Raw genomic sequence first — 72,089 nt, 5'->3', positions numbered from 1 at the left:
ATGAACATTCCAATCGAAGACATAAGGGCCAAGGATATGACAACGGTTCCAATATAAAGGGCAAACATTCAGGGATTCAAAATAGAATTTTAGAAATAAATTCCCGAACCTTTTATGTTCATTGAAGTAGTCATTCACTAAATCTTGTTAACGATGCAGCCACAACATTTCAGTTCGCCGTTTCATTTTTTTTTTAAATATATATAGTTAAAAACGTTTATGTCTTTTTTCTGCGTCAGTTCATTGTTGGACCATACTAATGAAACATATTAGCAGTCTCACTTTAAAACCATTAAGCACCACAAGGTGGGAGAGCCGAATTGATGCTCTGACTCCACTTAGATATGAAATAGGGGAAGTTTATGATGCCTTATTTCAAATAAGTAACGACAATAGAATAGATAGTATGGTTATCCACTATGCTCTGTGTATAGCAAACCAGCTGCATAACTTTACTTTCCTTTGCTCATTCATTATCTGGTATGACTTTTTACTCCACATAAACATAGTATAGTAAGCAAAAGTCTCCAAAGCATTGATTCTCCTATGTTGGATGCAGTCGGGTTTCTTGAAAATATATCTGAGTACTTTGAGGGGAGAGATCCACAAACAAGATACAAGATCGATTTTTTTATTAGAAAGTTCTAGACGTGATTGTGTTAGCTTTAGGAGGAAGGTTTGAGCAACTTCAACATCACAGCGAGTATTTCGATTTTCTTTACGATAAATAATCTTTAAGATACCACCTGAACTTTTGTCTGAAAAGTTTACTAAACTTGGCAGCATTTTAACACACAAAGAATCGAAAGATATTAACCCCAGTGATTTGAAAGCCGAACTGGAAGTGTTAGCAGATATAATTAAGCGTAAAAGTTCACCAAAAGAGACTTTAAAATTAATTAAGGAACATGACTTTACTCCCAATATCAGTGTTGCACTTAGGATTTTGCTAATCTTACCGGTAACAGTGGCAAGTGGGGAAAGAAGTTCAAAACTTAAGCTTATTAAATACTATCTACGTTCTTCCATGTCTATCAATAGAACACGAATTGGCTGAAACATTGGACTACGCGAATGTGATAAAGGAATCTGCTCATATCAAAGCAAGATTTTTTTTTCAATTAAGGTATGATAAATTTACGTATATCGCGTTTTAGTAAATTATAAGGTTTAGGCTAATCATTTAGTTTTGCCTTAATATCTTATTCACTATATTACCTTCATGCTCCATACTCTATTGGAAACATCTTTTGATATAAAATAAGCTTAAAAATTAGCATTCTTAGTCGTGACTAAAGCACATTAGAAAAAAAAAAAACTTTATTTTGTGTATGCACTGCTGTGTGTCACAGATGTACAGCGAAATCGAGCATATTGAATATTGTGTCATGTATGGAGTCGTTTAAATATTACGTAAGCATTCAAGGGAGGTAGTTCAATTTTTTTTTTTACTTTTCCATTTCATATATGTTTTTTAAATGGGGCATCATACTTTTCCATGTTGCTTGAACGTCTTCTGTCAAAATAAGGTTTGCGAATTAAAGGGGCGGCATGTGAAAGTACTGTCCAGGGCGGCAAAACTGCTAGCGCCGGCCCTGATTGCTATGAAGAGGAAGAAGTGTTTCATACCTTAGTTTCGATGTTGATGGCGAACTAGTACTGGGAACGCTGCAGTCTTCTGAATCATCATCTTGATTTCCAGATTCCTTCCTCATGCTTTTGAGTAGTTCGGAATATTTAAATGGATGATAAACTCGAATATGTGATCTCATATTAGATGTGCTTCCTTTAGCTCTGCTGCATGATTTTCCACACATAATACATTTTACTTGGCTCTTTAAATTTGGTTCTTCGATAAAGTATTCCCAGAAAGAACTTATTTTTGAACTGCTAGCCATTGCAAAATCAACACTGCTGCACTGCTCTCTACTTCATCCGGTTTGCATATGCATCTTTCCAATTGTAGCACCCATGGGCAGCGATTAGGGGGGGCAACAAGGGGCAGTTTCCCCCCACTTTTTTGAAGAGACGCCCTAATTTATATAATTTCATTTGGAAATGTAAACAGGGTGTCCACATAATTTGGGGAAAAGATCTCTGACTTTTTCCTGACTTTCCATGACGAAAGTTCCAGATTTCCCTGACCCCTGAATAACTTAAAAATATAGAAAAAAGAAAGAAACTCCAGCCTCCACACTCCCCATAGTTGACCTTGTTCTCTTCCGCTTCTGTTTCTTTCTTTTTTCAATTTTCTTTCCAAAGGAATGTAAATTTACAAACATATGCATTAGGCCGATATTGATTAGGCCTACATATTACACAAAATGTAAAGTTACAAATGAAAGTGTGCAGTATACAGAGTACTTAAGATATGAAAAAAATATACATTATATGCTTACACATTATAATACCAATTACACAGCAGTATAATATTGCCTATAGTAATAAACAATTCATACATGATTTTATTGATTATTAAAAAAATACACACAGACACACATACTTTTGCTAGTGCAGTTGTTAAATGCAACACATTTATTTTTTTTTTCATCCTTTCTCGCATAGTTTTCTTCTCATTGATCTGAATATCCTTCTTGTTGTCTCCGCAGTTTAATTTTCTTTTCTTCCTCCTCCAGCTTCTTTAGCTGTTGCTGAATCTTCCGTTTCTCTCTCCTCTTTTCGTCTCCAGCATTTATTTCTCTTTTCTTTTCCAGATACACATGGTATTGTCTCATTGAACTTATCACTGAATTTATCATACCTCTTGTAATTATTAATCCTGATGATCTACCTATTCTCATCACAGAATCATATATGATCCGTTGAGTCACCCGAGATTCTTCTTGTAAGTTGTCAACAATGAGAATTTTATTTATTGTGAAACCACTTTCAAAAAATGCGTTTCCGTGATAGAAGATAAAACACATTTCATAACTGACCATAAGTGAACGAAGTTCTTCCCATTTCCTAAGACTAAGTAAAAGAACTCATCAAGTCCAATACAATATCTATCATTGGCTATGAATTCATTCGAGTGTTCTAATAATTCTTCAGTCTGAGCTTTTACTGTGAACTGGAGATAATATTCCTTCGCATTCTCAGCCACTTGTCTAGATATCCTCTTGGCACCATGCAATTCTCTAGAACAGCGTCTACTCTTTTGAGCAAGTATGTCAGGATGCAGTTAGATATGTGTTTTTCGCAGAAAATTAGTTTCAACAACTAGGCTATATCAGGGAAAACTACATTTTGCATCCAGTAACAGTACAGAAACCAACCCTATTTCATAAATTCAGTAATTGAACAATGGACCTAAATCGATTTATCTTTGACTTTCCCTGACCAATCTGCCATTTCCCTTACTTCACCTGACACATTTTTACTTCCCTGACTTTTCCCTGACTTTCACTTATTTACAAGAATGTGGACACTCTGGTAAAGTTTTTTTTTTTTTTTTTTTTTAGGTGTTACTGTTTCATAGGGAAAAAATGGTGCCATATGATATTTGCAGTTGCGTGAGTACGTATTGGATACTTGTCTTCCCGTGGAGTTAAGAAAGCTACAGGAATTGCGTTTTACTTGCAATTCAAAGCAATTAATATTGCAATTGCATATTTCTTTAAATGTCATAACATGTGCTTGCAGTACTTACTGTATTTCATTTTCTAAGAATAAAAACATTCATTTAATGGCATGTGTGGAATTAAAAATATAAGTTGTTCATTAATTCCCAGTTTTGATATAACTTCTGCAAAACAAGCAAAATTATTCATTACTATGATTAATATTATCCTTTCTATTTATTTGTTTTGCAAATTTGTTATTAAATAATCTGATCACACAATTTTCCAGACAGAATTGTAAGATATTCGTGAGCAAGGAATCAAATCTCTTCTTACACTTTCGTTGTTTAAGAGTATAAAGGGTATAAGGTACCTACCTGTATTGCTCTTACGAATTTACTTAATAAAACAGAAATACGATATACGGCATTTTAAGTGAACAAAAATAGTATCCTATTAGTTATGCTACCTTTCATCAACCATTGTTAGAAACAACCAGGAAATCTAACATTGATATGCAATTGTTAAGATCATGTCTTGCCTTCCCCCCCCCCACTTTTTACGTCCAACCGCCGCCACTGGTAGCACCTATCAAATGAACACTTACAAGCTTTGTTATGTTACTGATGTTGCTTCTGTTGATTGGGTACGTCATTCGGCCATATCTGGATCAAGTATTCTTTGTGCGTGAGCTTCAAAATACAACGCACGTGTTGTTACAGAAAGAACTCTCTCTCTCTCTCTCTCTCTCTTTCTCTTCGGCACATACACACACCGGCACATGTGCACATACATGTAATACACACCTACATACAAATAAAACACACACATTCTAATTATGTCACGCTGTTTCACTCTCATTGTTTCCGCAATGATGGCCAATATGATAGCTGGTGAAGACAATTAAATTATTATTCTTATTAGTTTTTTCGGAGGAAAGACAGGTTTAAAAGGAACACAAGTCTATTTTCTGAGACTAACAAGTATTCTGCGATATTCTCCATTAAAACATTTTGAGAGCAGATTGTCTATATCAACATGAATATTCAAGACCAATCAATATGTTGAATGTCATATTCGATATTTGTTCATATCGATATTCGATATTGTCGATATCGATATTGTCGATATCAAAATTTCGGTATCGCACAGCCCTACTGTGGAGAGAATTAGACTAAAGACAGGGGGTGTGTGTTCATACAAGACGGCAAAGTTGTATTTCTGTATACTGTTTCAATATAATTTTCACATTAAAGACTGATAACATACTGATGTAAGAAATATAATTAAGGGGAATTCATATAAATTGTTAAAGTAAGCGTATTAGAGTGAAGTATTTGCTTTACATATATTTGGCAGGAAATCCATTCACAAGTCAGGAGGGAACTGACTCTCCAGAATTGAGTTTTCTTATTGATAGCAGAAATCAACATATATTTGAGAGAATTCATTTCCTGGAAAGTCAGTTTCCTCGAAACTTATCCTCTGGGTGGAAGGCGGGCCATCGTTCTAGAACCCTGTCCACATGTAATGTTCAAGGCACAGACAGGTGGTTAGAACGGTTCAAATAGTTCATAACGGATTAGAGTCGAATATGTCACACAGCATGCGAAATCGTCCTAACCTAGACGGGGGGAAATATTCCTTCTCAAGTGTGAAAAAGGAAAATTAAAATTTCACTTTTTCGGAGTTTCTAGTGGTGGGGGGAAAATCCGCATCTCCCCATGATTTCTCATCCTGATGTCACAGTATAAAACTAATTGCTAACAACTACAAATTCCGTCATTTATTTGTGTACGACAATGAAGTTAACTGGAAATTAACTTTTTATCCCACAGTCATTTTCTAGCAACAGCAACTGCAAATATATACAGCAGAAGTCTCCCGCATGTTCTTCAAGAAAGAAAAAAAAAACTAATTGGAGCAATGAAAGTCTCTCTTTGTTTTAATATTTTACGCTATTACACGTTAATTTAGGTTAGGTTGGGTTTCGGCTGACTTTTAGTACCCTTCCACAAATTGTTTAGTAATGTTGGTACCTCTGAGTAGAACACTGCTAGGAACAGTTTCACATTTAATTTTTCTACGTTCTTATATAGTATACCAAATACACAAAACGAGTTCAATAGTTATTTAACAGAAATATTCCATTATTATAGTGTTTATCTCAAAATCTTCATTTGTTAAATACAACCCTTACAAAGATTCCTTGCACTTTTCAAGCTGAAAGCCCACCACCTTCATTGTCTATGGACCTCACCTGTTCTTGTTGCGCCACTGAACGACACTTATAAATTTCAGCTAGAACAGGTAATTAAAGCGGTCTGGGCCAAATTGTGTATGCTGCACTACAAAACACGTCTTATATTTATTCCTCTAATTTCCCTATACCTATTTCATTCGCTTTAGTCTTCCTCTCTTCTCTATTTTCGTGCTCATCACATTTCTCCGGGAGGGCTCGTGCCCTACTAACCGATTTTCCGCATACAATTAAAAAGTATATATTCGCTTATTTGTGTACTGTTTCTGTGCCCATTTTGGTTGCAATTCTGCGTGGATGTAGATACGTTTGAAATATCTTCAATTAAAAGTTTTGATATTTCGTGGTCATAAACTCGGAGGGACCTGCGCCTCACCAAACGGATTTGTCAAGGAAAATAAGGGATTTATTCCCTTATTTTAAGTTTACTATATCTGTGTACAATTTCATTTGACTCGATTTACATTTTCCTGTGCTCTTGGCTCCTACTTTCACACTTTTGGGTGGGAGTTTTCACTTCAAGAACCTTTTTTTTTCAGCAGAAAATAAACCCATGTCCCCTTATTTTATGTGTACTCTTTCTGTACACAGTTTTGTAACAGTGCTCCATGTACGTTAATACCCTCCATTTTTCAACTACCGTTATTAGAAATTTCGATATTTCCTACTTAGGGATGCGCACGAGTCGAGTCGAGTCGAGATTTAAGCCTGTCTCGACTCGCCATGAGAAAATGTTGTCTCGACTCGTGTCTCGACTCGACACTCTCTATCTCGACTCGACTCGAATTCGAGTCGAGACGTCTCGAAATTCGAGTCGAGACAAAATATACAAGTTTAAATATACACACACATCAGCCAGACCGTTATGCCTACCTACCTAATTGTTACTATGTCCACCTTTTGGCACGAATAACAACGGCAGTGCGTCTTGGCATGGTCGCAATGTTCCTAGGTGGTCGCTGGAGAGAGTTGGAACCACATATGCACACACAGGTCATCTAATTCCCGTAAATTGCGGGGAGGGGGTGATGCGCCCTCACGTCACGTTAAATCACATCCCAGATGTGATCGATTGGGTTCAGATTCGGAGAGTTTGGGGGACAGCACATCACTTGGAACTCGCTCCTTTGTTTCTCGAACCATTCCATCACACTCCTGACCTTGTGACATGGTGCATTATCTTGTCGAAAAATGCCACTACCGATGGGAAACATGGCCGTCATGAAGGGGTTTACGTAGTCTGCAAGCAGCGTGCGACGCTCGGCCGTCATGGTGCCTTGCTCGAGCTCCACTAGACACATGGATGCTCACCTGAATGTTCCCCAGATAATAATTAAGCCGCAGCCAGTTTGTCTCCGTCCCGCAGTACAGATGTCAAGGAGTTGTTCCCTTTGAACATGACGGATTCGCACCCTCACATCGTCATGATGAAGATATCGGGATTCATCAGATAATGCAACGCTTTGCCATTGTGCCAAGGTCTAGTGGCGATGGTCACGTGTTCATTTCAGTTATAGTTGCCGATGTCGTGGTGTTAACATTCGCCATCGTTAGGAGTGTTCGGTGCACTGTGTGTTCAGACTAGTGTTGTGAAGGCCTGTGAAAAAAACGGAAATTTTGGGTAAGAAAAAGTTTTTTACTGTTTTCCCGAGCTGGGGAAAAAACGGAAAATTTGGGTATTATCAGAATCATCATTTTGGTTAATCACAGAATCATTTTAGTTAATATGTTAAATCAAACATATATTTCATAGAGATATCTTCATTGTTCTATGTAAAATTCCGGAAATTTTGAAACCATTAGAAAAAATCATTTTTTCGGAAATATTGGCAAAAACAGGAAAATGTAGTTTAAAAACTATTTGTTGGCCTGATGCTAGTAATCTTACTTGCTGTAACATTTCTGCAACATATACAGTGGGAAGTCGAAAATCCGAACTAATTGGGACCACAGGTATTCGGATTTTCAAATTGTTCGGTTTTTCGAAAATGACCAAGAAAATGCTATTTAGGCTTACAGTACGGTATGTTCTTCTATCGATACAGAGGTTATTCAGTACATACAGTAAATACAATACCGTACGTAAGGCTACATACATTTAATGTTTCTGAAGAACTTGCTTGTACTCTAAATAACACTGTTCTTGTAAGTCACACTTAAAACTTATAGGCCTAAGAAAAAATAAAAATACATGACAAACAATTACATATAAATGAACTTTTGTAAAAACACTGACTTCACATAACGTCGATGGACACGCTATTGTTTGTTTATCGCTAGCGTTAAGACAAAATGTAAAAAGCTTCTAGGGATCGCGTTCGGATTTTTGACGTTAGGATTATCAACGTCCTACTGTATATACAATGTATTTCGCTAACGGAAAAATACTTAAAGCAACAGGTTTTAATTCTACTTTACACACATATACCGCACAAGTGAGTAAATTTGAGCAGCGAGAAATATATTAAGTGAAGCTTCCGTTAGTTATTATTACAGATTAGCAGAATATCTGTTCTTCGCACGGGGAGAATACGTTTCATTTTGTACACAAAGGGCAACAAAACTGTCCCCAAGGAACTTGTGGAGCCCCAAAACTATGCATTTGACATTAATATCGATAATTTTCAATTATCTTTACATGTTACCATCCTCCTTAGAGTACTAATGGGGCTGAATTTGTGGATTTAAACGGCATATTCTGTTCATCTCAGCGAGTATGGATTCGAGGCCATTTTCGATCATGTATATACATATATACTGAGGCGGATCCAAGGGGGCTATATCCCCCCTTCACATTCAAGTATACACTGCATAAAATGGGCTTCAATCCTGCTTTGCACTGGATAAAACTGCAAACTATGGTTTAGCCCCTCCCTTGATCATATCCTGGATCCGCCACTATATATATATAGGGTGGGTGCGCTATATATGGAATACGTTCTTAATATGAAATACCAGACTATTCCGTCTACTATGTGATGCCGCCGAGAAGACTTTACGTAAACTTGTACACAGTGACACCCTCAGTCTGTGCATGAGTGGTTTGTCGCCGAACGATAACAAAACATTTTCTTTTGATGCAGAATATTTTTTTGAAGAACTTGAGTTTTTCGGACATACCCTTCAAAGCTGCTGAATGTACGCAAAAAGGCATGTATTATCTTTGAGTTTGTGATGTTTAGATTACATATATGGTGTACCATAAGGGCATAAAGATTCAGCACACTGAGAATCACGTAAACGCGTGTAGGAAGAGAACTATCCAAAATAGCGATTTTCCTAATATGGAATACTAGCAGGATCCTAATATGGAATATTCCTAAATAGGTTCATACGTATGTGAACTAGAAGTGAAGAAGAATAACTGAATTGTAAGTTATATTATAGTCCGCGTCACTCGAATTGGCGTATGGCGTCAATCAATAAACTTGCAGTGCGCTGTTGGCAAACCTTCAGTGAGGTTTCTAATCATTTGTCAATGACCATAAATATGAACAAAATCAACTACGACAGATTAAATTTCTTGCTGAAAGTTTGGAATCAGCGCATTGCGAGCTTATTGGTTGACTCCATACGCCAAATCGAGTGACGCGGACTGACAGGCCTGACATATTATTTTAGACCGAGCGTCAGTGAACGTCTCCTAGTAGAGGCGTTTGGCATTTGTGTTGTCTGACTGTGTGTCTCGCGATAACTCCTGAACGCGTGAACCGATTTGAATGAAATTTTCACAGATTATTTATTAGTTCAAATGTCCCAAATACCATGTCGTCTACAGGGCAAAGTGAAAAAAAAATGAAATCGTTGAGTTTTACGTCCCACGGTTATGCCGGTTAGGCTAAAGGAGACGGTGATGATGAGTAATGAATGAAATGGTGGAATGAAGAAAGTGGGAGGAAACGGGAGAACCCCGAGAAAACCCACGCACGCGGTGTTTGTCCACCACAAAGTTCACTTGGCGGGGGCTGGGATCGAACCCGGGACCCCAAGCACCAGAGGTGAACGCTCTACCACTGAGCCACCGCGCAGGGCAAAGTGAAGAGAACAGCACGACAGTACCGATTGAAATAGTGAGTCTGCTACCACAGCATTGCAGCATTGTGAGTCCACAACTACAGCCACAACATTGCAACACATTTGGTCGAAAGCCAGATGAGGCTAAAGTAGTTACGAGCACTCTACACAAAAATGAATTAGAAGCTGTCTCTACCTCATCACAACGGGCCTTTACCTCATCTCTGCAAGTAGTTAAAAAAATGTTTAACCTTCCAAGCCCCTCCCAAAAAATCCAATCGAAACAGCCAAAGATAAGGACATCAAGTGGCTACAAGTTAGAAAGTTAATCTGAAGAGTCAGTGAGTGATTTGACCGAAGATCGTGATAGTTTAAGTGATCCTACTGATGATAACGATGATGAGGAATGTGGACATTGTGGTAAATTATGGTCGCTTAGTGCAGGGTAGGGAGATTGGTTAAATTGGACACTTTGTAAAAGATGATCCCACGAAACGTGTCCCATGAAAGATGGAGAAAAAAATGTTTGTGGCCAGTGGTTTGCAAAGCAAAACTGGAATTAAAAATTTGGACGCCTTGAAAGACACTAATCCAGTATATTTGAACTTTTTCTTTATATAGAGCATTTTTGTATACTTTATTTGTCGCACGTAGTTTGCTTCCCCGAATATTTCGCTTTACAAGCATTTTACAAACATAGGCCTACTAATGAATAAGTCCAGTCAAGTTCGATAATTATCTTTGTACTACGTAGAATTCTGGTATTTCTGCTGTTTTATGTTTTAATTATCTTAAGAATGTTATGTAATTTTTGTTTACTTGTCTTATAGACCTATAGGCCGCAATACCTATAACGCGACATTTGGATAATTCGAGCATGAGCACGATCACTGCTCAGATCGCCCATTCTGAGTGAGTTTTTTCCTTATTTCCCTCAGTCCCATCAGGCGTATGAAGAAATGGTACTTTTCTGGAGGCTGGACCAAGTCCTTTTCAATCCGTCGACTTATATTAAGGTCCTATGTGATTTCGGAGTTCGAAGCTTGGACACTTCATATGCTTCTATCCTTGAACTAATATCTAAGTAAATTTATTCCTTAAAAATAAACAAATAAATTGCTCGAATGATTCGTCCATGCTCGAGTTGTCTAAATGTCGTATTGTAGATAGACACATACATTTGTTCTAGTATTCCATTTTAAGAACAGGTAGTGTTCCATATTAGGGGCGGGGTGTACCTAATATGGGAAATTGAGTTTCTTTCAATTTTGTAATATTGTAAAAAATCAATAATATGGAACACACTTTCATACTTGTATTTTGTTTTGCAAAAGTACCATAAGTATTATGATGTATAATATTTTTATTCTGGAATACGCATTTCTGAGAAATGAAGAAGAAACAAAAAGTATTCCATATTCGGTGCCTTTACCCTATATATATATATATATATATATATATATATATATATATATATATATATATATATATACTGTATATACTGTATATAATGCTCAAAAAATTAGGGGTTCAGCTGAAATATCACACAAGACCTTAAGATAGTGTATGAATAAGCTTGTGTTTGACTCATATATATCATACAAGAAGGAATGCTTTAAGATACACTAGAAAAATGGGGCACATACTGGTGTTGGGTCACGGAAAACCTTGTTCACATGGATCATGATACAAGACGGTTATGTGTGCACCTTTCGAACTGCTCACAAACAGGCAAGGCAACAACACTGATTGTTCCTTAATATGTCATATGATCACTTCGAATAGCCAACAGAGCCTCGCACCTGCGTGGCATGGATTCAATCAGATTATCGATGAGTTCTTGGGGGATGTTGTGCCACTCATCCAGAAGAGCGACTTCCAGCTCTGGAATGGTTGTTGGATTTACTGGCCTAGCGGCAATTCGTCTGCTAAGCATATCCCAGACATGCTCAACTGGAACGAGATCCGGATAGCATGCTGTCCACTTCATCCGAGCGATACCCTCAGCATCCAGCATCTCATCACCAACCGAGCTCTGTGAGGACGAGTATTGTCATCCATGAAAACGAACGAATCACCAATGGCACCAGCATAAGGAAGAACAAGAGTTTTAATTATCTCATCCCTATATCTGAGAGCCGTCAAAGAGCCATTTCGAATGATGTGGAGCTCAGTACGCCCACCAATGCTGATTCCTGCCTACACCATCAGTCCACTACCATGATACTGGGATCTTTCTCGCACAAACATGGGATTGTGTCGTGTTCCACACTCTCTCCAGATGAAAACACGTCGATTATCAGGCTCTACACTGAATCGAGACTCGTCAAAGAACAAAACATTGCCCCATTCATTGCGTCCCCACCCATGATGTTCCTCCGCCTACGCTCTTCGATCAACACAGTGTCGTGCAGTTAATGGGACACATACCATAGGCCTACGTGCGTAGAGACCACCTTCTCGTAGGCGATTGCGGACCGTTTGAGTAGATATTGTGCGTCCTGTTGTTGTTCGGAAGGCTCGCGGGAGCAGAGTTGTATTCTGACGCCGGTTTCGACGGGCTGTTAACAAGAGACAACGATCGTCTCTGGCTTTGGTTGCTAGTGGACGGCCCTGTCCTTGTCTTCTTCGAACACTTCCAGTTGTTTGAAATCGATACCAAATCGGGAAATCACACTTTGTGCCACTGCTATGGCATGTGCCACCTTCCGCCATGACTGACCAGCTTCCAACCTGCCGACAGCTCGCCATGCCAACGATTCTGGCAAATCACGTTGTTGCGCAATTTCACTACGTAGATTTGTGACGCACTAAACACAATGAGAACAAAGGTATCCTGGAGCTGGAATGTGTTGGCAGCGCCACACTACAAAATGATATCTGGTAGCGCCACGTCTCTGATCACGTGCACAGATGTTCCAAACGGTTCGTTTGCACGTTTGGCCTTCATGATTTTAATCTGAACTGGACAAGATACAATGTTCTCACATTATTCGTAAGAAGTTTTACATGTGTTTTCATTTGATTCCCTAATTTTTGATCAGTATATATATATATATATATATATATATATATATATATTAGCTCAATACACCCATTCTTTGCATGGAAGTCAAGGCCTGTAGAAGTATTACCCTCATTTCCGCGACCGCGAAAACTATGGATCTGAGACTAAATCGATCATTTTGTTGACCGCGAAAATTATGGATTTGACACTAATATCGGTCATTTTGTATTACTTTTACATGTTTCGATATCCCTCACCCCTCCCCCCGCTGACTCATGGCCCGCATACAATGGTAGCTGAATTTGCAAGTGATCACTAATGAAAGCGTCACCATTGATCTCAGCGACCGCGAAAGCTATGGATTTGAAACTAATATCGGTTATTTTTTACTACTTTTACATGTCACAGTAAACGACCCCTGAGACCCCCCTGGTTCGAATTTTGACAAAATCGTTTAACCCTGGTCTGGAGCCTGGACCAAGGTATTTCTGGCTAAAATTTGGTAACTCTCGGTCAATTTGTCTGGTTACCAAGCCGGTTCCGGTAAACGCCCCCCCTGAGACTCCCCTGGTTCGAAATTTGAAAACAACTTTTCGTCTTGATTGGGGCCTAGGCCAAGGTACCCCCTGACCAAAATTTGGTAACTCTCGGTCCATTCGTCTGGTCCCCAGGCCGCACACAGACAGACAAACACACAAACTCTTGTATTTTATTTATATTAGACAGCTGAATATACCCATTCTTCGCATGGGGGCAGTATTTGGAAGACAAGGCCTGTTGAAGTATTACCATTCATTTCTGCGACCGCAAAAACTATGAATCTGACACTAATATCGATCATTTTGGATTACTTTTACATGTCTCGGAATCCAACCAGGGGGTCTCGTTTACAGGGACATGTAAAAGTGGTAGGAAATGGTCGATATTACTGTCGAATTCATAGTTTTCGCGGTCGCTGAAATCAATGGTGAAACTCTCATCGCATTAACTTCCAAATTCACTCTATTCGGGCCGGGGGTCACCGAGGGGCGGAGACCCCGCTAACTCCCGGTCCGCATGCAATTGTAGCTGCATATCATCGCTAAGGAAATTGTCACCAATGATTTCAGCGACCGCGAAAACTATGGATTTGACAATAATATCGGTCATTTTGGATTACTTTTACTTGTCTCGGTATCCGACCCCCTTCCCCGGTGACCCCCGGCCCGAATAGATTGAATTTGTAAGTTAATGTGATCAGAGTTTCACCATTGATTTCAGCGACCGTGAAAACTATGAATTCGACAGTAATATCGGCCATTTTCTACCACTTTTACATGTCCCTGTAAGCGCCCCCTAAGACCCCCTGATTCGAATTTTGAAAAAAAAAGATTCGTCTTGATCTGGGGCCTGGGCCAAAGTACCCCTGACCAAAATTTGGTAACTCTCGGTCCACTCGTCTGGTCCCCAGGCCGCATACAGACAGACAAACACAAACAAACTATTTTTTTATTTATATCAGACTAGATAGATTCTTGCAAATTATGCCAGATTTTCATATTATCTTTCCAAACTAATTTTAAAGACCCGCTCCTACTTATCTTTATATATACACACAGTATATCTATATTTATATCTATCTATATCTATATATGTATACAACAAACGCAGGAATTACCCCCTAAATAACGCTCTTGGAGGACCCCTTTCTCAAAAAATTTGCTGAGGAAACACTTGTAGAAACTTCAGTTTTCGTGCCAGACGATTACCGAGACCTGGTGAAAAAAAAAACTCCTTTAGCGATCGAATTAAAAAAATAGTTCTCCTCAGGTTAGTATTCACTGAGAATATTTTTATAAAATTTAAATTTTATGGGTAAATCAGTAGACTTTGAATACATCCACATCGTATCCACTGAGTTGCGAAATTGTGTACCTCCAGACATGGGCGGCCGAAGAAGATTTTCTAGGTGGGCATCTTCAATGTTTGCTATATTAGTCTGGCATTTAATGTGCATGGTTTGTTATATTACGTATACATTTCCGTGAGCCAGGGAGGTTCATTCTTATCAAACACAGAGATTATGAAGGAGCAGATCTACTGTACAAAATATAATAAAAACATCTCTTTCGGATTTCTATCATCCCGCAGTCCAACCCCGAGACGGAAACATAAGAGATAGGCTTTTTGTTTTTAAACAAGATAACGTGCCTAGCGAATGCTTTACATTGTGAAGATTATATTAGTGAATATTAAACGAATATAATTTTACAACATAATATACATATCACTAAATGTTGAGCTCCCCGTTTCTATGTGGTTAGCGTATGCGCCTTTCTCGAACGAGGTTTGATTCATGGTAGGGGCTCATGTGTTTCAAAACCGACGTTAAACTGTACGTTCACGTTTTGTAGAAGTTTGCTCCTGAAAACGACGCTAAACTATAATCTAATTTAATATTACTAAATATTAAAAAATAATGACTTACCAAGGTGACGTCAATTTGGCAGTCATCAAATCCATTTTATACTTTCACTTAATCCAGTGGATATTAATATAACAATTACAAAACACACGCGCATATAAATACTCAGAAACAAGCACATACACACGTACACATACACAAATATGAATACTTCAAATCTATTTACATGTGGTGGACTGCGCTGCATCAAGCACTGTTATCTTCGTCATCATCATCTCATGTATCTGCATTATTTGATTCATCCACAGATTTGTTATTTGTACGCATCATTCATTTTTGCATTTTCTGGAGGGTTCAGGGTTCTTTCTTCATTTAAAGAGTCGGTTCTCTGTATTGGAGAGAGAATCAGGGGAGGAAGGGGGAATTTATACTTTGTGAATGGATAACATTTTAAGAAATATATACAAAACATGCCGCTCCCGACGCAGCACTGAAGCATTTCTTTTAGCGGTCATACTTCCTCCTCTCTCAAGTTGTAAAGTGAGAAGGGACAGAAACATCCCAGACACTCAGGGTTCAGTTGACAATAATAAAACTATGGGTAAGTAAACATCTTGTACAGAGTCACGTTTTGCTTATTTTTGAACATTTCTGTGAATTCAACAATACAACAACGGAAATACTAACTGGTTTTATTACTCCAACCATCGCTTCAACTAAGGGATAATTCCCAACGGTCAGTGAGCCATCTAAATTTTCGTTCTTTTTCTGTTCTCCAGAGGAAAGAATGAGATTTTGCCAAGATGCTAGATGCTAAATGGGAGTGAATTATGCTAGATCTAGCACCAAGATGCTAGATATGGCTTCACTGGCGGGCTTCGATATCTACAGAACTTTCTGCCAAAGCATACAAAGAAACAATAGCACAATAGTTTCGATAACATCTGTGTGGTCCTTCGGTAGGCTACACATCCGGTAAGAAGCTCATCCCAAACAGTAGTTTGGACTGCACCCGTGGCCAAAACAAAAGACGCGTAGCCGGCTTGTATAGATAATTGAATTCAAATATTCAAGTATCCATTTACTGAATGCTCATATCGTGTATGCATGCATTATTTAATAAGTATTTAAAGTACACACACAATTAATTATGTCAGTGATAAACGGCGTTTATTGAAAAAAAAAAAACCTCTCCAAACAATGAAGATTAATTTTAGACTGGAGAAATGGTTATCCTTAGTTTTCATTATCATTTGGCCATGAAACAAACGCCTGACAGATATACAACCCCTATATACAACTATGTGATGTTGGAATATATAACTCGTAGGGTATGATGCTTTACTTTTTCAAAAATTTCAGTACTTCTAGTGAAATGAAATCTTTAGTTTTACGTTCCACGATTATGCCGGTTAGGCTAAAGGAGACGATGATGATGAGAAATGAATGAAATGGTGGAATGAAGAAAGTGGGAGGAAACGGGAGAACCCCCAGAAAACCCACGAGCATGGTGTTTGGCTACCACAAAGTCCACACGGCGCGATCTGCGATCGAACCAGGGACCCCAAGCACCGGAGGTGAACGCCCTACCACTGAGCCACCGCGCCCCCACAGTACTTCTTGTTACCCCTATAAATGTAATAAAGAACTAATGGCCATGTTTTTTTTAAAAAAATATTCAATTAGAACTGGACAATTTACATAAAATTTGGAATCGACAAATGGAAACGGCACGTTTCTAACACTTGTGGGTTCGAGATCTCATTGTTGAAAGGATTGGAGACAAACATATAAACTTTTCTGTGAGGAGAAACATATACGCGTAAATCTAGTATTTTAATATATAGATAATAATTGGAATAGTTTTATTTTCGAGTGCTATTTTTTAATATTCGCAGTATTGAAATTTTTGAACTTACATTTTTCACGTGTTTGAAAAAAAGAAGATATCATTACTAGCAAAATTAACCTAATACAAACATATTTATTTTTTTTTCAATTTTTCCGGAAAATCGAAAAAAACTTTTTTTTAGAAAACAGGTTCAAAATTTCCGGAAATTTGACAACACTAGTTCAGACACACTTATACTTTGCCCAGCATTAAACTCTGGTCTTAGTTCCGACGCAGTTCGTCGAATGTTCTGTTTTACCAGTCTGCCCAGCCTACGACGTCGACATCTGTAATGAAGTGGGGGCAACCAACCCCTCGACATTTGGACGTCTTTTCCCCTTGGTTGCGCCACTTGCTGAAGACAATCACCACAGCACTCCTCAAACACCTGACAAGTCCTGCAGTTTCCGAAATTCTCATGCCGAGTGTTTCTGAGCGAGCACTTTCTTCAAAATAATATTAAAAATTATAGAAAAAATTTCGAGACATTCGAGTCGAGTCGAGATTTTTACCAGCTGTCTCGACTCGGCTCGAGTCTCGACTCGAAAATTCATGAAAATATTGTTTTCACTCCATGAAAATATAGATAAGATCGGAGACATCATCAAAAGGTTCTGTTGTTTTTCCTGCTCGCAATATTTTTTTGTTGAAAATGGTTTGTCCTGGAACAGAGTTGTAGAAATATATGAAGATGGAGCTCCAGCGATGTTAGGTTCGGATTTATAAAGCTGGCAAAGAACAAAAATTCTACAGTTATTGGTTTGCACTACTTAATTCACACACAAGCCTTAGTTAAAGAAAAAAAAAAACTTTTTTTTTTTCAGAAAACCTGAAGCAGGCATTATCATTGGCTATTAAAGTTGTTAATTTTGTCAAGTCAAGTGCTCTAAATGCTCGCCTCTTTGAGATTTTGTGCTGTATCCATATTGAAGTTCGTTGATTAAGGAGTTTAAATACCACTTTTCATATCCCTCATATGTCTCAAATTTTCCGGTATTTCGAGATAGGGCCATCTTATTATAACAGTTGCAAACCAATCCCTTTTTCCTCCCACCTTTCTCTTCCCCTTCTAAGGAAATCCAGAAAATGCAGAAACAATTCTTTAACTATTTTAAATGAAAAGTATAAATAAAATAAATTATGTCTCTAAGCTTTAGGAATTTCGAGATATGGCTATCTTATTTTAATAATTGCAACATCCACCAATTTTCTTACCGACTTTTTCACTTTCTGCTTTTCTCTTCCCTTCTAAGAGAAATATTTAAAAACGCTGAAACACATCTTTAATTATTTTAAATGAAAAGTCTAAATACCAAATTTCATGTCTCTAACCTTAAAGGATTTCGAGATGTTTTCATTTTATTATAAGAATTGTAACCCCTTCCCCTTCTTCCGTTCTAGGGGAAATACCAAAAACCGACAAAACACGTGTATAATTATTTTAAATGGCAAGTCTATATACCAAATTTCATGTCTCTCTCTATCTTCAGAGATTCGGATATATGGAAATTTTAGTATAGTTATTGCCAGCATCCTTTCCTTCCTTCCATATCGATTTTCTAAAAATCTCTCCTTAATGGTATCCCACATTACAAATCCCATGCACTGTTAAAATTTAAAGTTTCCAGGTTAAGAAATTTGACCTTTGAGTTCCTCAGTCATGCAGGCCTTACTGTGTCCAGTGGTGCGATGTGTCCGAGGTTCGATCTCAGCTCTTCGCAAGTGAGTTTAGCGACTGACAAGTTGTGTGCGCGAGTTTTCTCGGTATTCTGTTTCCTTCGACTTTCTTTATTCAATCATTATCATCAATAGAGCCCAGATTTCCATACATAAACAAACCCCAAAATATTCATGCAAACATGCACGAAAAATACAGTATAAAAAATATGCATTTAAAAATTTAACATATGCACTGAATATACACTAAGAAAATAAAATATCAGGTTCTTACAAAAATATCTTATCTTAACGATCTCTGTTGTAATGAATTACTAATATCTTCCTTAGGTTTTTTTCTGTCAACTGTGTTTATCAATAAGAAATGTTTTGTAGATCGAAAAGTTTCTTTCTACATCAGCAGAAGTCACTCGTACATGTGAAATACATGAAAGTCTTCCTGTGTTACATTCTCTTCCCATTCCATGTTTTCACCATTAAGTACATTTGTAATGGCATAGATTGTTTTGTACCCGATTTTTTTTTTTTTTTTTTTTGCCAAATACTTTGCCAAGTTTATCTGACGCTATTTTGGCAAGACCATGAATTGTTTCACTGGACAAAGTCTGCGATAATTCGCCCAACAAGGAGAGTGAATGCTGCAAAGCCTTCTTACAGGATTCCAACTGTCTGACAACTTCAGGTATTGCCGAGAAGTGGTTATGTATGTACTTAATTTTGTTCTCAATGAGACTTGTAGAGAAACATCTTTGAGATACATAAATAGCGGCTGCATCATCGGGACTTAGTGAGTCTACAGCTGTCTTCATTGATTTTTAAGATATCTGTATAATACTGCACAGCTTGGAGCCACGAGCTCTTCACTGGATGAGAAGGTATTGGAACATTTGTCGCAACTTCGCGAAAAATACGTAAGCGCGATGGAGCTTTCACAATAATTTATTTACATTTAACACTAGCGCGTCTACTGCTAAATATTAGCATTTGATTGTTTCAGTTACGCAACACTTTCTTCTATTACTCTGTACAACATTTTGTTCTACACTGCGTTTACAAACGGAGTCAGTTCACTTTAAATATAGCCTACTTTCATGTGATATACTCTCAAATATGCTAGTATGTATCAATAAAATTCAGGAATATGCAGTATCCTGCAAAGTTTACAAAATGTGCATACACATCGACATTCACTCAAAATATGCACTTACATGCACCATTACATGCATCTCAAACGAATTCTTGCAAGTCCGTCGGAAGGAAGAAAGCATTTTCCATAGGTTCTTGAATGTCACTATAAACATGCATTTCGCATATAAATCCGGGCTGTAATCATCAACGTCTTCCTTAACCTCAGTGCATAATCATTGGACGCTAAACTAATAATAATAATAATAATAATAATAATAATAATAATAATAATAATAATAATAATAATAATAATAATAATAATAATAATAATAATAATTATTATTATTATTATTATTATTATTATTATTATTATTATTATTATTATTATTATTATTATTATTATAATAAGGGTTACATTATAGTTTTATAACCAACATTACACACCTGATTAATAACAATAAATTTACTCTTCTGGTCAACTCTAGGACTTGGTACCGTACTTCAGTGATTATGCATAGTTATAATTCAATTTTAAAATAGTTTTGAGTGTACCGTTTGTTAAGCTAGTCCGTGGAATATTTAATAACAATATTTAAATACTGATTCTCACATAGGGTACTTTATTGTTATTATTATCTGCTTTTTTACTACCTACATGAATTACTTTTCTCTGTCTATCTATACTAATACAATAAAATATCGTTTATGTGTGTCTGTTTGTCTCTCATCAGCTTTCCGCAGAGAAAGACGTGACCTAGAGCTATCAAATTTGGTAGGTCACTAGATCTAATTCTATATGAAGCACTTTTTTTTTTATTTCGCCACTGAAGACATTATAGAGGACTCGAAATTTATGCATAAAGGAAGATTAATAATTCCCGGGAAGCCGGATATTAGTGTCTAATTCATAGTTTTCGGTGTCACTTAGATGAATAATAACACTCCCGAAGCCGTTCACGTTATATTCTCTACCCATTATCATCGAGGGGGACGGAGAGAAAAACAGTACATCCAAAATCACCGATATTAGTATCGAATTTGCAAGCTGATTGGTGTTAGTCATGATGACATTGAAGCCCAAGTTTAGGCAGAAAGAGGCATGTCAGTTGGCCAGGGAATAGACAGGTACAACCAGGCACGGACCAAGGCAAAATTTTTACCCGGGTAAAGTGACTTTCTGGCACCTTTTCCTAGTTCTAGTCTATATTTTACATTTTATTCGAGTGATTTTAATATTTTAAACCGATTGTTCAAAGAGAAAAATTAATATTCAAATACATGATATAGGTATATTTAGTACTTAAAAAATGAATATGGTATCAAATATATTGTGTTTATTATTATTATTATTATTATTATTATTATTATTATTATTATTATTATTATTATTATTATTATTATTATTATTATTATTATGGAGTACTTGTAGTTTTATGGTGTCCTAACGACACGTACTCCTAACTCAAGTCTCCACCAGAGTCTACCAAAAGTTAATATGTGTTATTACAATTATACAGAAGATTATTCAATTTACTCACACCGATTTGGGAACTTGTGACCAGAGTTGGTGTGGGTCAATGAAAACTTGACCCACGACCCACTGACCCACCACCCACCGTGGCCCACTGACCTACCACCTACCATGACCCACTCTGACCCACCACCCACCACCCACGGTGACCCACTCTGACCCACCGTGACCCACCACCCACCATGAACCACTCTGACCCACCGTGACCCACCACCCACCATGAACCACTTTCATCCACTTTGACCTACTCTGACTCACCAAAATCCATCGTCATCAACACTGAACACGATCCACTGCCTCTTCTGAACTGACTAAACAGTTTACATTTGCAATAAAACAAGACTGTGAAATTGTCACTAATCGGAGTTTGAATTTCTATTCAATCGCTCAAGCACCACTCTGTTACAATAACGGTAGATCTGACCTTTACGATATAAAATGGTAAAGTGTTTGTCAGTGAAGAAATTGAAACAATTCGAGGTGGGGGGAAATTAGTGTGTGCCTAAAATATACTTGTACTAAGAGAGTATTCTTGCAAGTGTTAATTTTTAAACGCATTCAACAAGAAACTTCTATTCGCAGGAAATACTCCTGTACAATATGGAAAAGGTTATGGTTTCTCAGTTCACAGTATTTTTCGCACAAAAGACTTGAAAAATTAGTTGTTCATAGTGTATAAAGGTGCTCGGGTACCCTATGTGAGTGCATCTCCATAAAGTATGCTCATAATTGTAATTTGTGTAACCACTAAAACACCACGTTAAATTTAAGTTACAAATATGCATAATTGCAATTATTATGAATATTTATTCAAAAGTAGGTTACCTAAAGCAAAGAAGAGACTTACTAAAAAGTAGGTACAAAGTTGAATATCACAAATAAGCCATTAGTAATACAGGTATACATTTTCCGTAACTCGTAATTTTCCACCTTAAAACAAATCTGAAATCGGATTTATTCCCTGTTGGTAACTTTTTGGCGGTAAATCATCCGCAGTGGAATGATGTCCATCCTTCCGCCAAGAAATATTCTAACTAGCTCGTCTACTTTGAGCTTGTCTAGCGATGGGCCATTAACATTGATGAGCAACAAGTTAGACAATGTTTGAGCACTTAATCTATTTCTAATGTCAGTCATCTGTAAATTCATAAGGGTAAATCCCCGTTCGCACTCTTGTCGTGGAAATTGATAATACTTCTACCCGGTTTCTGTAACTTCTCATCGACAATCTACTTGTTAGACTTAAGTCTGATAACGATTTTTCTTGGTCAGGTTTGAAATACTCAGCAAGAAGTATCATCTCTCTTCACCATACAACATCTTTTCCATATCGACCATGTCAGTTGGCAATGTCGACCCATGTAGAACAGAAACTTCATCTACCACGCCTTTGATAGGGAATCTTGTGAATAAATTATCAATTAAAGCCTGATTTCTTATTTGTTTATAAATTTATTTTTTGTAATTACACATAAAGGTTTGATACCATTACCAAGTTCCCTCCCCCGTCTAGAAAGCGAAAGGGAACGAGGTTCCTGGAAAGTGTTCAGAGGTGAGTGGAAATTTCCCTCCTTCTTCCCTTTCAATTACCACACTGATGTTTGTCATGTGCCAAATTACGGTGAATTTCATTTAAATTATCATAGTATAATTATTTCCTTGTTGAATTATCAATACTTTTCAGTGGAAAAAAGGATGAAATTTCAAAGTTCCAAATCAAAGTAAGTAGACCAACGTAAAGGGGAAAAAAAGTGTAAAATTTTCCATACAATTATGCGTACAATCCAAACTTCAAATATCCGTGTAATTAAGCTTACAGTACAAATTTTATGCCTATTTTTCTCACAACTTTATGGGTTGATTCCACTGGCGCAAATCCCGGGGGGACGAGGGGGACATGTCCCCCCCAATCTTGGACCTGGGGGGACTGTCCCCCCCAATAATCTGATTTAAAAAGTGCTTTTTCGGATAAGTGTCATGATTTGTGTCCCACTGCCCGAAAGGAATGTAACATGAAATTGATTTCTCTTGGCTTTTCCATTTGTTTTAAAAAAGAATCGTATTCTGTAGTATTTCAAACTGAACTTCGTGCTGTAGTGAGTTTAGTAGTCTCATCAATATGTATTAATTCCACTTCCGCTATTTGGGCACAAATTGTAATAAATGCCAGAGGAGGATATGCCCCTCTCCTCATGCTGGAAAGTTGTCTCAGCTGTAGGTACGGGCACGAATTCCGGGGAAAAGGGGAGACATGTCCCCCCCAACATTGGAACTGGAGGCTCTCCCAATAGTGCTTGAAAAGTGCTTTTTGCAGATAACTGTGATGAGTTGTGTCCGACTGTCACATAGGAAAGTGAGATGAAATTTGTTTCTCTTGGCTTTTCCATTTTTAATGAAAATGAAGGCGTGCGACTGTGCGTGACGTAACCTGATATGAAATCTTATCTCCTCCTCTCCCCTAGGCCCTAGCACACGAAGAGTATATAGAATATCCAATGTCAATAGAACCCATCTTTTCAGTAAATGCGCATTTAATCTATTTGTAGTATCAGCCTAGGCATCTACTCATGCTTCGTAAGCTAACTAACTCTATAGCCTATGGAACCCGGAGGTTCAATGCTGCGTTCACAAAAGCTCTCTACTGACTTCTATTCTTGGCCAACTGGATCCAGTTTCTACTTTGTATTCCTATCTCTGCGAGATCCATCTTAATATTGTCTTCTCATCTGCGCCTAAGTCTTCTTAATAGTCGTTTTCCGATTGGTCTTACCCCTAACACTTTGAAAGCGTTCCTACTTTCTTCTATCCTGGCTACATGTCCTGCCCACCTAAGCCTCCTAGACTTGATGACCTTAACAATGTTTGGTAAGCCGTATAATTTACGTAGTTCGTCGTTATGAAGTTTCCACCATTCTCCATTCCCGTTCCTCTTGGTCCGAATATTTATCTCGGGATCTTGTTCTCAAATACTTTCAGTCTATGCTCTGCACTCAGTAAGCGACCATGCTTCTAAACCATACAGAACAACAGGTATGATTATCGTTTTATACATTTTAAGCTTCAAATCCCTCGACAGAATTCGCGACGACAAGAGGTTTTGAACTGAATAATAACACGAATTCCCTGTTTTTAGTCGACATTTAATTTCTTCGTGAATATGATTTTCGTCTGTTAATATTGATCCTAGATATTTGAAAGTATCCACTTTATCAAAAGTATTATTTAATATTTTAACACATACATAATTTGCCGTATTACGGTCCCGACGCATTTCCATGTATTTAGTTTTCTCTGCATTTACTTCTAAACCCATGTCCATGCAAGCGCATCTAATAAGACCTCTGCATTTCTTTCTAGTTTTCTCCTATCATCCCCTACTAAATTTACATAATCAGCGTACGCATAACCTGGTGAACACCGTTCAGCTCTAGGCCCTGGTTGCTATCTTTGATTTTCCTTATAGCGTATTCCAGGACAAAGTTGATACATGTCCCGAATGTTTTTATTTTTACTATTATCTTCAAGTTCCTAAATTTTAGCTTTCAAAATATCGCGTTTCTTTGTTCTAAAAGTTTTGGAAGTTCCTCTTATGATGTCTACGAAATTTTGTGTAGTTATTTCATTCGGATTTTGTAGCCAACGTAATTTTGCCTGTTTTCTCTTCTCTGCTAGTTCGAACCATGGTTTGTTCCTATGTATTTCCGCGTGTCCCATTTTTTTCTTTTGAGAGAGGATGTTTCGTAAGCAAAGAAAAGAATTCAATTGCTGGAATATTTTTCTCTATAATCTTAAGGTTACATCTGTTAAGTAAAAAGTATGTTATGCGTCAGATTTCTGAAACGATTCCTGTAATGTTATTAAGATTATAATAATTTTGCTCAAAGAGTATTGTTGCGTCATACATAATTGATATTCTTTCTTCATAGTTTTGGGGAAGTCGTCATTTATATTATTATATTACTATAAAACAATTTTAACGTGGATCTTTGTGGATGCCTAATTAGAAACATACCAATTATAAATATGCATGTATAAAGATTTCAGAATGTTTTCACGGCAGTGATTTGTAATACTGATATGTACTACTACTTCATCTACATCACCTAATATACTCTGCAACAGTTGATCAGATTCATCTACCGTAATATGAGTTTCATCTCCCTTATCTAGAATAAGCCTCAAATCTGCCCACCTTCCAATGTTGAAGACAACCAATGGCGTATTTAGGATTTTCTTTCTATGCCCAACACATGGAAGGAAGTGGGCAATTGCCCACCTGAGTTTGAGAATTAAATATATTTTAATTTATGCATAAATTGAAGTTATAATGGCAAGAATTACAGATCGATAAATCCTATGTGATATGATACAAAAATTTAGAAGTGAATCTAACCCTTTATTCTATTCATACAAGAAAAAGAAAGCATCCTCTTGGCCGTCCTAATTTCCCGGGCTAATTATTCCCCCGTTTTGATTTTCTTTAATTCAAACATTTCCTTCTTTTAAAAATAACTAAACGATATAATTGTTTCTTTGTTATAATAACTAAAGTCCTGTCATGTTGATATCCGCGCATGTTGGTGTGGAAATCCGCGCACTAGTTTCGCTTATCAGCTCCTCTTAGTTTTGGTGTTACTGATGACGGCCAACTTGAATCACAACTGACAACGGTCGATAAAGTATGATAGGAGAAATGAAAGTAGTAACGTCAAGAAAAAGAAACAGAAAAATAGAAAGGATGACAGAAAGAACAATTAAGGACGCAGTTCTTACATGGAATGAAATTTGACAAATACAGTATTATTTCTGAACAAAAAGCATAAGAAAATGGAAAGTCAATGACATTCTTAGAAATGGTAAGAAGGATTATTGTTGTACGTGGAATGCGTAAAACTAACAAATTATTTTGAGGGGAGAATGAGCCCGATAGTCTCCTAAATACGTCACTGAAGACAATTCTGCTCCCCTGATCCTTCACAGCATTGTTTTTCAACTTCATAAATATTTTGAACATCGCTTATATATATATGGGAACGTCTTACCCGTCCCCCCCAATGTTGAAGACAGATTTGCGCCTTTGGTTGATTCCCCTGTGCTGTGAGTGTTCCATATAATAAACATAAGCTTCAGCAATTATTATAGCAGAAAGCAATGGATATATGAAGCCAAGCACTGTATTTTTTGTTTCTGATTTTTTTCTTAAATAACGTCGATCGTTTTCGATCATTTTTACAAACCAACTCACTACCAATTTTCCATATATAGAAAGTGTCCCCCCCCCCCACATAAAGGAGAATTTTAAAAAAATGCTAGGACACATTCTGTTTATTTTCAATAAAGAGTTAATACACTGAATTTCAGCTCCTTAAGTTTAACGGCTTGCGAGATACTCATTTTTTTCTCGCAAAAATTCGGAACCTCACTACCTCCTTAGGACATTATGCATTATAATAAAAGCAATAAAACATCCCAATTTGGATTAAGGCCTAACTATATACCAAAAGTAATTTCATTTGACTTTGCAATTTGACCGTGATGATAAGGCACACATAGTTACATTCAATTTTTTATAAATAATTTATATATTACAGTGATTCAAAAATGTATTTTTTCCAGTAGTTAGCTCTAAAAACCCACAGGTCTCGAAAGCCAAGTTGTAGTATAAGTCCTATTGATATTATTACTATTAAAAATATCTATATCCAAAAGTGCCTGAAGTTCTTTTTTCACTTGGTTAGATATACTCACCTCAGGTAAGTAGACAAAAACAAGTGGAAAAGAAAGGGAAATGAAGGTCTTGAAAGTAAAACGGAGACAAATTTACCAGTCTTCAATGCAGTGAGCAGAGGGGGTCGGTAGATCATACTGAGTCGGTGGGTCGCAGTGGGTGGTGGATCGCAGTGTATCATGGTGGGTGGTGGGTCGCAGTGGGTCACGGTGTGTCACAGTGGGCCATGGTGGGCGGTGGGTCGCAGTAGGTCACGGTGGGTGGTGGGTCACATGCTGTTGACCCACGACCCACTGACCCACTCAAAAAAACTTGACCCACTGACCCACTCCATCTCTACTTGTGACAGAAACATAAAATCGGTGTCATCATCATCGTGCTGTTTCAGCTTTCAGGTGCCGAAATATGATGTTTGTGCTACAGAAATGATGCCGAAAGTGAACCGTTACTGGAAACGGTACATACACACGCTAATACTTTTTTATATATATATACAAGCGAATAGTAAAATCTTCTTGCGGCTACGTTGTTAGCGTACGTTCCTTTGGCGAGGAAGACTCGTGTTCTTAGTGGAAGCTCATATGATCCATATTCTACGATAGCTGTATGTCTGCGTCCCATATAGCCTCTGGTTGAAAGGGACACTGAACTCCAAATCAACCAACCTACTGAATAGCTAAAAAAAATGTCGGGAAAACATTTATCGTCGGAGTAACCACGTCGTCATCAACTCTGACATGATCCACAGCCTCTTCTCTACTGACTAAAGAGTTTACACTTGTAATAAAACCAGGTTGTGAAATTATCACTAATCGGAGTTTGAACTTCTACGGTCAATCGCTCAAGCACCGTTCTGTTACAATAACGGTGGATCTGACCTTTATGATATAAAAGGGTAAAGTGTTCGTCATGGGCCAAATTACTATGAATTTTAATTAAATTATCATGGTATAATTATTTTCTCGTTGAATTATCGATACTTTTCAGTGAAAAAAAGGATGAAATTTGAAAGTCCCTAGTCAAGGTAAGTAGACTAACGTACAGGAAGAAAAAAGTATAAAATTTTTCATATAATTAAACGTACCGTCTGAGCTTAAAATTTTTGTGTAATGAAGCTTACAATACAAATATTATGCCTACTTTTCTCACAACTTCATGGGTTGATTGCCCTGTGCTCCATATAATAAATATAAGCTTCAACAATTATTATAGTAGAAAGCAATGGATATATGAAGCGAAGCACTGAATATTTTGTTTCTCAATTAATAATTGTTTCTCAACTAATATCGATCGTTTTCGATTATTTTTACAAACCAACCCATACCAATTTTTCATATATAGAAAGTTCCGCCCCCACTCACAAAGGATAATTTTTAAAAATGCTAGGACACGTTCTGTTCATTTTCAATAAAGAGTTAACACACTGATTTTCAGCTCCGTAAGTTTAAGGACTTGCGAGATACTTAAGGATGGGCAAGAGTCGAGCTATAACTCAACTCAACTTGAGTTTCGAGTCGAGTCAAAGGCAATTTTCTTGAGTAGAGTCACTGTTTTGAGGTCGAGTTTCGAGTCGAGTCGAGTTTGATAAAGGGCTCGCTCGTTCAGCTCGTTTTGAAATCATCGCCAGATTAGACTGGAAAACGAAAGCCATGAGGAATGTAAACAGTAATGCGGAATACTTTTAATGTTTTCACGACAGGGACGCATCTCGTCTCGTACTTTTAGTACATCTTGTGGGGTTTTTAGTGCGTCTCGTCTCATCTTGATAACGAGACAATAGATTTTAATAACGAGACAGCCTCAAATGTCATGACCACCAATATAAGTAAGTAGTTCTTACCATCAAGGCTGAGACATGCACGGTCTAATGTTTGAGCCCAAGCAGAAGCTCAAACCGGGTAGTGATGTCAACCGGCTCGGCTCGGTTCAACTGAGCGAGCTGCTCGCTCTGGCTCGATTGTGATTAGCCATCGGCTCGGTAGGGACAAGCCATCGACTGAGCCGATGGTTCGAGCCAGCTAGGTTGGAATGAGCCACCGACTCGGCTCATGAGAGCCATTGGCTCTAGCTAGCTCCGTTGGAACGAGTCCATCGGCTTGGTTCGACTCAGGTCAAATGAGTCGATGGCTCGAACTGGCTCGGTTGGTTGAGCAATCAGCTCGGTTCGGTTCGGCTTGGATGAGCGATCGGTTCGAGCCAGCTCGATTAGGTGAGCTGTTGGCTCGGGTCACTTCTCGGTTCGGCTCGATATGAATGAGCTGTGAGCCGAGCCGTTCGAGCTGTTGACAACCATAAACCCAGGCCGAGCAGTATTGAACATCTTTGGCCGGCGCCGTATTACTTTTAACAACTTTTCGCTCGAGTCCGAATACTTATTCCTCCGGAACTCAAACCCAGAACCTCGTGACCAATGTTCTTGCCACCTGAAGACTTTTCGAAGACCGAGATCTACAGTCAACTAGTTTTCAGTATTCAGATACAAACCGCCTAATAATAATAATAATAATAATAATAATAAAATAAGAAGTAGTAGTAGGAGTAGCATAATTGATAATTATTTTGTCTCTGTCGGATACTTGAAAAGAGTACTTGGAACTACATACAGGGTTAGGCTCGAATTGGCTCATTTTGGCTCGACTCGACTCGAAACGCCCCAAATTCGAATCGAGTTGCAGGAAATTTTTCGAGTCGAGCTGAAAAATGTCTGTTTCGAGTCGACCTGAAAAATGTCTGTTTCGAGTCGAATCGTGTTTCAAAGAAAACTTCCGTGCCCATCCGTAGCAGATACTCATTTTTCTTTTTTTTTTTTTGCGCAAAAAATCGGATCCCCACTACCCCCCTTAGGATATGTTTTATAATAAAAGCGATGTGATACTATCCCAGTTTGGATTAAGACCTAAGCCAAAAGTCATTTCATTTGAATTTCAGTTTGGCCGTGATGGTTAGGCACACATAATTACATTCAAATTTTTTTTATAATAATTTAGATATTACAGTAACTCAAAAAATATTATTTCCAGTATTTAGCTCCTCTAAAAACTCACAGGCTGTTTCTCAAAAACCAAGTAGTAGTATAAGTTCTATTGCTTTTATTACGATTACAAATATCAATATCCAAAAATGCCTGAAGTTCTTTTTTCACTTAGATATACTCATCTCAAGTAATTAAACAGAAACAAATGAAAAAGGAAAGAAAATGAAGGCCATGCAAGTAAAACGTAGACAAATTCACCAGTATTCAGAAGATGCTGTCTATAATGCAGAGAGTCGGTGGATCAGAGTGAGCCATGGTGGGCGGTGGGTCGCAGTGGGTCATGATGGGTGGTGGGTCTCAGTAGGTCACATGCTGTTGACCCACGACCCAATGACCCACTCAGAAAACTTTACACACTGACCCACTCCATCTCTAGTCTGAAGCACTGTGACCTTGAACAATTTCTATTACCGATAGGATTAGGATTATCACTCACAACGTTTTTATTTAAATCCCTATCTTCCGCACCAATTTATAAATTCCGTCCGTATGTCCCTACGGTTACCAGAAATGTCTAAATATTTCTAAGTTAAAGAAAGATACATATCCCTACAGTAGACAACACTTATATTCACTGTAGTTAGTTACCATACAGTGAGCCAGCTAAACTAACTTTTGGCAACCAATTAGTGATCAGCGCGCTGTTGTCAAACCTGCGATGAGTGTTTCAGAGGATGAGTGTTTTGTAATGATGAGGCACTCACTAAGATTATTTAATACGTTATAACAATACATAAATACGTGACATTAATTATAAAATTATCTTAGCATGCGTGTTATTGATAATCGTATTAGTTGTTATTACGGGTAAAAGCGGATCTGAAAAGGTAGGGGTATGGTAGGTAGCGGCATGAGGTCGCGCCGTCACCTTGCCTATCTTTGCCCATTGTAATTTTTAGGAACTGGGGGGACGCCGTACATATTTTTTCAAGGTCGGAGGACGGCATCCCCCGCGTTGCCCCTCACTTTAACCCTTAATTGTTATAAATAAATATTAACAAGGTAAGTATATTCTATTTGCATCGGATATTCATGTATTCATCATCTAGTTCATAATCTTTCAAAGTTAAATAGCATTTTTTTACTATTACAAGAAGTTCCTTATATATATATATATATATATATATATATATATATATATATATATATATATATATATATATATATATATATACCCACCTAAAGTTTTCTCTTTCGACTCACCTTACAAAAATTCGCTCACCACTGTGCTAGGATATACAGATGGAGATCAGAAAAATGGAAACACCAGAACGAAATTGCAACTTACCAGATTAATATGGTGTCGGGCCACCTTTCGCATTCAGAACAGCCTTGATGCGACGTCGGATGAAGGCATAGAGGTCGTGAATGGTAGCAAGTGGAATTTTACACCATTCCTTGTGCAGGGCATCGGCCAGTTCTGTGAGAGAGGATGGAGGTGGAAATCGTCGCCGGAGTCGTGTTTCCAAGACGGACCACAGACGTTCAATTATGTTGAGATCTGGGAATTGGGCGGGCCAGGGGAGGTGTTGAACTTCATTCCGATGTTGCTCAAACCACGCTGCAACAACGCCAGCTGTGTGAATGGGTGCATTATCATCCTGGAAGATGGCGTCATTGTCCGGGGACAACATCCGGACCATAGGATGCAAGTGGTCTGCTAAAATTGCGACATAATCGTTGGCAGTGATTCGTCCGCTAAGTGTGACCATAGGACCCAATGAAAACCATGATATTGCGGCCCACAGCATCACCGAGCCGCCGCCATGTTTCACAGTTGGGCGGAGACACTGCAGATCATAACCCAGACAGCACAATGCACGTACAGTATCCGTATAGTACATGTACAATTGCACGGATGCAACATGTGCATCATCTGTATAAATGCACGCCTGTACATGTGATGCACATACGCGTCACCGGTCCTATTCAACATCTTCACGTGCACAGTACATGTGCAGTGCACACGTCCTGCACAAGTGATTTACACCTTCCGCACAGTTGATTTACACGTAGCACGTATTCGATTTACATGTAAGACAGAGGTGATTTACACGTAGTACATGTACAATTGCACGGATGCAACATGTGCATCATCTGTATAAATACACGCCTGTACATGTGATGCACATACGCGTCACAGGTCCTATTCAACATCTTCACGTGCACAGTACATGTGCAGTGCACACGTCCTGCACAAGTGATTTACACCTTCCGCACAGTTGATTTACACGTAGCACGTATTCGATTTACATGTAGGACAGAGGTGATTTACACGTAGTACATGTACAATTGCACGGATGCAACATGTGCATCATCTGTATAAATGCACGCCTGTACATGTGATGCTCATACGCGTCACAGGTCCTATTCAACATCTTCACGTGTACAGTACATGTGCAGTGCACACGTCCTGCACAAGTGATTTACACCTTCCGCACAGTTGATTTACACGTAGCACGTATTTGATTTACATGTAGGACAGAGGTGATTTACACGTAGTACATGTACAATTGCACGGATGCAACATGTGCATCATCTGTATAAATGCACGCCTGTACATGTGATGCACATCAGCGTCACAGGTCCTATTCAACATCTTCACGTGCAGAGTACATGTGCAGTGCACACGTCCTGCACAAGTGATTTACACCTTCCGCACAGTTGATTTGCACGTAGCACACAGGTGATTTCGTCGTAGTACATGTACAATTGTACGAATGCAACATGTGCATCATCTGTATAAATGCACGCCTGTACATTTGATGCACATAAGCGTCACAGGTCCTATTCAACATCTTCACGTGCGCAATACCTGTGCCATGCACACGTCCTGCACGTGATTTACACCTTCCGCACATTTGATTTACACCCAGTACCCAGAGGATTTTCATGTAGGACAGGGGTGATTTACACTTAGTACCCACATGATTTTCATGTAGGACACAGGTGATTTCCTCGTAGTGTAGAGGTGATGTAAAAGCATATTAGAGATGCAACGAAAAAAAGAAGTTTATATATTTGGTGCCTTACGCAGTTCAAATACAACATTGTAAACGTCTTCTTGAAAAGTAACTTAGAGTTACATGTAACGAAAAAGCAATTATATACTTACCGAAAATTACTGACTCGTGCACCACTATACCGCTCCATTAACTTTCCAGGCCAGTAATCTCAAAGTTCTAGATTCCAATCCCCCCCCCTTAAAAGGCAGCTACAGCATATTCTCGTCACCTGAAGACCTGACAATATGGTACTCTGTCGATACTTTGTTTATCAGTAGCGTATATATTAACAAACCACTGTCAGGAGCATTTAGACAATATTTTTCTTTGTTCCTACACATATATTATTATAGACTTTTCATTTTGCTATGCAGCATATTGAGTATCGTTCCATTAGGGCCTGGAAGTTGAAGACCTTACCTAAAAATAATTTTAAAAGCCTAAACATGTTAAGAAAATGACCTAAAATTTGGAAAAAAATACTTAAAATGTGATAAAAATCAATAATGATACACTTAATATGTATATTTAAATAATACACAATTCTGGTGATATGTTGCACAGAAAAAAAAAGTTGAACTTTTAATTTGCATTTTCATCGCCCTGTTTCTGCTGTTCATTTTGAACTACTTTGGAGGGCAATCCTCGCAAGCATCTACAGTCTGGTCATACCTACTATACCTGCTTCAGTCATTCAAGGGTTCCTATTGTCAGAGATGAATCAACTTTATTTAGATTACTACAGAAAACTATGTTTAAGAATTTCTAATTGAGAATGGGCAGCAAAACTGTAGTTGAAAAAAAGGTCAAGTACCAAAACCAGCTGTTAAGACTTAAAGGGTAATGGGAACCAATAAGTCAAATATGACTTAAAACTAAGCATTTCCTGGCCTAAAATGAACATATATTATGGTGTTCCTTCGGGCACTTGGGAAAAACTGTCTTTAACTTCCGAGCCCTATATATGATACTGAAAATATTAAGAAAGACAAAACTCATACTTGCCTGAATAATTAGGTTCTGAACTTATAAACAGTTGTAGTTTGCATATATTTTTTTTTCTTTTAATACAGTGCTTGGTTTGTCAACATAGCTTTTACATAGTATGATTTTATCAAAAGCCATCATAGAGCTATTTCAGATTTAAAATATATGCATGATAAAGCAAAGTGGCCTCAACTCAATCACAAGTGAAATTAGATTATTAAAAAATCCAAGTGCAAAAATGTTTATATATTCTATTAACCGTAACTTGGTGCAACTCCGATGTAATTTTATGGAAATAGTAGGTATTACAACATTGATAACAACTGATTATATATATCTATACATTTATTTCTTATTAAATATAAAAAGTAATCTACAAGATGGTTGTAGTTTTTTCTTTTAATTTACTTTCTCCGATAATTCCTTGACCTCAGTCCTCTGCATCCTGTAAAGAGAAGTTTTAAAAGTAATACAGTAAGTGCAGACACTAAATCAATTTATTTAAACTAAATCAAAGTAATATTCTTAGCATAGTTTGAGATTAAGAATTTAAATATGCTGCATCCAAATTATACATGCCATACCATTTTCTCCAGAAACAAAGCTAAAGACTATCATTTAAGCTCAATAAATCACCACCATCAGCACCTCTGAAATAAGATTTCTTAGGGTATTGAATCAATTCCAGTAAGAGTATTTAAATTAGCAATTTGAAAACGAGGCTGACTTTTTATCGACAGGTGGCAGTCCTGTGCAAACGTGTGTTGAAAACACGGCTAGAATATCTCATGAGTAAATGATACTAAATGCACTGACCTTGAATGACATTGACAAGTGTGCGTTTAAGTACACGTAAAACTGAGTTATTACAACAGGAGTAAATGTATGAGCACGCTTGTTCACCCCGTGCTCATTCGTACGGACAGTGAAGGATGAGAATAATCTGAAGACTGGATGCAGTAAGAACTATGAGAAGTGAATTTGGTAGAGAAATTGAGGTGAATGATCACGGATGATCGAAACACTACACTTCAAATGCCTACTGAAAAACTCAAAATGAAGACGAAAGCTGTGAGGCAACGCATAACGAAGAAAAATCTAGCACAAATGGAAGTTTTATGTTACCTATGCTGGGGGAAGTGGGTTGAAAGTAAGAAACAATATTCTGAGAAGCAAGCAAGCTGAAAAAGATTTATTTTTGTTGCATAAACAACCAATAAAAAACTTTGCCTTTTCCATATTATCAATTGTATATAACTGTCTGATCTCTACCACGTTATGCAAGATAGGCAGAAGTATATACAGTAGTGCACTCTGTATTCCTCTCTGCGAGCGGCCCAGGATGGTTTAGAGTACGAAATGCAAATAAGTTACGTATCTGCCCTTGAAATTATATTCATTTTCATACAAATTTGACGTTATGGGGGTTCAGATCCGACGGACTTCCTGTCAGTGCGCCTCTGACTTATATGACTCACACTGAAACAAGTTTATAAATCTTAATGCTATCAAGTACAATGGCATTATTAATAAATTTATTTAGATATTCATATTTCAAGTCATGTTATTAGATACTGAGACACTGGAAGACCAAGTACTGCTTAAAATTTAACCCAAAATGTGCAAAAACACCGTGGCAAATTTGTGTAAGAAAAAAACATTCTATATCCTAGATAAGCCATCGGCAAAATCCATATTCTCTGTCTGGGTGCCTGCAAATCGCATAGTGCAATGGCGGGACATCGGATTATCCTCCTTCCTAACTCAGCGTTGCAATCCTGACGTATTTTTTTAAACTTACATAATGTAAATTTTGAATTTAAACAATACTAGTAGGATTCTTAAGAAACATTTCTTTTACTCTCAATGAGTCAATTTCTTTTTATCATCAGGTGGTACAGTGTTCCACATAAATATCGCAACTCTATAATAGTACAATACTTTATTTTATGCATTTGAAATCAATATTTCGCTGGTTACCTGCCTATCAGGCGTTAGTTTAAGGTTAGATTGATTATGTAGCAACCTGCAGAACATTGATTTCGAATGTGTTGCATAAGATAAAATCTTAAGACTGTAGTCGAGTTGCGATATTTATGTTGAACACTGTACAAGACGAAAAAAAAATGAAAAAAGTTTGTTTGTGTCGTATATAACTTACTAAAAAAGTCTACAAATTTCTAATAGTTTGTAAAATACATAATCGTTTTTGCACAATAAGAAAAAAAGTTTTAAAGATCATGAAATCTCAAACACTCCCAAATCGCCCAGTTTTGTTTTAGTGTCCCCTTTGGAAATGAGAAGCCGCTGGAGAGCATTAATATACACGTTGAGAATAGGTGCGTATAAATTATAGAGAATAAAGTTGAAAGAATGACTGCGTCAAAGGATTTTTTTTACTGCTTATAAATTACCTACGAGAGCAAACACATTTTACACTCCGTTAGCTACTCGCACATACTTCAAGGTAAATGCACAGTTCCGCACCTCCTTGCCCGCTAGGTCCGAAGTATGCAAAAATGTCCGCCCTGCTGCCGACTTCTGAGGTAGATCATAGTGAGAATTTAAAGCTTGGAGACCACTTGTTAACCGTTCTTATTTTGAAAACTGCTGCAAAATTGTATGTAAATGTTAAAATAAAGGCTTACGAATACATGAAAACCAAACATCAGAGGTGATACGTACCTTCGTGGCCTCCTTTAGTAAACTTAAATCATAAAATAAGAACATCAAAAGTAAGAAAGAGAAACCCTAACAACAATTTTGGTATGCAATCCTTTTCCGTCTGAATGATACCTTGGTAATGAGATGATATTTGCTGTATTTACGAAAGTATAATACTTCACGCAATTTTTATACGGAACAGATAAAGAAAAACTATTTCACATAGCGTACAGAGAAGTTTATGCTCCGATTTCCCCCCCTCCCACTGCCTCTCTGTATTGAAGATTGTTGAAATTGTCATTCCCAGCAGTGAGTCACTCACCACACCAATGACTCCCCTCTCAATCTAATTGACATTTTTATCATTTGCAGCAATTGTCAGTGATTTTTTTTAAGTAAATGAAAAAGTGCAGTCATTACAAAGCATATACGGTGTATGATATTTTCGTCTTACAAGTTTAAAAAATGTGGGGAGAGGATTGGAAATATTTTGTGTAATCTGGAATTGAACCAACGGTCATGTTTCATATGACTTTCAAAATTATTGTTTATAATGAGAATCATTGTTTTAAGGTAATAAAATTTGAAACAATTCAGCGGTATAATTGAGTAAATATAGTAGAATTTTATGGCTTCTACTAACGTCAGAAAAAAAAAACCTACCAAATTAAAAATTCCTCACTTATTGAAATAATTAAACATAACTACTCATCTCACTTTTCTGTTTGTTTTGTTTTTGGTGGAGTCTGTGTTACTACAAACATTCAACTTATATTCTATTGCAAAACAGTATATTTTAAATAAAAGAACAATTTGTTACTCAAAAAGAAACAATATACAGGGTGCTTCAGGAGGAAAGGTCAATAATTTGAGAGGCGGTCAAATTTGTCGACTACAACAATAAAGTTTACATAAACATATACGTTTTAAACCTTTGTTTCAGATATATCACTACATGAAGTTTAATGCATGGTGACAACGGTACACTGCAATTATGTTGAAATGTGTACCGTGATACTATAAGACACGAGAATGGTAACTAATGTAAAGAGGACTGAGGAGGATACTACAGGATTAACACTACTCATAATTGGCACCAATGGTCCGCGGAAAACCAACATGCTTCATGTGAACAGTTACCAGATGGGACTTTCGTGTTGACAGTGCACCATACCTTCATCTTTAGCAAAATACTTTCCCTCCGTATTTGGAGGATATTATTCTTTCTACGCATCATGTGACACCAAATGGACGGTGAACCGTTTTCACTCGACTATCACCCAGTGCCTTCACGCAAAATACTAGTCGTTGGATTGGATGTTTTGGGCTAATCCAATGGCCACCTAGGAACCTGTTCTAACGCCCTTGGGCTACTGTATGGTTGGTTGAAAGAAAAGGTGTACAGTGTTGGTAAATAACAGCGGGAACATAAAATTAATGAAACTGTTTCAACGTAACTCCAATATACACATTTCCTTGTCCACATGTACCAAATTCATATAGTAACAGGGCCTAAAATTCAACGAAATCACAGCTCCACACTGGTAAAAATTTCATATAGTATAGCAAAACTAGTTTAGTCAGCATTTGTTTTGACATATAATCAGTCTTCTGTCCAGTACATCATGTTTACCTGCGACCAAAAAAATTATTATTATTATTATTATTATTATTATTATTATTATTATTATTATTATTATTATTATTATTATTATTATTATTATTATGTAGGAAAATTTTGATATCCAGAGCAAACAAAATTAAAGGCACATTAGGATACATACTTAATCGTATTGTATTAAACCATAAAATAAAGGAAGCAAACCGGTAAGAAAAAAGTCACTTTTTCTTACATAAGAATTTCACTGTCATTTTTCCGTGATCATCACGCTGTCTGTCTATTTTCTTCCGAGGCAAATACACCGTTATACCAGGGCTGTTCCTTTGACTTCCTACCAACTTCAAAACGCCTTTCCTTTCTGGTCAGCCATTTCATAACAGCAGGAGTTGGGCTAAAATCTTCCAACGGACCCATATTTATATTAACGTGAAGATAATTTTTCACAGTAGGGGAGCCAAAGAGAGTTTGTTATCTGTTAGTCACTTATAAGTCCTTCAACACCGGAAGAAGATGGTTTCGAAGCAACAACTCGGGCTAGATTTATTGACAGAGCATGAAATGCCTGATATCCACAGATTTTCATGAGAAGGCTTTTAGCGTCCAGACCTTTTAACATACTGCACGATGATGCCTCTCTATATTGCATTGCGAACTGCAAAAGATCTGTATCAGGACAAATAACTTTGTGGCATTCTCTTAGGGCATCATCAGTTACATCCTCTTGCAAAATACGCAAAAGCTCCAAAGCAACAATACTGTCTTCATACAGGAAACGCTGACTAACAAAGTTATTCATGGAATCCAGAACTTCGTAGCGTGCTACAGTAAAATGTTTTTTCTCACTGACATTATTTGTTATGGGATTTATTGCGACGTGTGTTACGATGAAGTTGAATACTATGTAATGAGCACTGTATTTCTCCGTTGACGTTCTCTTGCACACATTCGTTTAAAAACGTTTCTTCCCACCCACCTAACAGAGGTTTCTCTTTCATACTCTCCAATTGTGCTACAGTTCTATTTTTATTTGTTATTGTGTCCAAAAGAAATATTTCATCACACTCAAACTTTTGCTGGCAGTTCTTGAAAACATATAGAGCGTCTGTCACAAGTTACAGAAGATAAAGGCGATCTGCACATTCTATCCATTTACACAGATGACCATTGTCTTCATTACATCCATGGCTTTCCGTTTGCAAGTAAAGGCAGCTTGGATACCAATTGTTTAGGAGAGTAGTGAGCATTTTGAATGAAAATTCTGTCCACCTGACGTCAACATATTCTGGGTAGTGCAAAACTTCTAAGTTATTTTCTGAATCTACCGTCGTTAAACCTTTCGTTCGCTGCCCTGAAGAGTGATAGAAAGCACACAGTCCAGATGCTGCTTGTATGAGAGATGAAACTTCTTGGACATTATTGGTGACATCTTTCCATGCTAAATTAATGCGATGGGCAGCACACCAAATTTTCAACAGAGGCAACGTTTCACCTGAAGCAACTCTTTCATCAGTTAACAATTTCCACATTCCTTTGTGTTCTCCTGTTTTGTGTGATGTTTTCACCATCAGTAACTATCGAAGTCACTCTGGGAAACAGTTCTTTCTCTGGCATCACTCTTTCTACTGATTTTCGTAACGCTGCAACATGCGCTTCGGAGCCTCTTCCTTCTGGCTCTTCAAAGCCCAGGAACAACAACTTGTTCTTACCCTTTTCGTCAACAATATTGGCCATAACGTGACGATTGTGAAACTGCATTCTGTCGACACTACCATCGCTTCTCAGTGATATAGCTAGTGCGTTTTTTAGGGCTTGTCGTACATTTTCTATATCTGCCTCAACAATGAAATCTAACAGTTCGGCGTGAGATGGTGGATTAACAAGAAGTCTGAGGACTTGGGTTCAAACACTGTGTGTTGTATATTAACATCTCTGCTACATGAATCTGTGTACATCTGACCTTTCAGGAAAGCCATCTATCTGGAAAGCCATGACCATGCACTTAATGTTCCACGTTTAGCGTCATTAAACACTGTGTTCATGTATGCACCAATCTTCTTCGCTTTTTCTACATTTTGAGCTGAAAACTTCTTTACATTTCTCTTCAAATGTCATCGATGAAAATGTTTTAGCCTTAAGAGCTTCTTCGTGATGCTGAGACGACATATGATTGTCGATGATTGCCTGTCTGCATTCTGCTCCAGTTTCAGTACAAATAGGTGGTATCTGTTTGCTAGTTCTAAAGCGCTTGACACTATGCAAATGCTCCATACAGACTATACACCTAATTCGCTTTCTTCCTTCTGTAAACATTCTGGTACTTTCACTTTATGTTTTTGAGAGTTTAGTAGCTGAAAACTATGTACTGATGGAAAGATTGCTGCTTCTGCAGCAGAGCCGTCTTTCTTCACTCTTTCATCATCAACGGAAAGGTTAGAAACAGTAGCTGGTAGACCTGGTTCAGTACCTTCAGGTTCAGGTGAAACATCATCAACGGCATTTGAAACAGAGGCGCTTCTGTTTTCTTCTTTGGATCTGTCATCTTTTGTGAGCCAGGACAGAAGACTCCTTTGAGTACCAGTATCCTAAATTAGAAAGAGAAATGTACTCTAAATTACTAATCCCGATTTGCGCTGCGTAAAGTCGTGCCAAAAATTATAGAGCCGCAATTTTACAACATAAATACTCAATAACGCTGGAGCTAGCGAAGAAACTGAGTCTACATTCAATTTTAAGAAAATAAGCGTTTTTCTGTCAGTGCTAACAGATTATATGCAATCATGAATTATTTATGTAAATTTTTCCAAGGAAACAGGGGGACTGAATAAAATCTATCTTCATCCATGTATACCAAATCAATTTTACTATATAGGCTGGTATTGTTAGAATTAAATAAAAAATTAATTACATATTTAATTTTACTTAATTCTAACAATGAGAACTAATACCAAACTTGATTTGTTATGTATCTCTGAAGGTACGTTTTATTCTGCTTATCTGTTTTCTTGCAGCGAAAAGAAAAAACTCGTAACCAGAAGTCTCGGATCATCACTATGAAACTTACAAACGGATACTATTTCCTGGGTTATGATTGGTTGCTGAGAGTCTACGGTGCTTCGGCTAAATTTTTGGCGGTTATTGATTTATGTTATCTCTGGTAGTACATATTTCTATAACGGATTCAAAGGATCGTGTAATTTTTATCTACAAAACAACACATTTCATTATATCGGAAAAGTGTAATGTCCTATTGAAATAACAGATAAACGTGCAGTTAGTTGCATATTTTAAAACTATATGAATGCAACCGAAAACGTTTGAAAACTAAATATAGTTAAAAAGTTCCTTTACCTCAAAATTGGCAATGGTTTTCCCTGCCATCTAGGAGACACCTATACGTATTAACTCTGGCTTAATTTCATATGCTGGCAGTTATATGGAATTGAGTAACCCATTGCATAATGAATGTATTGAATCAGTAACATTTAGTTTGTCACACTAAACGCGTTTAAATGCATAATCCGAGAAAAGTAAGATACTCACATTAATACCACTCCACACTTCAAGAATTACAGTTCCACACTCCTTTCCTACAGTTCCACAAAGTGTGGAGTACTCCACTCAATTTTAGGCCCTGTATAGTAATATCCCTGAAACAAAGTTTATATGGACTTCTTGTCGTTCTGGACATGCTTGAGCACATCCTAATTATTGCCCTTTCCCAATAAACACCCTATAAACTCTCAAACATTGGAGACAGTGCGATCACGCTTGAAAGAAAAATGCAAAAAATCTTACGAACAATAAACTTGTAGGTTTGTGTCTCCACAAACGACAGCTTCCTCACACAATTTATTTCCGACTTTCCTGTGAGGCTATACAGCTCAGCAACTTCATCCACCACGACACGACGAAGAATATTCTGTGCTAGTTGTTTTGGAGTTTTTCCACCACTCGCCAACATTTGAAACTGAAAGTAACATTGTATCGATTGTGCTGTGTTAAATGTAGCGAAAAAATTTCATGCATATAAATAATATTTTTCAATATTTAGTTAATGTTGTGATTAAGTTATCTGCCAAGGTTACATATCTTTTATATGATGTGAAATGTGGTGACAAAAATAAATCAGCAAAGCTTCTGACGAAAACTAGGATCCAATTTGGATAGATTAACATATCCTACTTTTAAACAATTAATGTTATTGGTAGTTTTTTTTTTCAATGTTACTTTCGTTTGTTTGCTGAAGAAACCAACCTAGGAAATGCATTACATTTTTAGCCAACTCCACTGTTTTTACTTCATAGAGCATGTGGAGGAATCTAGTACTATCCGAGTTCCCATGATCGCTAAAGAAGATAATTTTTTAATGTGTGACTTTTTGAATGTGTCTTATTTCTGCAAATTTGATAAAATTATACACATACATAGTCAATATACACATACATTCTTAGTTGTTGAAAACTTTTTACACAATTTAATTTATACAAAAAAAAATTGCATACGAATGAAACGTATTTAATAACTTCAAAATGTCAACTCTTACGACAATTTAGAATTCAGCACCATTGTTGTAAATGTCAGGTTTTTGTCTTACACATGAATATAGAAGCGAACAGACAGTCAATATAAAAGTGAGCAGAAAGTGAAGTTTAATTTCAGAGCACAATAAGATAAATAATAGACACTCAATATTCTATTATTACAATGAAATAGTGAGAGTAGCAATATAAAAAGTATCATACAAACATCCCTTTCAAATTAATACAATTGCCATGACTTCAGAAAAAAAAATGTATTTCGTAGATTCACAACTTTACTCATACAAAGCGATGATTTTTTTTTTTAAATAAGTTAGAATACTGAAATAGAAGATTGACGGACCGTGCCATCAGTACTACTTTTAGTTGTTTATATTCACAATGAGGAGTATGTAATGGTGCTATCTAGTAGAAAAAAATAACGATTGTAAATCTCATATAGCATGTACGCGAATCTGAACCTATAAAGTGGAGATAATCTATGTATCTCCTGAAAACTTAGTTCAAAGTTAGATTAAAATCAGTCACCAAAAATGGGGAGCATTCTGCTAGGGAGCGCTACATAACTAATTTCTGTGAAAACATAATTTATTTTCTGAAATGTTATAAAGTCTATAAATGTCTACTCACGTAATATTGTCTTGGATGCTCATTATAGGTAACTATTTCAGACTCTCCTGGATTTTTCACCTTTGTGCTCTAGAAAAGATACAACAGAGCTTCTAACAACATTGAGGATTTTCATTAACTTTCAATGGAAATCTTGAAGTTCCAGAAAGTTCTCGTCAAGTTTTCATTGTTTTAAAAGAACCTCTCTTCAAAATGATAACATTTGAAAACTTATCTAGAATTTCTGGAACTTTCAGAATTTCCACTGAAAGTCAATGAAAGACAATCGAAATTCTGAAAGTTATTAGAAGCTCTATATAGTATCCTTTACAGGACAGAATGGTGAAAATCCACGAAATTTCTTGAAATGTCGACCTATAATAAGCAATCAAAACATTATTTAACTAGACATCCAGAGATACTGCGAAACATTTCAAAATGTCAATTATAGGTTTTCACCGAAATTAGTTATGTAGCGCCCCCTAACGAAATGCGTGAGACTACCCCATTTTTGGTGATTGGTTTTGATCAAACCTTGACCTAAGCTTTCCGCAGATATATAGATAACCTCCACTTTATGGGGCCAGGTTTGCGTACATCCCGTGCCGAATATGCCATGAAACAATTTCTTATATTTGGATGGGTTAGAAAGAGCTAGCAAAAGACATCTAAATGTTGTAAGTATGCACAAACATTTTTTTTTTAAAAAAAAATAATAAGTTTAAACAATTTTAAAAGACACTTACACATTTCCGTTGAAATTTAGAATTGTCCCCAATGTTTGCATCGAACTCTTTAAAACTAGCATCTGTTGTAAGTGGGAGACCTGATAGTACTGCAAATCCTTCATCACAGTTTTCATCTAATGAAGACTTTCCCCCAAGACCGAAGTCTACTTTTGTTTCTATACTTGTTATCTTCTTATTGAGATCAGATACCATTTCCAACAGCTGAACAACAGAATTTGTCAATTTGCAACATCCTGAAGAATACACAATTGTTACAAAATTGTTACGACAAAGGCATGTTCAATACATAAAAGATGACTTTCAACAATTTTTGATACCCTGTCATATTGAAAAGTGCATGTTCAATACATGAACATTTAATGGTATTCCATACCTTTTAATGTTTGAACATCAAAATTTAATGCTTTCACCAGAACATAAAATTTAGGGAACGAAAAAACCATGTATCTAACAATTACCAAAGAATATACCATACATTTTCCCAATATATTATATATATTGGGAGTACAAATTAGTTCGGTCTTTTTTCCCCCTTTTTTGGGGGGGGGTCAAAAATGCATTTATTTCAAAACAAAATGAATAAACAGATTAATCAAAGTATTGTCCATTGCTGGCTACTACCCTTTCCCACCTCTCAGGCAATTCTCGCCTTCCATCTAAAAAAAAAAAAATCTCGTTCTTTGAGGGATCCAAGTTAGAAGCCAATTTTCGATTCCTGCGAAAGAAGTAAACCAGTGACCTGCCAAATCGTGCTGCATCTGTCGGAACAACCAGTAACCAGAAGGAGCAATGTCCGGGGAATACAGCGGGTACGGTAAAATATCCCACTTGAAGGATTCCAAGTAAGTTTTCACAACTTTTGCGACATGAGGCCTAGCATTATCATGCAGAAGAATAACTTGTCCATGTCTTTGCTCGTATTCCGGCCGTTTTTCTCGTAATGCGTGGCTGAAACGAATCAATTGTAGCCTATACCAATCACCCGTAATGAAATCGCAGGTTGTAGCAGCTCATAGTAGACAACACCCTTTTGGTCCCACCAGATAGCATTACCTTCGAACCATGAATATTTGGCTTTGGCATTGATGTTGAGGTCAACGGCAGCGATTGACATGCGATATAAAATCCCCAGTAACAATCCGATGTAAAAACCCTTTTTTTATTGTCTTTGAATCACAAGTGAAAAGTCGCCTTTCAACGTCTCTCGGTTTCAGTTCATAAGGCACTCAACTGCCTTGCTTTTGAATCATTCCCATGGATTTCAGTTATACGGAAACTACTTGTTGCGTAACTCCTAATGATTCTGCAAGTTCCTCTTGCGTTTGGCTCGGATCTTCATCGAGTAATCCCTCTAATTATTTGTTTTCGACTTGTCATGGCTGTCCAGAGTGAGGCTTGTCTTCAACGTTGAGATCACCATTCTTGAAACGTCGAAACCAATCCCTACATGATTTATCAGTTGGGCCATTGTTACCATAAAGCTCTACAAGCAATTCGATGCGCTTCAGCTGTACTTTTCTTTCAATTAAAGCAGAAAACTTAACACCTCCCGCAAATGCTGCTCAGTTAACACAGAAGTTCCCATATTCAACACAGTGAGAAATCGGGATTTTGCATGAAACAAAGCATTATAAACTGAAAAGTATTGACAGATGTCTAACCTCTCTGAAACCACCGAAAGAAACTGTCACTATGAAACAGCCAGAGACATCTTTTGTAACTGAACTAATTTGTACTCCCTGGTAGATAGGTAGATATAGGGTGGTTCATTTCTTGTTAACTTTTAAACTAATAGACAAGAAGCGCTGAAATTTTTCACCCTTAAAATACCGGCAGGGTGACAATTTGGCATACTAGCTAATACCACCAGACTAACAGTGTTACCAACCCAACATAAAGTTATTTTTTTTCAAATAGCACTACCTCAGGTAATTACAATTTTCAAACCCATATACACAATAAAAACACAAAATATCGTACTTATTGTTCAGTGTTGCAAACTAAGGACGCTACAGTGTCACACACACACAAAAAAAACGGTGCCCCCAAAACAGTAACAACGCAAGTGAAACGGATGGGACAATGCGCGTCGGAAGTACGTTACTTTAGAATACTGCGATCAGGATATGGCGCATTTCTAATGAACAGAAACAAAGTTACAGGGAATTAAATATTTGACTTCTTTCAAAGGGCTTTATTTCGAAAAAGTGCTGAGATAAGTATCACATCTAACTACGTAGATTCTTTCCAAAAGTATCTGAAGATCATAATGCCGTTTACAGCAATTGTATATTTCTAATCGTTCGGGAAATATCATAAATAAAGTTGACAATACTGCTAAAAATCATGAAATCGCAAGAACCTGTATTAGTAACAGCTGCCAAAAACTATTGGTTGAGTGTCAAAGAAACTAAGAAAAGCAACGCTCATTTTAAAACTCTTGCAACTACGTCATTTTAAGATGTATTGTCAAATTTAACAACAATCATTATATCTCCGGAACGGTTTAATATATCAAATTGCTGTAAACGGCATTATGATGGTTACATATTTTAAAAATAATCAACGATACTTATCTCAACACTTTTTCGAAATAAAGCCCTTAGAAAATGATCAAATTTTTAATTCCTTTTAACTGTTTTTGTTTATTAGAAAGACGTCATATCCTGATCATAGAATTCTACAGTAACGAACTTCCGATGTGCACTGCCCCACCCATTTCACTTCCATTGTTACGGTTCTACAGACCACCAAAATTGAAATGTTTTTGGATTTATTGTGACATCGTAGCATCCTTAGGTTGCAACACTGAACAAAAAATGCAGAATTGAATGTTTTCATTTTGTATGTAGATTTGAAATTTATAATAAGCTGACGTAGTGCCACATCAAAAATGTAACTTTATGTTGGGTTGGTAAAACTGTTACTCTGGTGGTATTAGCTACAATGTCAAATTTCGTTCCTTGCCGATATTTTAAGGGTGCAAAATTTAGTGCTTCGTGTCTATTGGTTTAAAAGTTACAAGAGCGTAATAAAATATATACGAAGACATACTTTCTAATTTGTAAGACATTTCATATTAAACAAACTTTTTTTTTTTTTTATCATTGTGCTCCATTGTTTGAGCCAAGCCACATCAAGATAATTTGATAAAATATACGTAAGCACAGCTTGACAGGCTAATTAAATGGGATGAAAAACATAATTAGCCTTTAAGTACGAGCAGCTTAAATATAACTAGCCCATTGTATTTACGGAATACATGAGAACCGCGAGGTTTACGTAAACTTAAGCCGGAAAATATTTACTTTGAGTCGCACAGTGACTTCAACACCCGTTCTTCGGCTGTCAAGGGTAGTCATTTGTCCAAATTGTCATAAAGGTGGAGGGCTAAATGTTAAGCCATACCAATTTTAGAAAATTTACAGGTATAGAATTTGTTAATTTCTCTACAAACAAGAAGTAAATGTGAGGTAAGTACAATTTCTTTTAATGCAGAAATTGATTGTATTTATTTGTTTGCAGTAGACTTTTATGAGGGACTATGTCAGGAGGCGCAAAGGGACTATTTCGCGGAACGGTACATCTTTGACCGACCTTCCAACTCCAACTGGTATGGGTTAACATAAATGCCAAGGTAGACGACAATGAGCCCTGTAGAAAGTAAATATACTTTGGGTCACAGAGTGACTTCAGTCGCGTCTAACCCGCCCTACTCTTACTACTACTATTTCTTCTACTAATTTCGAGTACAGAACATAAGCCCTGCGGGGCTTCTGACCCGCCCTACTACTAGCGACCCAAAGTAAAGAGTTACCATAAGTCTTCTAACCCCCTTCCCTCGCAGCAGGGTTGGCAAAAACCATGGTTTTTATTGAAAAAAAAACAGGATTTTTGGTTTAAACCCGGTTTTTTAAATTTAAACCAGTTTTTTTTTTTTTTTTTTTTTTTTGTTTAAATAATTTACTCTATGTGTTTATATTAGATATGGACAGAAATTAGTTTGTTTCGCCTTGGTGTTATTATGCAACAACACGGTCATGCTGGAAGGGGTCACATAAGCTTAAAGCGGAATCCAAACCGCTTCTCGGCTTACATCCAAGAGAAATTGTCCATTTGGACACGAAACCGGGGCTAATTGGTCACAAATGTGATTGCCGACTCACTCACGAAGGACTCTTGATAAAAATACGTTGTACTGATATTTACATAGGCCTGCTTGTTAATAGCTATAATTGTCAAGAGTCATTTCAGAAGGACTAAAAGACAAAAAACATTATACAGAATTATATATATAAATCGGGAAACTCCCGCCTTAGCCATTGGGAAAATCCTGTTATTTAAATGTATTTGTGTGTAAAATTTGAAGGTCAACGTATCATAATCACTACGCTAAAACTGAGGTATTAAATTAAAAATTGGGTATGTAGATGTTCAATAAAATTAAAACAAAGTGAAATCCAAGCTGATGTTGGAAGCTACGTAGGCAGTTGATAAATTTTGCCAATTTCTACCAATATGTTTAAGCAACCTTGGCTTCTTTATAAAACAAGTAGAAATATATAATTTGGTTTCATTTCGTATGTTTAGGCTTAAATTCCTTATGAAATACCAACGTTATCACGGGAAAGACTTTCGCTTAAAGAGACACCTCGAATTGCTACTTGGTTTACACTTGAAAGATGGGTTCGACCGAGAATTGAACAACACGGGGCCCCTCGATTAAAAGGTGAAAAGTAGATAAACGTAATGCGGATGGTTTGATATGTGGAAACGTCACATGAAGTTCACACGAATTGAACATTTTTCGTTTTTTTTTTTTTTTTTTTTTTTTTTAACCACCTTGGTTTAAACCAGCCATCCCTGCCTCACAGAGTTATATTTTGTGAAGTAAGTCACAGTGAAGATGTTACATGTGTGACCTACGGTAAAGAGTTGCCCTTAAGCCATATCCTGAATCAATTCGAGCTATATTCAGATATTCTTTTTAAATATTGCATGTTGCAGTAAGGTCTTCAAATGCTTGTATGGGTTCACTCGAGCAGACGGTTCTACCGAAAACAAAATTTATAGGTAAAATACGATGTGAAATACTTTTCGTAAAAGAAGCAGAGTGTAAATATAAGTAATTTCTGTCAGTGAATATCATATTGAAATACATTTTCAATGGTAGTGAACATATTCTACATGTAACTATTTACTGAAGCGGAAGAATACAAGAATGCGAAGAGGGTGAAAATAAACGGCGGGAATGTTCCGTTCGTGTTAGCAATGGACGACTGCGATAGGTGCAATGTAAGCATACGATTTTATTACGAAGAATTGTGCGATAAAGAGCGTCATATTATAGTTTTTCAAGCGTCATGGTACGTGGAAACCTACAATCAACTGTGCGAAGTGTAGAAAAGTAAAAATTCAGAGCAGACGAATTTCTCCTCGCAGCAGACCATTTGTACGCGGGAAAGCAGTGAAGCCATTTTGAAGTTAAGAATTACTACTACAGGGTGCGGCACGTAAAACCGGCCCGTCGTAATATTCTGGTATATTGTGTTTTTGGCAACACTTAAATAATCTACCTTCCTACCAAGAGATGGCGTGTCGAGGTCGGGTCGACTTACGTGACCTGCAGCAGTCACGTGCAGCCGCAGCCAGTGAAACTTGTCGAAACCAGTTGAGAAAAAGACCTCGTTGTGTTAAGCCGGGTGAGTGTCAGTGTGTGATAATGCCGTATTCGATACCCGAGCGTGTTGCCATTGTTGAAGGGTTCATTCTCACTGGATCTTTTGTGAAAACAAAGAATTTGTTTCGGGAGAAATTTCCAGGACGTTCTGTGCCAGCAAAAAGCACCATTCAGGAATTGATTGAAAAATGGCGGCGTACAGGATCGGTTCAAAATGCTCCCAGGAACAGACGACCATCTGTCTGCACACCTGAATTAAAGATGCAGGTGGAGGAGATAATGACAAGAAGTCCTCGAAAGTCAACCAGGAGCGTCAGTTATGTTACTTTCAGCAGGACGGTGCAACATGCCACACATCAGCTGCATCATTGTCCCTTGTGCATGAGATGTTTACACCAGAGAGGACAATCAGCAAAGGCTTGTGGCCTCCTCGGTCGCCAGACTTGTCCACGTGTGACTTTTACTTATGGGGACTGTTAAAGGGAAGAGTATACGAAACAAATCCACACACAATTGAAGAACTCAAGACCAGGATCCAGGATGTCACCAATAGCATTACAACACAAGAACTGACAAGGGTATATATGAATCTCCTCAATCGTGCTCACATGTGTGTTGAAGTGGGCGGAGGACACTTTCAGCACCTGCTGTGAAGGTGAGTAGTCATATTCAATACATTACATTTGATTTATGTGTTGTAGTTAATCATATTGAATACATTACATTTCATTTTATGTGTTCACTTTACGGGCCGGTTTTACGTACCGCACCCTGTATTATGCAAGTGCTTTTGAAGGTAAAAATTACGGCAGATATTTAATGTGTGTTTCCACTATCCTCGTTTATGCGTATGCCCTTGTTGCTGACCCGCCTGCTCCCTACGGACGCACCCCTTTGCTCCGTTCGGGCCTCCTGCTGCGCTCCTGCCCTGATTCGGTTAGATAGCATTCGTGCTTCTTAGTGGCCACCTAGACAAGTTGGTTCGTGGTTTATGCACTAGCTCCTCATTTAGTGCATGTTCTGCAAAAAGAAACCGGAAAATGCAATAAATGCGTGTAAATTTGGTAGAACCGTTTGCTCGAGTAATGCCTTTACCTTTCTTAAAAGATGGCTCAAGAAAAATACATGCATACTACCAGGTTCTATTTTAACTATTACACCTAATTCCCATTCTGGATTTGGTAATGATACTAGCATACCTTGCTTGTGATTGTAAATTATCTCGGAGGTTCTGCCGTTGGAACACTACCTCCTTTCAGGGTTATGTATGCATAATTCATTTCATGTTAAAGAGACTACGTGATAATGACTCTTGCAGACCTTTCTTTAAAGAGATGCAAATCATGACAGTGCCTTCAATGTATATCCAAAGCTGAGCTCCCTCGTGGCTAAGCGGTTAGCGTACGCGCCTTTGGCGTGGGAGACCCGGGTTGGATTCCCGGCGGGAGCTCATGTGGTTCGGATTCCACGTTAATCAGTAGGTCCACGTCTGATATAGCCTCGCTGGTGAACGGGACGCTACACTAAAATAACCTAACCGTATATCCATAGCTGTCTCATGTATATTAACGAAAACTTGGAAAATATCAGTACAAGAAATAAAATTCATTGCTATAACACAAGATACGGAGATGAACTCGATACACCATATTTCAGGTTATGTAAAACACAAAAGAGTTATAAATACACTGCGATGAAGATGTATAATCTTCTACCTACAGAAATTCGTGGTATGTGTAATAGAAACTTAAGCCAAACACTGTAAATATTGGCTCATTCAAACAGCTGTGTAAGCGTTATATACCTATATATTCAATGTATATATTTTGTATACTCTCTTGACGTTACCTATTGCAACAAATGTTGTTTAACGACAATAAAAATATTCTATTCTATTCGTCTGTCCCCTCCAAAAACATAAAATGTCAACTAATAATAATACTGCTTGTGAAGAACAGGATGCATGTGTATACGGCAACATTAACGCCTGTTTTATTATTTAAACTGGTGCTTTATTAAATTTTACAAATTCACACTAAAATTAATTTCATCACTCACCTGATTATAATATAATGTTGAATTCTTCGCCTTCAACCACATGACACAAACACCACCACACCACAGCTCGTACCCGACCACACAAACAAAACAAATGAGCGCGCATGGCTAATACACAGTTCCAACCAGTGCGCATGCGCGATTCGAAATAAAAATTAAATAACGAACAGAGAAAAGTAATATTTTACTTTCAAACAATAATAATCTTATTAAGATTATTATATTTACATATCTTTTTGAATGTATATAATCAGACACATGTCTATTCGGTTCTCACGTCATTTATTACATCAAAGCGAACACTGCACATTCTTTATGCTACTGAGAGAGCCTATTTATCAGCGGCGGCTGGTACTATATGTTGCATGGTTGTGCAACCGGATATTTTTTAATACTAAAACTATTTTTAAGTATTAAAGTAGTGTATTAGTAAAAAATAAATCTCTGCTCTTGAGCGCAAAACAGTATTGATGCATTTCTGAAAAAAAAGTCAATTAAAAAACGGAAAGAAAGAGAGAGATTTAATTTCCGGTGGCAGCGAACGTTGCCACTGGAAGCAGTAACATTGAGCATATGGCAGCGAGCTCCTATCTCTTAACATGGGGAAGTGGATTTATTCTTGCATCGCTCCTATCTTCCCCTATTGGTCTCATGCGGTTGCCTTTCTTACAGTGATGCCAATTCCTTCAGAGCCGTTTTCCCTTCACAAGCTTCAGAATTTCCCTTTTCCGGACAAAATTTCCCTTCATCTAAACCGTTCAAGTACTGTATTCAGTAAACGTATTTTTAATCGTTTTCGCTTCCACCCCTCACCCCAATCTTATAACCACATACAAGCAGATACCTGACAGCCTTCCTTTGAGCTTACGCAGAATTTGAACTTGATTTGTTGTTTAGGTATCTAAGGCGTCGCGATAGAGGAGGGGGAAGGATATGGAAAGGACCAATGTTAAAGGTGCAATCTCTGCATTTGCCTGGTGTGACTGAGGAAAAACCCTATAAATACCTCGGTCAGGACGGACAACCTAAATAAGTCATAAAGAATATAAAATAAATATTATGTAAATTTAATTTTTATCCTAGACATCATGATAGATTTTAATATTAATGTAACCTAAGGTACAAAGGAAATATTAAGTATATATTTGGTATGTACTTACTTAAGAACAGCACTCCCATATTTACTGAAACGAATACGAACAGTTACAAAGAAAACTGGAGCTGCTACTGTCTTTGCGGCTGTACACGAGGAATGTTCGTAACCAGAATACAAACTAAATCAAAGTTTAAAGATGCGTAATTCTTAAGAATTTATAATTCTGTGCGCACAGTTACCAGAAAATTTGTAAACTTACACAAACACACACACACTAATGACCCAGTATTCACCCATGTATACATATTTACATTCACGACACGCAGATTTTCTTCTCTTACATCGATTAATCCTCTTCACAATCAATTTTGTGGTTAGGAAAAACACCTTCCCGGAAAAACCAAACTGTTATAATAGTTGGAGTGATAATTTAATTGAGAAATATTTTATCTTATTGCATTGCATTTAATTCAACAATGGAAAGATACACATTTTTGCTGTAGTGATCATGAACAAGAAATTCATTGAATACAGTACATCGTACTACAAATCATATACATACTTAATATTTATGTATATATGCTTAACGTCGATTATTTGAATGCATGTTAATGAATTTTTTTTTACATATTTACATTTATATATAAAAACAACAATGGAAAGATTAATTTTGATAAAAGATTTTAAATAAGCCTGTTGTAATTTTTCGAATTTAACTGAATATGTTGATCGATGTGTAATGTTGATAAATATTAACGAATACAAAGCAAGATAACTTGTGAGAATTTATATGAAATATGTGCAACGGATTATGCTTGGAATAAATACGACGTTGAATTTATACTGAATTTTAATTAGATTAATCAAATACGTAAATACATTCAATCTATAAATGATTGAAGAGAGGTTCAAATTTCCCTGCAATATTGAGAGATTGCAAGCAATTTCCCTTTTTCCCTTTTCTCCAAAATTTACTTAAAATTTCCCTGCGCCAAGGGAAATTTCCCTTCAATTAGCATCACTGCTTTCTTACCGCAACTGGTCAGCTTCTGTAATAGTTACGAATTCCTCCGCTTAGCAGCGCTTGACTCAATTGATAGGGTGAGCGAGATACAGACGCTTGGAAGAAAGAAGTTATTCACAAAACAAACTCGCAAAGAACAAATATAAGTCTGGTGGTAGCAGGGACGGATCCAGGCTGAAAGTTTGGGGGGCGGTCGTTCGAAGTCAATAGATTTTATTTAACATTTATAATACAAAGGTGAAAATTCTTGGGATAAGATTTATTTTTTTAAAAAATCCTATTCTGGGGGGTCGATCGAGTCTCGAAGAAGAAAATGTCTTACTACTGGTCTAATTCCTAGCTCTGTGTCTTTCGTGCACATGATTCTGTGTTCGATTTCCGGCGGAGAGCATAAATTAATATCAAATCATTCACTTCCAATACTCATCTGTCTTCTTTAGCCTAATTTGCTGGAATGTTAAACTACTTTATTATTATTTTTTTTCCATTTTCGAAGGAAAACATCTTAGATTTCATCCTTCTTTACAGACAAAAATACGTGGTTTCTGAAAATGGACTTTTTTTTACCGTATATTTATACAAAGAAATGCTAACAAAATGCATATTGTCGGAGGAGAGAGGTGTTTCTGGACCCTAAAGAAAATAAAGCGAAAAATATTTGCGGTAGCGATGCTTTCTATTCAGAGAAACTTGGCGAGCAGCATTTCAGATTTCAATAAAGTCATAGAAAAATGTGAAGCCCAAAAGATGGAAGAGAAGATGGACCTTCCATTCTAAAATAATGCATAGTTTATATAATTAAATACTTTTGTTTAACTGCGTGCATGCAATTTTCTTGCTTTTTTTCTTCTTTTCGGATTAACGCCATCATCCATGGTTTACAGCACATACTATATATTCGATTTATCTCGTGTTCAATAACATGAGTGTAGAGGTTTTGTATATAAATAGTGTATAAACGTACATTCATAGTACATTAATTCAATATTAGAGAAATAATTTAATCAATAACATACAAATAGAGCTTAAAAGACTTTCCTCTTCATATTTCCTGAATATTTTTGGATAAGACTCAAGAATGCTGGGGGAGGGGAACACTTGCGCGTACCTACATACCTTTATATTGCAACATTGCAACCGGTGCTTGTATAGACTACGAGCCGCTACTGCTATTTATAGCGTGTAGATTTATCTGATTGAATATTTATTCGAATGTGCTTAAGCCTTCGAAAAGTGCGGGTTACATTATATTGTTTATTTAGAATGAGTAATATAATAATTTTTAAAAAATTGAGCTTTCAATTAAAAATACTATAGCCACATTTAATGTAGTAAATATTAGGAGAATGAAACTAAATACACTTGCACGGTATTATGAATGTGTCATACACATGTGCAGTAGCTGTGCAAATGCACATGTGCACACAACGGCTTAAGCACGGGTTATTTAAATGTGTGCTTCATCCATGCTAATGCACATGTGCACATGCACTTCTTAATCACGGGTTATGTCCGTGTGCATCATGCACACAATTGCATATGTGCACATAACGGCTTAGGCACGGGATATATAAATGTGGGCTTCATCCACGCAAATGCACTTGTGCACATGCACGGCTTATGAACGTGCGCTGCATCCACGCAAATGCACATGTGTACATAACGGCTTAAGCACAGGTTATATAAATGTGTGCTTCATCCATGCTAATGTACATGTACACATGCACTTCTTAATCACGGGTTATGTCCGTGTGCATCATGCACACAATTGCATATGTGCACATAACGGCTTAGGCACGGGATATATAAATGTGGGCTTCATCCACGCAAATGCACTTGTGCACATGCACGGCTTATGTACGTGCGCTGCATCCACGCAAATGCACATGTGTACATAACGGCTTAAGCACAGGTTATATAAATGTGTGCTTCATCCATGCTAACGCACATGTACACATGCACTTCTTAATCACTAGTTATGTACGTGTGCCTCATCCACGCAAATGCACATATGCACATACCGGCTTAAGCACGGGTTATATAAATGTGTGCTTCATCCATGCTAATGCACATGTGCACGTGCACTTCTTTATCACGGCTTATGTACGTGCGCTGCATCCACGCAAATGCACATGTGCACATAACGGCTTAGGTACGGGTTATATAAATGTGAGTTTCATCCATGCTAATGCACATGTGCAATTCCACTTCTTAATCACGGGTTATGTACGTGTGCCTCATCCACGCAAATGCACATATGAACATAACGGCTTAAGCACGTGTTATATTAATGCGTTTTACATCCATGCTAATGCACATGTGTACGTGCACTCCTTAATCACGGGTTATGTGCGTGTGCTTCATCTACGCAAACGCACTTGTGCACATAACAGCTTAAGCACGGGTTATATTAATGTGTGCTTCATCCATGCAAACGCATATGTGCACCTGCACATCTTAATCGCGGGTTATGTGCGTGTGCTTCATCCACGCAAATGCACATGTGCACATAACAGCTTAGGTACGGGTTATGTAAATGCGTGCTTCATCCATGCTAATGCACATATGCACATCCACTTCTTCATCACTGGTTATGTGCGTGTGCCTCATCCACGCAAATGCACATGTGCACATAACGGCTTAAGCACGTGTTATATAAATGCGTTTTAAATCCATGCAAATGCACATGTGCACGTTCACTTCTTAATCACGGGTTATGTACGTGTGCCTCATTCACGCAAATGCACATATGTACATAACGGCTTAAGCACGTGTTATATTAATGCGTTTTTCATTAATGCAAATGCACATGTGCACATAACGGCTTAAGCACGGCTTATATAAATGTGTGCTTTATCCATGCGAATACATATGTGCACATACACTTCTTAATCACTGGTTATGTGCGTGTGTTTCATCCACGCAAAGGCACGTGTGCAAATAACGGCTTAAGCACGAGATATAAAAATGTGTGCTTCAAGCTGATAATGCACATGTGCACGTGTACTTCTTAATCACTGGTTATGTACGTATGCCTCATCTACGCAAATGCACATGTGCACATAACGGCTTAAGGACGGGTTATATAAATGCGTTTTTCATCCATGCTAATGCACATGTGCACGTGCACTTCTTAATGACTGGTTATGTGCGTGTGCATCATCCACACACCTGCACATGTGCACATAACGGCTTAAGCACGGGATATATAAATGTGTGCTTCGTCCATGCTAATGCACATGTGCACATGCATGACTTAGTCACGGGTTATGTGCGTGTGCTTCATCCACGCAAATGCACATGTGCATATCACGCCTTAACTATGTGTTATATAAATGCGTTTTTCATCCATGGAAATGCACATGTGCACGTGCACTTCTTAATCACGGGTTATGTGCGTGTCTTTCATCTACGCAAATGCACATGTGCACATAACGGCTTAAGCACGGGTTATATATCAATGTGTGGTTCATCCATGCAAGTGCACGTGTACACGCACTTGTTAATCACTGGTTATGTACGTGTGCCTATTCTACGCAAATGCATACGTGCATATAGCGCCTTAAGCACGTGTTATATAAATGCGTTTTTCATCCATGGAAATGCACATGTACACGTGCACTTCTTAATCACGGGTTATGTACGTGTGCAGTATCCACACAAATGCACATGTGCATATAACGGCATATGCACGGATTATATCAATGTGTATTTCATCCATGCAAATGCACATGTGCACGTGCACTTCTTAATCACGGGTTATGTGCGTGTGTTTCATGTACGCAAATGCGCATGTGCACATAACGGCTTAAGCACGGCTTATATAAATGTGTGTTTCATCCATGCAAGTGCACATGTGCACATGCACGACTTAATCACGGGTTATGTGCGTGTGCTTCATCCACGCAAATGCACATGTGCGATTGCCCGGGTTATGTATGTGTGCTTCATCCACGCAAATTCACATGTACGGCTTAAGCTCGGGTTATGTATGTATGCATCATCCACACAAATGAACATGTGCACATGTACGGCTTATGCATGGAAAGTGCACATGTGCCGTACAGGTACGTGTTGTCTGGGAAGCTTCTTTGGGCGTTCTCCACACATAAACACGGCCCGTGGTTGGGAATAGGGTGAAGGATGACTCATCCGACCATATCACACGTTTCCAGTCCTCAACGGTCCAAGTTGCATGGTCGCGGCACTATTTGCGGCGTGCAAAAGCGTTATGGTCCCTGATGAGCGGTTTGGCCCGTACAACACGACCCCGTAAGTTCATGTCATGTAATTCGCGGCGGACTGTGATTGTCGAAACAGAGTGGGGGAGGTGCTGATTGAGTTCCTCCGTCACTTGCTCTGCAGTGGCACGACGGTTCTGCGTGACAATGCGCTTTAATACCCGGCGTGACCTGTCACTCATGATTTTCTTCCGCTCACTGTTCCGCTTTCCCGATGTGGTTTTCCCGTGTGTTGTGTAGGCCGTCATCACTTTCGACACTGTCCCACGCGACACACCTAACACAGTAGCCACTGCTGTCACACTCACTCCACATAACCGCGCACGAACAATTTGCCATCTTTGAAAATCTGAGAGGTCTCCCATTTTGCACTACCTCCGTCTGCTGCAGTCACTGGACACTGCTGTTCCACTGCGCCTGACGTAGTATGGAGACTGACCTAACACACCACCACCAGCGGTCCGGCGCTGCGGGCGCCACGACACCACTGCCAACCCATACATCTGACGTGTGGCCAACTACAGGTGTTTCCATTTTTCTGATCACCATCTGTATATTTTCACTGAAATTTGTTAGTAATTATGAAAACACGAAATAAATTCTTCAATATCCTGATATTTTGAAAACTCAAATATATATACCTGCGTATTAGGGGATCTATTGAATTAGCTATATAGAGCTGTCACATTTTTATCACCGTATATATACTGAAAATGCAGGATATAACCAGTGGCCATCGGTTACTATTTGATACCAAAATGTTCACCATTCTCTTAGGATTGATCAACACCAATATCATCTCACTATCACTTAAGGTTCCCGAGATATGGCTCCTTAAATCTACCGAAATTGGAACTTTTCCCAATATCTTGTAAACGGTAAGAGTGACGCAAAAAATAATGTCATCACTTCTTTCAGGTAGTTTTTGATGCTCTATGGAATGGACGACTCAAAATTAAAAAGAAAAAAGAAAAAATGCAGATATCAGACACACAGACAGAGAGAATTCAGTAACGAACTATTTAAATTCGTTGAAAATGAAGGTAAACAAGGGGAATAATAACATTTTCGAACTTGAAGCAGTTGTAGAATAGGAGCTTAAGGGTCATAACTTAACCCAGCGAATTTCGTCTTTTTCAAAGACGGATCACTATCAGTGATTTTTTCCCATTCCATTGACATATGAAATGCTTCCAATTTGAAGGAATTTGTTATGACTTCTCCATCAACTACTTGTATCACCAGGATATTTCTTCTCTGCATACCTATCTATCTAGTTGTGTATTGTTTTAATTATGTGGATACATAACACACCCATATATATATATATATATATATATATATATATATATATATATATATATATATATTGTTCGGGCCATTCTGCCCTCTGTTTGTTTCATAAAAATAAGAAGAAAAAGGAGGCTTATGTTTTTTTCCGTGTTTGAGCCTATTGTGAGCATTTCCAAAACTTGGAACAAATTATATGTTTTATGTAGTGTCAGTTTTGCTGTAGAGATGTCTCTGCAGGTCAATATGATTTCTATTTGTAGTATCTTACTCTGGCGGTCTCTTGTCTTTCTTTTCAAAAATACCGTTAGGCCGCCTCCCGCATCTTTTTGTCAGTGTTGTGTTGTGCTTTCCTGCAAAGGCCTCGTGTGCGGGATCTTCAGTGTTTGTGTGTAGTATTTGCTTATTCTAATACTTATTAATTCCAGAAACTATACAAATTTATACAGTCCAAAATTCCATATTCAAAATAAATTGTTATTGTTTTCAGTAACTCATTATCTGTTTAATTAAATGCGCAAAACAATAAACTATTGTTTGGTCGGCGTATACATGGTCCTCCGAACCGGATTACTAGTGCCTATGTGAACTGTTGCTGTGAACAATATTAGACTAGTGATTGAGTGTTTTTTTCTCACGAACATAGTGCAGTGTTTTAGAGATGGAGCCGCTAAAAATTAAGAAAAGAACATTAAAGTCAAAAATTACGCGCGAAGAAAAAACCATCACAGAGTTGGACGCTACCGCAGCGGCAGCCATCTTGGTGCATCAGGCGAAGGTCAGTGAACTCCAGCAGGAGTGTTTAAAGCTGCTGGATGATATTTCGGCGGTGGCAGGAGACGAGGAGTTCGAAAAAGAAGAGGAAGAGTTAGCGGAATTGGACAAGAGAATAGTCCAGATGTGTGTTCAATTGATGGATTTTCAATTGGAGGGAAGTAAAGGAGCTCAGCCTTCGTCTTCGTCTGAAAGGCAACCTGCTAGTGACGTAAGACTACCGCAGTTTCAGTTGCCAGTGTTTTCGGGAAACCTCCATGAGTGGTTATCGTTTCACGATTTATTTGTGGCTTCAGTACACAATAACAAAAATCTGTCAGGTGCTCAAAAGTTGCAGTACCTGAAAACATCCTTGAAAGGGGAACCAGCACAACTCCTTCAAGCGATGCAAACCACGGACAGCAACTACAAAGAGGGAAATAGTGAACGCGACAATTAAGCGCTTAGTTACGCAACCCGTAATACAACAAGAATCGCCAGCCGCCCTACGTAAGTTAATTGATACCACAATGGAGTGCACGCGGTCCCTCAAGGTGCTCGAGCAACCAGTCGAACACTGGGATGTTATCTTGGTTTATCATATCACAGATAAACTGGACAGTGAAAGTCGTAGACAGTGGGAACTTTCATTGAAAACAAATGAACAGCCATCATTTGAGCAGCTCGCAGAGTTCCTCGACAACAGAGCCCGCGCGCTCGCAGTGTCTGCCAGCGGGAAATCACGCGTCGCCGGAAGTAGTGAGCAAGTGAAGAATCGCGACAAAAAACAAACTTCCTCCCATGTTACCACCAGTGAACGTGGTCAAACATTATGTGACGTATGCAGTGCAATCCACCCCCTCTACAAATGTGCTGAGTTCACAAAACTCAAAGTGTCTGATCGTGTCAGCCTAGTGAAAGAGAAAAAACTGTGTTTTAATTGTCTTCGGAAATCGTGTAGAAAGGATACGTGCGCATCTAGTACGTGTCGCAAGTGCGCTAAAAAACATCATACTCTCTTGCACTACGAGAGAGCCGAGTCACCAGTGCGTGAATCAAATATCACGGCCCATGTTGCAGCGGACGCAAGTGTACCACAGGTGTTATTATGTACTGCCATCGTGAAAGTAAGAGGAAATAATGGTGTGTATTACCCCTTCAGAGCGATGCTAGATTGCGCGAGTGAATCTAGTTTCGTCACCGAGAACTGTGTACAAAAGCTGGGTCTTAAGAAAAAGAAATCCAGTATTGTGATTTCCGGGATTACAGGAGCAGGATTGGCGACAGCGAGTGCAATGGTGGACTTAGATTTTCAGTCATTCGGGGGAACAAGTGAAACTTTTGAAACTCTTGCTGTGGTGGTTCAGAAAGTTACATCTGATCTACCCAAACAAAAGTGTCCTAGTGCTACAAACTGGTCTCATTTAGAGGGCCTAAGATTAGCAGATCCCACTTTCAACGTAGTGGGCCCCATTGACATTCTGTTGGGAGCGGACGTGTTTCCATCACTTATGTTGAGCGGGAAGTGTATGGGGCCACCCGGGACGCCTGTCGCATTAGAAACTAGTCTCGGCTGGGTGCTATCTGGCAATATAGGTCCGACAAGTGGGAAGCTAACGGTGACGTCACATCGAGTTCCCTGCGAGATCGATGAAGCTCTTCGCCAGTTTTGGGAGTTAGAAGAGCTCCCACTTACAAAACACATGTCAAAAGAAGAAAGGAGCTGTGAAGAACACTTCGTAGCTACACACCACCGTGACGAGCACGGAAGTTATGTGGTGAGACTACCTTTCAAGGGTAACACAGCCCCATTAGGCAGATCACGTGAAATTGCAGTGAAAAGACTATTAAATACCGAACGAAAGTTAGCCAAACAACCCTCCCTTCAGCAACAATATCGCGACTTCATGAGGGAATATATTCAGTTAGGGCATATGGAACTCTTTCCCCGAAGCGAGAGAAACGTTCCAGTTGAAACTAGTTGTTACCTACCACATCATGCTGTTTTGAAACCCACCAGCTCCACTACAAAGGTGCGAGTGGTCTTCGATGGGAGTGCAAGAACAACTTCGGGTGTATCTCTGAATCAGAAGCTCATGGTGGGGCCAAAATGGCAGGACGATATTTTCCCGATTCTTGTTCGTTTTCGTGAGCATCGTGTTCCCTTATGTGCGGATATTGCAAAAATGTACCGGGCAGTGTTAGTGCACAAGGACGACGTAGACTTCCAAAGAATTGTGTGGAGAGATTCTCCAAATGCACCAATCGAAGACTACCGTTTGTTAACAGTGACGTACGGTACCGCATCTGCTAGCTTCTTGGCAACCAGATGCTTGCTCCAGGTAGTTGAAGAAGAAGGGGAGAAGTACCCTTTAGCAGCGAAGGTGGTGAGAAGAGATTTTTTCATGGATGACTTCCTCGGAGGTGCAGCTAGTGTGAGCGAATCAATTGAGCTACAACAACAGCTGATTCAACTTTTACGAGAAGGAGGCTTCGAACTTCGAAAGTGGCTATCTAGCGAACCGGAAGTGCTCCAGGCTGTTCCTCCCCATATGCGTGAAATTGACCTACAATTCAACTTTGACACCGATAACAACATCAAGACCCTCGGAGTACAGTGGTCACCTGTTAGCGACGAGTTTGGGTTCAACGTAGTGCCTCCCTCTCCCCCAGCAGTGTGGACAAAACGAAAAGTGTTGTCAGAGATTGCCAAGATTTTCGATCCCCTTGGCCTTCTCTCCCCAGTAACCGTCAGGGCCAAGATGATGTTACAATCATTGTGGAAGGAAAGCCTCGGTTGGGACGACCCCCTCCCCTTTGAAACAAGTGCAGCCTGGCAAGAGTACTGCGATGAGTTGTTTGTGCTCCGTGAAGTGAAGGTCGAACGATGCATTATGCCCTCTGATGCCGTCAGTTGTCAATTAATAGGTTTCTCTGATGCTAGTGAGCGGGCCTATTCTGCAGTCGCCTATTTACGAGCAGAGCGTCTTAACGGTCGTGTCGACGTGAGACTCATCGCTGCAAAAACCAAAGTTGCTCCAATCAAAACAGTTTCCCTACCCCGATTGGAACTGTGCGCCGCATTGTTGCTGGCCAAATTGTTAAAAACAGTTGCAAGTGCCATCAGTGTAAACGTCCAGGATACAAGGGCTTTCACTGACTTCACTGTTGTGTTGGCCTGGTTAGCCCAGTCACCTGACAAGTGGAAAACTTTCGTTTCAAATCGGGTAGCGAAAATACAAGGAATTTTGCCTTCGTCACAATGGTCACATACCAAGAGTGAAGATAATGCAGCTGATTGTGCGTCAAGGGGGGTAAAGCCCAGCGAGCTCTTAGAACATCCCCTGTGGTGGAGCGGTCCAGAGTGGTTGCGCGAAGCAATGTTGCCAGAGCCTCCATATCCTCTCGCTGACTTTACTACAGAAGTGGAAGAAAAGAAAAAATGTATCACCGTTATGTGTGTGCAGTCTGAAAATGACATTGTGAACCGTTTCTCCTCCCTAGTGAGATTGAAGCGTGTAGTGGGTTGGTGTCGCAGGTTTGTTTACAACTGCAGGAATCCGGTGCAGAAACGCCAGGGGGCACTTACATCGAAAGAAATGGAAGAGAGCCTTTTGTGTTTGGTAAAGGAGGTGCAGAAAAGAGAATTTCACACCGAAATCCAGTGCTTAGTGGATGAAGAGCCCATTCCCAATAAGAATAATATTTTATGCTTGTCTCCCTTCATTGACGAAAATGGCATCTTGCGTGTGGGGGGGAGATTACAAAACGCCGACATTTCTGTGGATAGAAAGCATCCCGTGCTGTTGCCCAATAAGCATAAATTAACGGAACTTCTGATCAATCACGAGCATTTAAACACTTTCCACGGTGGCCCTCAATTAGTGTTATCTATGCTACGGCAACATTTCTGGATTGTGGGTGCGAGAAATCTAGTGAGGAAGATAATCCGGAAGTGTGTAAAATGTTGTCGGTTTGAAGGAAGAACAGAGACGCAACTAATGGGTTCCCTGCCCTCCTCTCGCGTAAACCCAAGCCGATGCTTTTCCCACACAGGTGTGGATTATGCAGGGCCGGTGCTACTCAAAGCCAGCCGAGGGCACAGCCGTTTGAGGTTTAAGGCATACATCTGTCTTTTTGTGTGTTTTTCCACTAAGGCTGTACACCTAGAATTAGTAGCGGATGCAAGCACTCCTTCCTTTCTCGCTGCCCTAAGGCGTTTTGTGGCTCGTCGGGGCGTACCTAGTGACATCTACAGCGATTGTGGGCGTAACTTTGTAGGAGCTAGCAAAGAGCTAAAGGAATTGTTAAGAGTGAGTGTTCACACGGCCAAAAATGAAGAAACTGCTGCCTATCTCAGCAAACAAGGAATATCTTGGCATTTTAACCCCCCGTTCGCACCTCATTTTGGTGGGATTTGGGAAGCAAATATACGTAGAGTAAAGCATCATTTCAAGCGCATCGTGGGAGAGGTGGCGTTGAGCTTTGAGGAAATGTATACCACGCTAGTTCAAATTGAAGCAATTCTGAACTCCCGCCCCCTCACTCCTCTCTCGGATGACCCCAACGATCTGGCCGCTCTTACACCTGCTCATTTCCTTGTGGGAGAATCATTACTTTCTATCCCGGATAAGGATTTCACTTCATCCCAGATCTCTCATCTGAAAAGGTGGCAATTGGTGCAGCAGTTGTCGCAGCATTTTTGGCGCCGTTGGTCCCAAGAATATTTGTGCAGTCTCCAGTCAAGAACGAAGTTGCGGAAAAACCGAGACAATATCAAGATTGGTGACATGGTTATTTTGAGGGAATCCCATCTGCCTCCCCAGCAATGGAGATTAGGGCGTGTTCAGTGCATATTTCCTGGAAATGATGGCTTAGTGCGAGCAGTTACTGTAAAGACTGCCCTCGGGGAGTTGAAGCGCCCCATCGCGAAGCTGGTTGTATTGCCTTTCAACCCTTCAAAGTAAAGTGAAGTCATGCAAAACGCTACAACCTCGCTCATCAAGCATGTCTTATCATTGCATATGAATATTTGTTTTGTGTGTGTTTTTTTTATTATTATTATGCATTGTTATTATTTTTTCTCGCTTTTAGTGTATTTCTTGTGTGAATCTCGATCATTCATTGTGTGCGTGTGTTATTTGAAACTAGAGCGTTTCAAGGTGGGGGCTATGTTCGGGCCATTCTGCCCTCTGTTTGTTTCATAAAAATAAGAAGAAAAAGGAGGCTTATGTTTTTTTCCGTGTTTGAGCCTATTGTGAGCATTTCCAAAACTTGGAACAAATTATATGTTTTATGTAGTGTCAGTTTTGCTGTAGAGATGTCTCTGCAGGTCAATATGATTTCTATTTGTAGTATCTTACTCTGGCGGTCTCTTGTCTTTCTTTTCAAAAATACCGTTAGGCCACCTCCCGCATCTTTTTGTCAGTGTTGTGTTGTGCTTTCCTGCAAAGGCCTCGTGTGCGGGATCTTCAGTGTTTGTGTGTAGTATTTGCTTAGTCTAATACTTATTAATTCCAGAAACTATACAAATTTATACAGTCCAAAATTCCAGATTCAAAATAAATTGTTATTGTTTTCAGTAACTCATTATCTGTTTAATTAAATGCGCAAAACAATAAACTATTGTTTGGTCGGCGTATATATATATATATATATATATATATATATATATATATATATATATATATATATATATATATATATATATATATATATATGCGTTAGTGTATACCAGACCAGAAATAACTCCCTCGTGTGTATAGCATACGCGCCTTTGGGGTGGGAGGCCCAGGTTCGATTCTCAGCGGGAATTCATGTGGTTCGGATCCCACGTTAAGCTGTAGATCCACGTCTCATACAGCCTTGCTGCTGAACGGGACACTAAACTCAGATATCTAATCCAATCCAATAAAACGAGAATCAGATAGCCTATTATACTTATTTCAAAGTGAAATAGTGTTATGATTTCCATTAGTTATTCCTTGCAATTTGCACTCACTTCAAATAAGCATACAGGTAATTTTATGAACTACAACTTGGGGAAATATGTGTATCTATTTTAACTAATTGGTTCATTATCCAATCATTTCTCTCTTTTTCTTATAAGCACTACTAAAATATTTATTTAAAACATAATGCTGGCAGAGAAACAAAGAAAAATTAATAAAAAGTACGATAAATAAAATAATAAACAATAACTATTCTTGTTTTTAAGTCAGATTTTTTTTACAAAGTAACTCTCGGTAAAAGAAATGTTTTAAAAAATAACACGCCTTGAAAATGAAACAAAATAAAGAAAACCACGAAACAAATATATATTTACAATAATATTATGGAAAATTTCCTACTTTAAAATCAGGCAAATAAAATTAACATGAAACGCAAGAAGTAATAGACATCATAGCTTCAATGAATCTGTAAGTATTGCAGCAGGTAAGAAATATGACAATTATTTGAGCTGACTTTCATAATTCTCTTCGTTGGCTTTTGCCCCTCGTAACTTATGTCACTCATTACAAACGGATACACAAAAGTTTCTCAAAGAAGTGTTACTCCACGTGGAGTTGATGAGAGTTTGACATTAGACACTGGAATCGTATTGGCTAAAAAGGTCGAAGAATTTATGGGTGTGGCTGTGAATCGAATAAAGAGCTTTGCTTATGTCTTTTGACGCCAACTAGAGACCCGATGACCGCGTGAGCAGGTAGGGAGAACTAAACTTCCTTATCCTTTCCTCCTGCTTTATTGTCAATCTTCGGTTTTCTTTAAAACTGGTATTCATAGACGGTACCCGTTGGGGAAGTTCATCTCCTTTTAGAAGAAAGAGCTACTACATGTGTTTGTCAAAATAATTTATTGGGGGGTAATCTTTGTGTAAGCACTTCTTGAACTCGCTGAAAGATCACCCTGTCCCTTACTCGTACCTCTACATTACTGGCAACCCTAAAACCAACTTAAAAGACGGTATCATTTTGGTAATATATCTGGTTCCACAAGAAGGAAAGAATAAAAGCAGACGTCAATATGATTTATTGGGGGGTAGGTTTTGACTGCATATTTTGCACCCCCCGGTAATGCATGGATACGGTAAGGCAAGGGCAGTACAACGGAATTTAATGCGCTTGCCCTTTAAAGACTTCTAATATACGATGTTCCAAATCGAATGCCCTTTTTTTTCCTGAGGTCGTGAAAAGTTATCAGTCCTGGTCCGAGGCTTTTGTGAGTGTTTCTGAACAAGTACCTTTTTTACATGTAATACTTTTAAGTAGTCATATCATTTTTAAAAGTCGGCGGGACTCAAGTGACCTTGACAAATCGAAGATATCAGCCTTCCTCAGTTTCTTCTTGCATTGCAAAGTGTTTCCTTATTTTGGCAACAGATAGGGTTGTTGCTGAAATGCCGTCAAAGCAAATGGCACCCCCTCATTTTCCTTCGTTTTTCCCTGCATGTGGTCAAAGTTGGACACCGCAGGAGGGGGATGGGACAGAAGAGTAAAATCCCTTTCTTTTGGCTAAAAGAGAAACAGAACTGAAGAAAAAAATAAATAAGAAGAACCAACATGATATCAGCCATCAGCTCCGTGTCTTCTAGAGAGCCACTCAAATATCTAAATGTTACAACGTCACAAACACCATAGAGAACTAAAGCACTTGTCGCCTGTCTCTTTCTCAAAGGATTCTACCTATGGCGAATAACAGAATAGTGCGGGAAGAGTCTGATATAAAATGAAGAACCATGCCAATATTAGAAAAAAAACACGGGAGAGTCAATATTCTAATTTATTTAGGGCCTTCGTGGTTTAAAAAAAAAGAAAGAAAACCCAGACCAAGATCTGAAATGTATTCACAATGTGACTCTTTTTAGTGGAATCAATTTCCTTATTTTCTTTTCAAAATATGACCACCAGATTTACCCTCTCTCTCGCCTTCACATTCGAATGGTCCTGGGTTCGATACCAGTGGCTGACCATCCTGAGCTTTTCCTATTACAACAGGAAAGGGCCGCAATGTTACATTCAGCCTTGGGGACCGGCTTAGAAGGACAGGGGGAAGCATATTCCCTGCTTGGTGTTGTTTTTTATTTGGGGGAAATATACCACTTCATTAACAATAGAATTAAAAGATGTGTCACCTTCTTCAGATGTGTCATTCATATCCAAAATTATTGTCGCATGTGTCTAAATATGTTGTTGTAGAAATATAATTTTTTTATAACGAATTCACCCGGTATTTCTTATAATGTTAGTATGTGTACAATCGGCGAAGACATGTATGTGGCAAATTTCATGTCAAAAGAGCAGTAAATAAGAACAATAAAACGAAAATAAAATTTTCTTGTCCATTTAGCAGCATTTTGTTTTATTCATTCTAATTTTCGTATTTATTATTTTCCTATGAAATTTACCACATATACATTTCCCGATTGTACACATAGTATCAGTATTAAAAGTACGAAGCAAAATCATTATTACATTATATTCTTACAAGAAGACAGTTATAGATATGCGACAATCATTTTGGACATGAGTGTACAAGGATGTAACAGATGTTTGTTTCAAACATTAAATAAGTGTTCGTATAAATTGAACTTATTTCCTGACGTCATAGAACTAAGAACTGTTGCACAGCGACGTAAGTCCGGTAACAATACAATATTCCATTGTTACTTTCATACTTTGCAATATATCTATTTATTTTAAAAGCAAATTTTATTTTTTTTATTTTCGATTTCCTTATCCTAAAATAAATACTAGCCTTTAACCAGCCCTGGTTTCCCTGGTTGCATATCACTTTAGGATTTGGAAAATATGTCCAACGAATAAAAAAAATGATAAAACACCTTTTAAAGACATTCTTTTGTTTATCAATTCCCACTAAAAAGTTAAAAATAGTTTTGTTTATGCAAGACTAAATAAAAAATGGGGCGCGTCATTTTAAGAATTTATAAAGTAACTGTAAGCCTATATTAGAGCGCATCCCATTTTTTTTAGTCGCATAAACATTTTTTTTTTTTTTTTTTACTTTTAAGCAGGGGGTGCTCTTAACCTATGTCCCGAACCTCTACTTTTACGCTCTCTTGACAGTGACGTCACCAGCGAGGAACTTAGAGCTTGTCGTCTGCTTGGCGCGCGAAGATTTCCTAGTAAGACCACAAACAATTCTTTATTTATTTTGGGTTTTTACTATGTTGAATTATGTTGCTTTCATTTCTAGTGGTGTACGTGGACGAATATTATTTAATAGAAAAAAGGTCTATATCTCGGAAGATTTCTTTACGTGGCTTGGTTGTACAGACATGCAATATTGCAAGATAGTGTGAACTTGAGTACGTGTGTATCCTCGTCGTCATAAGTGCCTTTACATCGCAGTGACGGGTATGTGACCGCGCAGTACTCCAAGGAAGGGATGGTTGTATAAAAATTTTTGATTAATTTTGAAGAGTTTTTATTTTGACTAGGGAATTAACATAGGTATAGGGAGTAAAGACACAGATTTGAAGCATCAGTGCACGAAAAGATTCGTATTCTCGGTTTTTCTATTTATTGCTTTATATGTTAAGTTAAACACCACAATATGTATCACTGATATCGCAGATCGAATTATTTTGTAAAATCGTGTCTGTAACCTATTGTCAAAACATTCATCTCAAGACATGATGTAGAGAAAAGAGAAAGAGATAAGACATCTGTAATATATGTATAATTACTCAATAAGTAATTATAAATAAATTAGACTCAATAAGTAATTGAAGAAATTAGTTAAAGGACACGTAAGAGAGCGAAAAGGAGGTCTAGAAGTCTGAACTTTTTAGAAACGTCCTAGATAGGTGAAAATATAGTTAAAATTGCAAAAGGTATCATGTAATTTATCTTTCTTTTCTTATATCCTAGTATACTTTTTTCTTTCACATCCAAACATCTCTATTCAGAATTACGAAATAAAGGTGAAGAGAGAAACATTTCCGTCTCAAGAATTATATCAGAAAAAAATCTTTTGACTTAGGCTAGATTCGAACTCGTAACCCTTGAATCCACAAGTCTGCGCTCTACCGATTTTTTTTTATTGCAAAGAGTTTATAGTCATCACATTGGGCTGTTATTCAGGCGAGACAAAACATGTTGATTAAAAGTTAGATAACAATTCACAGGTAAGAAAAGTACATACTAGGTTATGAAACTAAGACAACCAAATAATTGGCAAAATGTTTTCGTTTATATTGCACAGGAAGTTTCTGCAAATGGTGTCGCAGATAAGACGAATACACATCGACATGATACGGTCGATGTGTGGTAAGCACATATAGAAGAGTATATGCAGCGAGCCAAGTTACACTGTTATTTTTTGCATTAGGGAAATAATGAAAATCAGGATAAATAAGAATATTGTTAGCCATAATGTAGTGGGGAGACGAGCGACAAATCTTACTTATAAGTAGGCTAAAATGGTGCCAGTACAAAATTGTAAGCGATGCTCAAGAGTATCTTTGTTATTGCAGTGAAAACACATATTGTGATCCACCATTCCTAAGTTAAAGAGGCGGTCTAGCGTTTCGTATTTGTTGTTGACAATGAAATACCAGAGCGATTTTTGCTGAGTAGTTAAGAAAGGAACGTTGATATTTCGCCAAATATAAGGCCAGTGAAGTTGTGGCTCTTTCAATTGAATATGAGGCGTGACGAAGTGTTGTGTCTGCACATAACGGCGATAAATTGCTCTAACAGGCATGAGGTCTAAGTTGCTTCGGGCAATCAGCCCATAGGCTATATCAAGAACTGGTTCTCGCAGGTGTGGGAATTTATGGCCCCAAGGAAAAATGTTAATAGGTGTTTAAGGTCGACACAAGCTAAACAAGCAGAGATAACATTACTAGATACACTGTTCTTATCATTCGTGAACACGTCGATGGTCGTTTCAATAGTAGTGCCTGACCTTGGAGCAATATGTTTTGAAATCCTATGCCACCTTGTGCCGGAGGTAACACGAGTTGCTCACGTGAAACGCGAAGCACTTTATTATGCCACAGAAAGAACAAAGCTTGACTCGTGAGGAATTTGTATGTTTGTAGGGGGAGAGGAAAAATAGAGCAAACAAACCACAGAAGGCTGAACGTTTTTTGTTTGAGAAAGAAATTTCTACTGATCATGTCCATATTGCGGGGTTTATGTCGTATTAGAAGACCACGTATTTTGTGTGCTATGATATCATAAATGAAAGTAATGGTTTGTTTGATGGTATTGAACCACTCAATACCCAGGATTTTGACGGAATTAACTGCCGTGTAGTACGCACTATATTGATCCTGATATTTTGGATGAATACAGAGGAGCTTTGTTTTTTGTTTATTTAAGCTTGCTCCTGAAATGCTTTGATACGCGTCTATAAGATTCTGAATATTTTCGAGGGTGGAAATACTGTTCACATAGAAGTGTACATCATCTAAGTAACTCGCGACTGAAATAGAGGCGTGGTAAATTTTGATGCCATTGAGTTTGGTCTGCGCCGCGTATATTAGAGGTGCGATTGAGAGACTAAAT

General features: G+C 38.0%; 2 protein-coding genes across 2 annotated transcripts; one reads left to right on the top strand and one right to left on the bottom strand.

The window, feature by feature from the left end:
• Positions 1-40,787: 40,787 nt before the first annotated feature.
• Positions 40,788-52,266, bottom strand: LOC145687617 (uncharacterized). Its single transcript, XM_081761086.1, has 4 exons — positions 52,149-52,266; positions 44,408-44,643; positions 42,314-42,481; positions 40,788-41,096 (listed from the first exon to the last, which is right to left on the bottom strand). Exons 2-4 carry the CDS (start codon positions 44,600-44,602, stop codon positions 40,788-40,790), a joined length of 672 nt encoding a protein of 223 aa, XP_081617212.1. The 5' UTR covers positions 44,603-44,643; positions 52,149-52,266.
• An 8,816-nt stretch (positions 52,267-61,082) lies between these two features.
• LOC145687616 (uncharacterized) lies at positions 61,083-65,519 on the top strand. The gene has a single exon (XM_081761085.1). It carries the CDS (start codon positions 61,083-61,085, stop codon positions 65,517-65,519), a length of 4,437 nt encoding a protein of 1,478 aa, XP_081617211.1.
• Positions 65,520-72,089: the final 6,570 nt, after the last annotated feature.

Source organism: Thermobia domestica, chromosome 6 (genome assembly GCF_964235325.1).
Source record: "Thermobia domestica chromosome 6, izTheDome1.hap1.1, whole genome shotgun sequence".
Lineage (NCBI taxonomy): Eukaryota > Metazoa > Arthropoda > Insecta > Zygentoma > Lepismatidae > Thermobia > Thermobia domestica.
This window is presented reverse-complemented; position numbering and strand designations above follow the sequence as displayed.

Coding starts and splice junctions, on each gene's coding strand:
- LOC145687617 (XM_081761086.1), bottom strand. CDS start 44,602: ATGGTATCTGATCTCAATAAGAAGATAACAAGTATAGAAACAAAAGTA. Junction 42,482..44,407: donor CTAAATTTCAACGGAAATGT/GTAAGTGTCTTT, acceptor TGTTACTTTCAG/TTTCAAATGTTGGCGAGTGG. Junction 41,097..42,313: donor CACAAACCTACAAGTTTATT/GTTCGTAAGATT, acceptor TTTCTAATTTAG/GATACTGGTACTCAAAGGAG.
- LOC145687616 (XM_081761085.1), top strand. CDS start 61,083: ATGGAGTGCACGCGGTCCCTCAAGGTGCTCGAGCAACCAGTCGAACAC.